The 72,089-nt window shown below is 36.9% G+C and overlaps 1 long non-coding RNA gene across 1 annotated transcript; it reads right to left on the bottom strand.

Moving 5' to 3' along the window:
• Positions 1–46,141: 46,141 nt before the first annotated feature.
• LOC126820295 (uncharacterized) lies at positions 46,142–49,529 on the bottom strand. The gene is made up of 2 exons (XR_007679918.2): positions 49,466–49,529; positions 46,142–46,489 (listed from the first exon to the last, which is right to left on the bottom strand). It is a non-coding gene; the product is annotated as an uncharacterized LOC126820295 (long non-coding RNA).
• Positions 49,530–72,089: the final 22,560 nt, after the last annotated feature.

The following is a 72,089-nucleotide window of genomic DNA, read 5'->3' as shown; positions in this document are numbered from 1 at the left end:
GCCCGAATAAATATTCGGACGAATATATCAAACCTGTTTGATTCGAGCGAATCATTCGGCCGAATAGAAATAGAATAGAAATTCGACCGAATGACAGTGGACACACTAGGCGAATTTCGACGCCGATTGATTCGGCCGAATCATTCGGCTAGTGTGTCCACCGCTTAACTCCCCGCAAACAGAGAACCAGGCTCTGGGTTACCTATTTAGGGTGTTTATTCTTTATATAAACAACAACGCCACCCCCAGGACTTCTATAACCGGGCAGTAAAATCAATGAATCTTTAATAGTGTTGTCTAGATGGGATTCAGTAATACATATTATATCATAGTTGGAGAATCCAGCTTCAATTATATCTAGTTTTGGCAATAAACTACATACATTATTGTGAACAATAACAATTAGCAATGTTTTAATTCCCAGAAATAGATGAGTATTTATATACCATAACACATATTATAAGGCATGTTGATTGTTCCGTTTGAGAGGCCAAATATTATTAGTTTTAATCACGACTAATATTTTACGTTCACATGTGAAAACTGAACAATCAGACATATATTTAAATACTCAGCCAAATTAAAAACTTGACACTCGGGATTTTTGGGACTAGATTTTTTATATTTAGTTTAAGGCAACTATTTTAGTGTTATGTTGTGCACAGACGACCTTGACATCAAATGAAAGCAAGAATACGTCTCGACGAAAGTCCTTGACATTGATAACGTTCGTGATGTCACAGTATCCCCCAAAATGAAATTCACAGACTTGGAGAACAATCGGAATAAAGTGTTTAGTAACGGTTGTGGCCTCCTCTAGCGTCTCGTACTGCCACACAACGTCTTCTCATGGATCTCAGAACATTAGTAAACACTACCCGAGGAAGACGTCGCCACTGCTCAGCAAGAGCATGTTGATGGTCCTGCAACGTCAGTGGTGGATTCACTTGCTGACGAATACGTCGACCCAGTTCGTCCCAGATGTGTTCAATAGGATTAAGGTCGGGGCTAAGCGACGGCCAATCCAGGACTTGGACACCGGCATTTCTTAAAAAATTCTGGGTAGCAATTGCTGTATGGGGTCGAGCATTGTCTTGTTGAAACGTTAGTCCAGGCCCATAAACGGAAGAAGAACAGGTTGCAAAATCTGAGCCCTGTACTGGACAGCATTTAAGTTCTCTTGGACAACAACAAGAGGAGAACGTCCATGTGCACAAAAAGAACCCCAAACCATGACGCTGCCGCCACCAACTCGGTCAACTTCTCTGACGCATACTTGAGCGTAACGTTCACCTCGTCTGCGGTACACTCGGACCCTGCCATCGGCAAATCTCAAACCGAATTCCACTGTCTTTGAGTAAATCTTATGTGTGTTGTGGCCCACACAAGTCGGTTACGGCGATGACGAGGTGTCAATATTGGTCCATTATAGGGCCTCCGGGCTCGAAGACCAGCAGCCTGCAAGCGATTTCGAACAGTTTCTGCAGTTACCCTTCCACCAAACATCTCTCTACTTGTAAAGGTTGCAGTGACAAATCTGTTTCTAAGATGACGTAATCGTATTGCTTGATCTTCCTGGAGTGACGTCACACGTGGCGCTCCCGCCCTTGGGCGGTCGGCAATAGTTCCAGTTTGAAGCACTCTCATTCTAAGATGAATTATTGTCTGGCGTGAACAATTAAAGGCTCTTCCAACAGTGACCACAGACTGACCAGCACAGAGCCTACCTATAGCACGTAGACGTTCTACATTTGAAAGGCGCGGCATTTTCTAACAAAGATGAAAATAACAATTTTAATTTGTTTTTCCAGTTCAAGTTACGTGTGCGTGTTCAGTATAATCAAACTTGCATCGATTGACCTCGTATTGCTTGATCTTCCTGGAGTGACGTCACACGTGGCGCTCCCGCCCTTGGGCGGTCGGCAATAGTTCCAGTTTGAAGCACTCTCATTCTAAGATGAATTATTGTCTGGCGTGAACAATAAAAGGCTTTTGCAACAGTGACCACAGACTGACCAGCATAGAGCCTACCTATAGCACGTAGACGTTCTACATTTGAAAGGCGCGGCATTTTCTAACAAAGATGAAAATAACAATTTTAATTTGTTTTTCCAGTTACGTGTGTGTGTTCAGTATAATCAAACTTGCATCGATTGACCTCGTATTGCTTGATCTTCCTGGAGTGACGTCACATGTGGCGCTCCCGCCCTTGGGCGGTCGGCAATAGTTCCAGTTTGAAGCACTCTCATTCTAAGATGAATTATTGTCTGGCGTGAACAATTAAAGGCTCTTGCAACAGTGACCACAGACTGACCAGCATAGAGCCTACCTATAGCACGTAGACTTTCTACATTTGAAAGGCGCAGCATTTTCTAACAAAGATGAAAATAACAATTTTAATTTGTTTTTCCAGTTCAAGTTACGTGTGCGTGTTCAGTATAATCAAACTTGCATCGATTGACCTCACGAGTTTGTGTTTGCACGTGTTTTTCAGGTTTTTCATCTTTATATGCTCAAAAGTCACGTGATCCACGTGACTTTACAATTTTATGAAATTAAAGGCTTCTTACTACTTACTATCGTTAGAAACACTTTAAAATTTATTTGACTTACCAGGCAATAGCGCCATACACTTGGGAGGGCTCCATTGTCAAATTTGACACTTCAAGGAAGGGTTGATGAAAACTGCCGCTTGCTGGTTTATCCTATCCATGTTTGCTTTCCTATCGGTTCTTTCATAAGATTTACCGTTTAGAGTATCTTTACTTTAGTGTGTTACGTTTAATTTGATCGGGAGACGTGTTCGTCGACGTCAACCGACAACACTGCGAGAATTGGCCGTGGCACTGCAAGGGGAGTGGGTCAGATTGTCCCAAATCGTAATTGAACGGTTGATTAGGAGCATGCCACGACGAATTGCAGAATGTCTGTGGATTGGTGGAGCAATTACTCATTATTAAGACAAAAATCAAAAACGTCCATTTTCACTTTTGACAGAGTATCTCTTTGCGAGTGAAATGGGGCCGTCAGATAAGCCGCCCATATGAACTGTTTATGTTCATGTGTTGGCAATTGGCCTGTTAATAACATACACTGGTTACCTCTAATAAAAACAGCAGTGCATTTCCGCAGTTTTGTATTGTTTCTGAATATCCCCTACTTTTTTTGAAGAGTATATTACATGATAATAAAGAAAACATCAGAACAGTATTTACAATCACAAACCAATTCATAATTATATCGAGGTATGAGTTTACACCTCCAACAGTTAAATTACTTTCTTTTTTTTCTTTCAAGTTTTAGAGTCGAGTAATATTAAGATATATATCTGTGTGTGTGTGTGTGTTTGATTTGATCGGGAGACGTATTCGTCGACGTCAACGTCAACCGAAAACACTGCAAGAATTGGCCATGGCACTGCAAGAGGAGTGGGTCAGATTGCCCCAAATCTTGATTGAACGGTAGATTAGGAGCATGCCACGACGAATTGCTGAATGTCTGAGGATTGTTGGAGCAATTACTCATTATTAAGACAAAAATCAAAAACGTCCATTTTCACTTTTGACAGAGTATCTCTTTGCGAGTGAAATGGGGCCGTCAGATAAGCCGCCCATATGAACTGTTTATGTTCATGTGTTGGCAATTGGCCTGTTAATAACATACACTGGTTACCTCTAATAAAAACAGCAGTGCATTTCCGCAGTTTTGTATTGTTTCTGAATATCCCCTACTTTTTTTGAAGAGTATATTACATGATAATAAAGAAAACATCAGAACAGTATTTACAATCACAAACCAATTCATAATTATATCGAGGTATGAGTTTACACCTCCAACAGTTAAATTACTTTCTTTTTTTTCTTTCAAGTTTTAGAGTCGAGTAATATTAAGATATATATCTGTGTGTGTGTGTGTGTTTGATTTGATCGGGAGACGTATTCGTCGACGTCAACGTCAACCGAAAACACTGCAAGAATTGGCCATGGCACTGCAAGAGGAGTGGGTCAGATTGCCCCAAATCTTGATTGAACGGTAGATTAGGAGCATGCCACGACGAATTGCTGAATGTCTGAGGATTGTTGGAGCAATTACTCATTATTAAGACAAAAATCAAAAACGTATCTCTTTGCGAGTGAAATGGGGCCGTCAGATAAGCCGCCCATATGAACTGTTTATGTTCATGTGTAGGCAATTTGCCTGTTATTAACATACACTGGTTACCTCTAATAAAAACAGCAGTGCATTTCCGCAGTTCTGTATTGTTTCTGAATATCCCCTACTTTTTTTGAAGAGTATATTACATGATAATAAAGAAAACACCAGAACAGTATTTACAATGTCAAACCAATTCATAATTATATCGAGGTATGAGTTTACACCTCCAACAGTTAAATTACTTTCTTTTTTTCTTTCAAGTTTTGGAGTCGAATAATATTAAGATATATATCTGTGTGTGTGTGGGGGGGGGGGGTCTATTCATATATGTAAGTAGGTAAAGTAATCTAAATATTCTTTAATATAATCCAATGGAACTTACATCTACAATAACAGGGACTCTTGCATAAAAGTGTACTATTTGATCAATATCACAAATATTTTCAATGTCAGAGTATACTTTTCATTGTTGTAGAATACTGTGTAGTACAATATTTTTGTATAATTTAATTGATCCTAGTTCGTAATAAGATGGTCAATATAGCTATAATAGGTTGTGTCAATAACTACAATATCATCGTTGTATTAGTACAATAAGGTTTTTTTTGTTTTGTTTTGTTTTTTGTTTAACTTCAATAATTTAAGAGAACTTTCATCAAGATATAGTAGTATCTGATATATTATCATCTTTCATTCAACACTACTTTTATTTCGTTCATGCTGAGTAATTATTAAATCTTTGTAAATTAATAGTAATCAAGTTACAAACGACTAAAGTTTGGGGAATTTAAGTAAGCAGCATGCATTTTTGCATTTAAAATACATTTGGAAGTTCTGTGGCGCACATAACATGTTGATGTTAAGTATTTACTTGTATGATCATTTATAATCAACCTTATTTAACATTTTCATTCGGTTTTGGATTAGGTGTAGAAGTAAATAAAACTTTATCTAACAAGGACTGTTGTCGTATTAACGGGCTGAGCTGTGGATACGGATAAAGTTGATCTAGCTGTTTGTTGGTTTAACATGGCTGATGCACTATTCAATGACAGGAGATCGGTGTATCATAAAACTGATTGATGTCATCTTCACAATTGATTAATATATTTTTGTCATCATTTAGATTTCTGACATATATTCGACCGTCATATGTCCAGCAGTTTTTATTTTATTTTATTCAGTTTGAAGAGTTCGCGTGTCTTTTTATACAGCTATGATTTTCTATGTGTCAAGGCTTCATTAATAAAGATTTTTGTTTTATTTGCTATGTTGAATTGTTTTAGCCTCTTTTTATTGCCATATACTGCAGCACGATCCCTGTAGCTGATAAATCTAACAATTATATCTCTGTGGTAATCTTTATTACGAGATCAAACTCTGTGTGTACGACCGATTTGGTTAACTGTTAAACATGGTTATTTATAATATCAAGTATGAGATTATCTGTATTTTCACCAGCTCCCTCACTAATACCACTGAATTTAAGGCATGTTCTTCTAGAATATTGTTCAAGTTCATCAATTCTAATTTCTAAGAGGTAAATGCGGCTAACTAAATCTTGGGTTAATTTTGGTTGAATTAAGTGTACAATTTGGGTCATTATCACTTCACGTTTGAACAATTCACCAATAAATGATCGTAACGACCCATCGTCCTTTGAGACATTATCAAGAAAATCATTTATACTATTTGAATCATTTTGATTCGAAGCCATCTCTCTTCTGGATCTTTTTGGCTGTCTCTATTTCGGAATTTGGATGTAGTTGAAAAGTTTGTACTCTAGACTAACCTTGTGTAATAATGCTTGAGTGAACTGTATTCCTAAATACTATAGACGATGTTGAGATTGCCTTGGACCACCACCAACTGGGACCGAAAATTGCCGTTGGTAGCGGCGAAAACCATGACGCCACCTCCCCCGCAACGATCCCTTTCCAGCACGAAGTTACGAGCAAAGCGTTCATGTCGACGTCGGTAGATACGATGACGTCCATCAGGACAACTGGGGTTGAATCGGGATTCATCCGAGAAAATGACATTTCGCCATGGTGTGTTGTGCAGATACCCCTGATTTGCGACCCATTGCTGTCTGGCAAGTCGACGAGGATGCAAAAGGACTTGACCTTGGTGTGGTCGACGGTAACGTAACCAAAGAGCAGCCAGGCGCCTTCGGACTGTTTGAGGGATGATCTGACATTGCCGTGTTCCAACCGTTCCCCTGGCAGTAACAGTAGCTGACTGAAACCCGTTGCACAGATGCTGTGGTCGGATGTGGCGATCTTGAGCAGCGGTTGTTACAGGTGGCGCTCCAGGTCAGGGTCGATCGGCAACTCTTTCAGTGGCGAGCAATGGTCGATGGGTGGACATCAAAGTGTCTGGCGACAGCTACATGTGAAGCCCCCTGATTCAGCATGCCAATAGCTCTGTTCCTGTTTGTGTAAGGCGTGGCATTTTTCCGAAGTGATGAATGTTGAAATTTTGATTTGTATTTAAAGGGCCAGAGTGCAATGAATGCACGTGCAAAACGTGTGACGTGGGACTGCTTAAAATCGTGAAAAAAGACAAAGGTTGCTTTTGCACGAACAAAGATCATTACCGAGAACTAATATTGGATTCAAACCCAGAACTCCACAAAAAGAGACCCATCACAAGGCTCACCTATGTGCCATAAGATAGGAATTCCCAAGAAAACGTTTACCAGAAATATTTCACGCAATAGGCATTGCGTTTTTAATGGGTTTGAGTAGATACATTAACCTATTATAGTAGTTGTGGCTTTGCTAGTTAGAAATTTCTCGGATTGAAACTGTTATGCATTTCCATGGATAAAAATTTGAATTAGTTTTTGGTATGCAATTTGTATTCATAAACCACTCAAGTTATCTTTTTGAAACTTTGTACATATAGCAACCGATTTTAGAGCTAATTAGAGATGTCTTGGGTTAAACTATTTTCCGTTTCTTTTGGATACAAATTTGACTTGGTTTTTGGTATACAATTTTTAATCTGGAGCATATTTCATCGTATCTTCACGAAACTTATCAACCTATTATAGCAGGTGTGCCTTTTGCTAATTATAAATTTCTCCATTTTAAAATGTTTTGCGTTTCCATTGAAAACGTATTCTTATATTAAAACTTTTTATATTTCATCTTTTGTATATTTTTATACTCCCACACTAATGTCACTCATGTCCGTCCGTCCACTATTGGCATGTTAATGGGATAGAGGCTACAGTGTTTAACAGATCTTTAACAGACTAAATGACAGGCAGCTAGTTTGCCAAGGTATTACGAACAATCTGTGACCAATTACGCTAAGGTTGTAAAAATTACGGTAAGGCCGTAAAATCGACAAAATCTTGGCAACCTAGCTGCCAGCGAATTAGTCGTAAATATTACGGGAATTGAATTACAGTGTATGTAATAAGCCTACCGCTTTTTTGCCCGCGAAAATTTATTGGTGGACCTCTTTTAAATCCGACTGAATCCAAGCAGGGATATTAGTATTTTGATTTCTTTATTAAATAATGAATAATCAATTTGAGTAGGCCAACATAAATGCGCATCGTTACTTTAATAATTGGGTTTTTATTTATTTATTTGTTTAAGAAAATTATGGACGTTGACCATCTTTATAGTTCTTATAAAACTCGTGTTTGATCAATATGCCAGACAGTTACTGCTGTTTTCGCTGCTAACGCACGAATTTTGTATTAGTGGAATAGCGTTTCGGCAGGTTAGATTGATTTATCATACACTGAAAAAATACTTGTGTCTCTATTTAACAACACAAACTTGTGTTGAAACAACACAAAACTTGTGTTAAAATTTATAAAACAACACAAACTTGTGTTGAAATTTTTGTGAAAATCTACACATAACTTGTGTTAAAATTTCTGAAACTTGTGTTGGAATTTCTAAAACTTGTGTTGACATTTTTGAAACTTGTGTTAAAATTTATGAAACTTGTGTTGTTCATACAAACTTGTGTATAACCACCAACAAAACTTGTGTTGTATTTAACCAATTTATATCCAGTATAGCAGCCTTTACCATGCAGACCCTCCTTTTGTTCTGTTTTAACTGTAATGTTTGATAAATGACATGACAATAATTTTGTGCTAAATTATTATTTATTCATTAAAAGATTATTGATTCATAAAATTATATGAACAATTAAATTAATGCCAGAGAAAACCCACGAGGTTGGACAGGCAACCCTACTCCTTGTCACGTACAACCGCGGAATCGAAATCACGCCACTTGACTCAATGACAGACCTTATGATACAGCCCACACGTCCTAACCATCCCCCCCCTCCCACACACCCCCCCTCCCACACACACCCCCCTTTATTTTATAAGCGAGGTAAAGTCACCTTAACTACCAGGGCAGAAATACCCTCATAACATAGAAAAGTAGGATGTTAAATCCCATTTCATTTCATAAGCAAGGGAAAGTCACCTCAGGTTTTTTTTGTAATTCTTTGTATATTCGATCTGCATTTGGTTTCGAGATAATGCCTATTTAATACTTTATGATTTCCGACCAAATTCTTAGTGATTTATAGGTCACTTTACAGACTATATTTTACATAAAATTAAAATATAATTGTGTTTGGGAAGGATATTTAACATTAAAAACAAAAATAAAATATTTAAATAACAGGCCAAATGCAACCGGTAACTTAATTGCTTTTACATTCACTACATTCTTTTTCAAAATCATAAAATAATTTGATGGCTTAATAATCATCAAAAGGTATATAGTTGAGTTCTCTTGTTGTTTTTTTCATACATCAAATGCTCTCTAGTCTGAAAAAAATATTATACATTGTAATAGGCAATAAATATACTTTTTATGGTTCAGAATATTTAAATAAACAACTCATTTTGCCACATGTTGATTCTCTATTGTTTCAACTTTGCATAATACTTATTGTGCCTTTTCCAATTATAGACCCAGGCAGATTATTATGCATCAATGGGTCAGAAGCCAATGATAATAACAATGAAAAAATAATCATTTGATTTATCAATTAGCTCCACTAAGGCAACTGTGAATACAGTATTGCAAACAGTATAATAATATGATATTATTTATGTTTTACAAATTCATGTATTTGAACGCTTTATAATATTTGTTATGAAAGGGTGTAACATTGCATCCATCTTATAGTATTGACGTTATATATCAAAACTCTAAGAAAATCAACCAAACAAGCCTCCTGAGTTTCATGTTGATCGTATTTGAAATGGCAGAGCCCTAGACATTGCCCCAAAAAGAAGAACTAGATTACCAAGTGTATACATTTAGAACCAGTTCCTGATTCAAAAAACAATTATGCGTGGTACTTACATAGCCTTTGTCTAATTACCAAGCTCTGTGAGAAAACGCTTCCACAATATCAATAGCCATTTCTAATTTCATTTAATTACATTTGTTTTATTTCATGCAAAGCCCAGCTTAATCGGAGCTGGGCCCTGGGCTTGACTAGAATTGCGGGGTCCCTAACGCGACAAAAAGATTATTTCATACCCTTTTTGAATGACACGCATGCGTAGCACACATTTAAACGTTCTGTAATACAAGAATAATTACATAATATATGATCATATACGGAATCTATTCAGTTCCGAATGGCATACAAGTCTGTGGTACTACACAGAGAAGATTGAGGGATAGCTCAGTCTCTGCCCTCGTGCCTTTTGATCAATTTCCGGGAAACTTTCCTCTGATTTTTTTCTCTTTTTGCCATGAACCGCGGGGCCCCCTAATCCGCAGGGCCCTGGGCCCCTCAGGCCCATGCCTAAGCTAGGCTTTAATTTCATGTGTTCGTTTGCTTTGCCACAGATGAGACAGTTATATCTAACTAAGATTCTGTCTGTGTTCATACATGTACGTGTACAGTTTTACTATACTAAACTGAATTTTAGATTCCAAAATAGCATTACAACAATCTTTTCTATTAGAATTGAATAGCGACAATACTATTTACCGCAATATTTATAAGCATAAAAGTTGTATTTTATTTTTAATTTTACTAACTGTGATATTGTTTTTATTTATGCATATTATGTTTTTCTGTGATATAATTTAGCCTGTCTCGTAATATTCACCATATGTTTGGCGCAATATAGCCCGGTTGGAGCTGACGTGCCATAAAAACACATTTCATTTCCAACCTCTTGAATTTTCTCTGGGTCCTTTATTTGGTTTCCTCCTTTTTCTAATCACCCTACGCGCAAAGGAAGTATTCATATTAAATTTAACCATATACCGTAGTCCCGAAACGACCTAGCGCGAGTAAGTAGATAAGGACCCATTCTACAACAACTCTTCAGGCAGAATTAATATTACACAACATACCAATTATTCTTAATACATGTAGAATGGGGCACTATGTGGGGAGAAGGTGGAAACAGAAGTAGGCTACTCGTCGTAGTTGATTACCGGTATGCATAGGAAATAGATACACATCTTGGACTACTTGATTCGGCAAATACAAGTACATGTAAGGCCTTGTTTATGTCATTTCCATCTCTGTCTCTGTTGCATACATAATACATGTATATAAGTGCCATATAAATACTTTATCTTCACATACACTAATAATTGTAGGACATTGGTAATAAAAAAAAGAAAATATAAAAATAAAATGAAATCGTTACCAGTGTTTCTTCAATGAATCAATGACAATGGAGTCCTTGGTAAATTCTCAATAATTGTTTAAAATTGGAAGGTGGAAAGATTCACATATAGCATCACTGACTGGAAAAAATAATGAAATTAAACAGAAACGTCCACCGACACTGATTTAACTGTGACTGAATCAGTGAAATAATATTATACAGAGGTTGAACGGAGTGTGTGGTGAAAATATCTGCTTATTTGATAAGAGAGTTTTTTTTTTGTTGTTTTTTTTTAAAAACAGAAATTAGATAACATTTCAACTAACAGAAAAGTGTAAAAAGTTATTTTCTAGTCCGTGCTCGGGTTTATGTCTACTCTTGCCCAAATGTTTATAATCGATTCTTCCCCGGCCAAATCAATCCGCTCTACCTAGGTATAATTTCAAAACAGATTCTTACCTGCTGGCTGGCTCAAGTCGAGCCGTTTCTGGTTTAATGTGATTCTGTAAAATGAGTATTACCTCCGAACAACTAATGTTAATTAAGCACGATTTCAGGAAAAATAGACAGATTCAATTATAACATGCCGAAATTTTGTCACTGTCCCCGCGGTGAACATGAACTTCCGGGGATTTTTTTTTTAGAAAACGAAATACTTATTTACATAGAAACAAATATCAAAGCTAAATTAAATACATCGTATTATTTTTTTTAAAAATATTTACAAACCTGCGGTCTTATATTCTCTGTCTGTGACCATTACATTTGTCAATCATACCACTACTCAAAAACTATTTCAGCACGCTGTTAATGGTAAATGTATGTGTGTGAAATAGCTTTAGTTAACGCCCGCTTCCACCGAGGTGATATCGCAGACAAAATGTAGTCTATAGTACGTAGATTTTATCAACCAATTACATAAATAAGAGTTTTACCCATTTTTTTGTCAACGCATTTAGAGTCAATTGTTAAAATCACACCGGGCATGCTCACCAGGCCTATTATGCAATCCCTTAATCTACCAGTTTATTGGGTCAATAAATTAATCAACAACTTTATTTTAACTACAGACCTCTAAACACCAATTAGCATTCAAGTCTGTCTGGCTATATCGTCTGAGTAAAAAAAATACTTTTCTTATACTTGTGGACCCCCGAATTAAGACTTTGTATGGAGTTCAATTTTCAAAAAACACAAAATATTTATTGTCGGTCTACACATTACTTGTGTTAATTATATGAAAAAAAACCCACACAACATTAATTGTGTAATGCATTAAAAAGAACACAAGTTTGTGTTAATGCAATGCAAAACAACACAAGTTTTGTGTAGAATAATTTTCACACAAGTACTTGTGTTGAGATCCAACACAAGTTTTTTTCAGTGTATAGATCTATGAAAAATCGGCTCATTTTTCCGACACTAGGTTATAGTGTCCAACTCAGCTGTCAGTGTAAACAACGTCAATGACAGTCGATTTATGTCATTATCTTTAGGTGAGGACCCACACTAAACGCCACTTTAAAGTAAAAGAAGGTCTAAATCCTTGTAAGAAATATATAATACATTTTAATATTTTTAAAAACCAACAAGCAAAAACAACCAAACCCATACCCACGCAACTAGGCCTTTTGACATTTGATATTTTCAAAACGCTTTTTTAAATTTTTATTTTAAAAATAATATTCTTTTTTGTGTTCAACTTGGGAGTTATTTTGTGTTTTTTCAGCTTGTGTTTTTTCCTGATATAAATAATTACTCGTAGGTCTAATATAAGCACTCAATCAGTGTCGGGATACATAAGCCTAGAGCTAGGAAAGTTGTAAAAGAGTGTTTACGTACATAGTTCGTTGTGTAATAATACTTCTAAATCAAGGTTCCATAACTTTCTTAAATAATTAACAATTTGATTAATGCAAATACAACATTTTCTGTAGGTTAATAAGTTATGTTGACTTTTAGGCCTATTGGTCTAAAAATATTAATTTCTCTGCAGGCTGTTAATTTATCTTCCTTTTTCAGTTCAGTAAATTTCTAAAAATACTTAACAAATAAATAAATACCGGTAAGTAGAAATACAAGATTTTACGTAGTCTATTAAGTAATGTTTTTTTCATTTTTCATTCCCTAATTTTCTAAAATAAAATGATTAACAACTAAATAAAAATACCGGTACATAGGCCATATATATAATTCTGCAGGCTATTGATTTCTATTCACTTTTATTGTTTAAAAAAAATCATTTCTCTTCACTCTGTATAAATTAGTTCCACAAATTTCTAAAACAATTTCACAAATTTACTGTATAAATAAAAAATATCGGGGACATCGCACTAATTTAAAAGATTAATATTAGGAGAGAAAGTGAAGGTGAAGTTGACGTAGAGACATTACGGTCGAGATCGCTGACCTGTCAAATTAAATGGTTCTATAACCTTCAAGTTAAAGATGGGCCCGGAGACAAGTCATTCCATGGATCTTTATTATTATTTCTATTACACAATAAATATTTGGGTAAGCAAAAATTTAAAGATTTAATATGTGTGCACCTTTTAAAGCAGTTGGACACAGATTGAATGATGCGATAACATAGTGAACATCCAGGTATTTACTTTCAACCTCCCCGGAACTAACATGGCGGCCGTCGCTCCATGCGGGCGCAAACCTTTAATGTTGTTGGCATGGGAGTCACGTTTCTATATATAACTCTATGGCTGCGACCCATTTTTCCATTTTGTAAATGCGTGTTGGTGTTCACATAGAACTTGTACTTCTGCATTACGAATTGACCTAGTCTGTATCATGACCCCCACGTTAGGCTAGAAGTAAATGTAAAGCGCTTGAAAAGTATGACAAATTTGTAAACAAATTTGATCGTTTACGAAATACAAGAGGGGCCCACCATTTGATTCTTATCCGATTTTTAATATCGTTATATTTTGGGAGCCCATTCATGATTTACATTGATTGTTAGAAGTAGAATAATTTTCATATTTGAATTAGATTTTTTTATATTATAAAATGACATCATAGAATTGGAAATGTAAAAATGTGAAAAATAAATAGGCCCCCCAACCTTTACTTCCGATATGACGGCTGAATGTCTCGCATTCCTGGTTATATTGCCGTGTGTTTTTTGCCATATGCCGATGATTTATCAAAGGGAGTTCTACAGAGGGGCCTCAATTTTTTCCACAATATTATGTTGGCCTTCGATGCCGTAAAGTCAGACACCGCACAAACTTCATATTGAAATAAACCACAATAAAATTACGGATTTATACTGCAGTTGTAAAGCAAGATAAGTAATATCGTTTCAGATAAGAAGTTATATATATACTCTTAAAAAAAGTAGGGGATATTCAGAAACAATACAAAACTGCGGAAATGCACTGCTGTTTTTATTAGAAGTAACCAGTGTATGTTAATAACAGGCCAATTGCTTACACATGAATAAACAGTTCATATGGGCGGCTTATCTGACGGCACCATTTTTCCCTCGCAAAGAGATACATTTTTGTCTTAATAATGAGTAATTAATTGCTCCACCAATCCTCAGATATTCAGCAATTCGTCGCAGTGTTGTCGGTTGACGTTGACGTCGACGAGCACGTCTCCCGATCATGTCACAGACATGCTCTATAGGGGAAAGGTCAGGACTCATGGCTGGCCAAGGCATATGGACAATATGGTGATGCTGGAGGTAGTCATTCACGACACGAGCGTGGTGGGCAGGGGCATTATCATCTTGAAAGATGAAACGTCGACCTGCACGTTGAGCAAAGGGCAGAACTATCGGTGCCAGGGTGTGGTCATCCTTCCTTGAACAATATGCAAGTCCGTTCTGCCAGTCATAGTGATTCCTCCCACACCATAACAGACCCACGCCCGAATCATTAATGCTGTCTGACGTTAACGTTAGCATGACGCTCATTTACACGCCTCGAAACGCGAGCACGCCTATCGGTGAAATCCAGAGTAAATCTGGACTCATCTGAGAACATTACACGCACCCATCGACCATTACCCCAATTTCTACGCTGCCTACACCATTGACGCCAGTTTGCCATGTGCTGGCGAGTTAATGGAGGCACAACAGGCGGTCGTCGCGCATGCAAATGGGTTGCATGTAGCCGATTTCTGGAGAGAGAGAGAGAGAGGGAGAGAGAGAGAGATGGGGTTTAATGTCCACTCGACACAAACTAGGTCATTTCGGGACTAACATATAGTTTAATAAGGGTAACTAGTCTGTAATTTTGTTATCCAAGTTTCCTCGGCGTGTGTTCTTTTTTGTGTAGCAGCAGGATCAATATTGCCATTAATGAGTGTCCTGAACGGGGAAGTTTTTGATTTATTTGTACTCTGTATCCAAAGTCCTTACAGGGATTTTGCCTAAAATGTTGATATAGTAGTTTGTGTGCATTTTCAGAATTTTCTGCAGATCTATGATTAGTGAACCTAGTTTTGCAAGATGTACGTGTTTCCCCAACACACTGTAATCTGCAATAATTGCAGGTCAATAAATAAATAAATAAATAAATAATTTGCGTATTACAATTAAGGTTTTGATCTGTAGACATTTGGTAAGTATCTACCAGTAACAGATCAGCTAGCCACGGTGGTTCAGTGGGTAAGACATTGACTCGCTAACCTGGAGTTCGCGTGTTCGATCCCTGCATTGGCCGAGATCGTTCATCAGGATTTTCCGTCGTGGCTCCCCCTTGTCAGTGATGCAGGACAGAGGGCCTGACAAGTGACAACGTTTAATCGTTCGGAAGGGATGAAAAACCAAAGTTCCGTGTACACATTGCCGTGCACGTAAGAGTAGGCCGTAGTGCAGCAGGCCGGAGAAAGTTTTCCATCATAGCACACTGTATAGCGTACACCCTTCTTCATTAGCCTAGAACAGTAGGACGTTTAAACCCATTTCATTTCATTCCATTTCTTAACAAATCTCTTGAAACTTTACATACCTATTCCTTATACCCCAAGGATGATCCCTATTGTTTTTGTTGAATGCCACACTAATTTTTTTTCTTTGATTTTGGTGCATATGTCCCGATCCTCTGGGGCAGACCCACGCCCAATTTTTGTGCTTATGGTATTCAGGCCGCAATTTGGAATGTATCACCTTGGATCTTGGCATGTGTGTTCTGTATAGTCTAAAGACGGCAACTATTGATTTTGATGCATGTCCCAACATTTTTTGTGTTTAGCATCTGAAGGCCACGATTCTAAATGGATTATCTAGGAACTTGGTATACTTATTCTTTATATCCTAAGGAAGGCAGTTATTGATTTTGGTGCATGATCGAACCCCCTTGGGTCGCGCCACACCTATTTTTTTGTTAATATTTTGTTCGAAAATACTCCACAGGTTGGAATTATTAACAGACTTTGTTTCATTTCGGCATGATCCATGATCTGATTAATAAAATAAAATAATTAAATTCGCCTCGACCATAGGCATGATGATGTCGTCTGCTGCTACTAGTCACTAGTCTAGTGCTAGGCCTGCTCACGAAAAAAACAACTAACAACATTCGAATTCTGTTTGGGACCGATTTATTATTTAATAATAAACACATACTTATCGTCGAATCAATTCTTCTTTACGGCCCGTGACTCTTGCGTGTCTTCAGCTTAATTCTAATTTTAATTTATTCATGGTCTATGATGAAAAACTCGACATTTTGCTATGACTGAGAGTATAGTGACGCTACCTAGTATCAAGGGGAGATAACTTACGGTGAATGACCCCCATTGTACCTACTCACTATCTATTTATATGCCCTATTATATTGATTGTTATGTCAAATTTGACGGGCGGCCCCGACAGTGATGTGGATAGATATGTCATAGATTTCCGCGAAAAAGAGTCTATAGGAGATAAAACACACATTTTTTAAACGAAAAGTATAGCTGAACATACTATTATTAATATTATACAACAAAGAGCGCACCTTATTGTTATATAGTCTAATTCATAAGAAAATAAAATAAAAGATACACCAGATAAAAGCGCTATTAAATATATTTAACTTGCATACGCTTTGAAGAATCAGGTTTTTTGTGCAGAGGGGAAAATTGGATAGATATGTCATAGATTTCCGCGAAAAGAGTCAATAGGAGATAAAACATACTTTTTTTAAACGAAAAATATAGCTGAACATACCATTATTATTATTATACAACAAAGAGCGCACCTTGTTGTTATATAGTCTAATTCATAAGAAAATAAAATAAAAGATACACCAGATAAAAGCGCTATTAAATATATTTAACTTGCATACGCATTGAAGAATCAGATTTTTTGTGCAGAGGAGTAAAGTGGATAGATATGTCATAGATTTCCGCGAAAAAGAGTCTATAGGAAATAAAACATACATTTTTTAAAACAAAAGTATAGCTGAACATACTAGTATTATTATCATACAACAAAGAGCGCACCTTATTGTTATATGGTCTAATTCACAAGAAAATAAAATAAAAAAAAAACACCAGATAAAAGCGCTATTAAATATATTTAACTTGCATACGCTTTGAAGAATCAGATTTCGGTCATCGATTATTAATTGTATCATAAATTTTTCGAAAATCGAAATTTCTTTAAATTGAAAAATGGATAAAACATTTAAAATCAGTGTTACTTAAAATCAGTGCAGAGAGAGAGAGAGAGAGAGAGAGAGAGAGAGAAATGGGGTTTAACGTCGACTCGACACAAACTAGGTCATTTCGGGACTAATAATAGTTTGGGTTTTTTTATTTCAATAATTCGCTTGGACGTAGGGGTCTTTAGCAGTGGGAGGATACCGGAGGACCCGGAGAAAACCCACGAGGTTGGACAGTCGACCCTACTCCTTGTAATACAAACAACCGGGGATTCGAAATACAACAATACAACAAAGACCGCACCTTATTGTTATATAGTCTAATTCGAAACCACGCCAGTTGACTCATTAGCACGTGCTAACCATTTGGCCATCCAACCCCCCGGCCGATTTCTAATCGTTTGGGGTGTAACTCGAATTCATGTGACTTGGTACAAGTTTACAGAAAGCTGATTGGCCGTTTGTCCTTGATTTCGCAGGACCTGTGTACGAATGTATCGATCCTGGGCTTGTGTGGTGGTTCTAGGACGACCTGAACGAGGTCTATCATCAGCATTATGTGTTTGTTGGTACCGGTTCCACTGTCTGCTGATCACAGACTGTGACACAATAAGCATGTTGGCTACTGCTCGCTGTGTAGAACCGATTTGAAGCATGCCAATAGCACGTAGACGTTCATCATGTTGAAGACGTCTCATTGCAAATTAAACGTAACACACTAAAACAAAGATACGCTTAACAGTAAATCTTATGCAAGAACCGATAGGAATGCAAACATGGATAGGATAAACCAGCACACGGCAGTTTTTATCAACCCTTCCTTGAAGTGTCAAATTTGACAATGAACCTCTCCCACGTTGAGTGGCACTATTGCGTGTCGCACGTGCAGTTCAGTGGTTCTGTTGGGGCGATAAGTTCTTCATCTGTGAACATACCCTCAAAGCATGTCAAGTGTCCATGACTATTTATCATATCACAACCTGCATAGGTATTTGCATTTCAATATCCCCTACTTTTTTTTGAAGAGTATATTATTCCGAAAACCTTGTAATTGTGGGCGCGCATTATGCATATTGTACTTAACTGTAGGCATAGTGGAATACCAATGAAACCCTGCCTTCTGCTTTGTTTTAGCCGATTTTAAAAGCAATATACTGCGCAGTAAGGGTGCCAGAAATAAACAGTGTGAAGTTAAATCGTGTTTTGTTAATCGTTATTGGCCAATAACGAAACAGAACGTTTTACGTTATTCGGGATTCAAACATCGAATAACGAGACAGAACATGTTTCCTTATTCATGATTTAAATGCAATTATTATTTCTTTTCTTAGAAATCTCATATCATTATAGTTTCAGATAAGAATTTATATATTATTCTGAAAACCGGGTAATTGTGGTCACGCACGGACGCGCATTAGGCATATTGTACTTAATTGTAGGCATGGTGGAATACAAATATAACCCTGGCATATGCTTTGCTTTAGCCGATTTTAAAAGCCATATTCTGCGCAGTAAGGGTGCTAGAAATAAGCAGTGTGAAGTTACATCTGTTTCGTTATTCGTCAATAACGAAATAGAACGTGTTTCGTTATTCGGGATTCAAATTTTGAATAATGAATAACGAGACAGAGCGTGTTTCGTTATTCGGAATTCAAATGAAATTATTATTTCTTTTCTTAGAAATCTCATATCATTATTTCACAATTAAACCTTTTTTTATTCTATAACTACATGCAAATACAAGCAAATATTATTCAAATTAGCCATTCAATACAGCCATTGGATAATTCATGGTTGTATTCAATAGCTTCGACATGGATATCCAGTTCAGGCAGAAGGCGACCCCACTCCTTGTCAAATACAAGCTTGGAGTGTCACTTGACCCAATGACAGACCTTATGACATAACGCGCACGCGTTAGGCCAATCCACAACCCAGCCCCCTTAGATATAAACAGAACATTATAGAAAAAGAACAAAAATTCCGAGTTTTTAAATTCCGAATTTTTACACTATGCAAAAAACGAAAACTCAGATAACTCGGGGAATACAATCCTACTTTCTGTCCTGGCTGAAAACCCGGAATTATTTTTTCAGAGTTTTCGGCACAGGACGAAAGTCGAAATTATTTTTCCGATTTTGTTTTCCGATTTTTCGGTAAAACATCGAGTCAAAACCTAAAACTCGGAACTGTTAAAACTTGGACTGTATTGGAAGTCGTCTGCAGAAAACCGCGCCAGGACGGATTCATAGGTCCTGGGAAATGTTTACGGATGTTATTTATAGTTCAAAATATATAAAACTACAATTTTGTACTATGCTGGGACGGTAAAAACTAAAAAAAAAATCTCAAATGTAATCAATTGCAAACGATTTTTTTGCAAACGAATTGACAAGAAAAATAAAGTGGATAACGTATAGCGTTTACATTAAAAACGTCAAGTTATCGGCTCTTCTTGCCTGAACAGGAAGTCAGCGCTGATTGGACATTACATCATTAGTAAACAGACTGACGCCATCGGTCTAGTCATAGAACTAAATACACTGGAACACCAACGAGCGTCTACTTCCGGTAAAATTTGTGGCTGTGTGACGTGCTTCGAAAAAGTGCCCAGTTTACTTCCGGTATATTGTTATTATCACGTAATTTTGTTAGCCTGATAATGTTGAAAGCAAGCGAGTGAATTGGATTAAATATTTATTCATTTGTGCCTCGCTCCAAACAAATGTTGTGATCTTCGCTCATCATTTATTATTGATAATAAAAAAAAATGTCATAAATAATGCAACAGGGAGAGTTGTAAAATGACGAAGAACTGGAAGCGACGACGTCGACTGGCTGCCAGCACAGTACAATTTACAAACTGCGCACTGTCTTTATAAACAGGTATGTTGAAAATTCACTAATGTCATTAGGCCTATAATTCATACAATCAAGTCATCGTTTTTTTTTTGAGAAAACATAAATGAATCGATTTACAAAATAATAATGTAATGACTGGTTTAAGTCGGGGACGGAATTACGTACCAAACCCTTTTGTTTACTATAGACTTATAGGCCTGTCAGGAATGTGAATGAATTTCAAAAAGTTGATTTAGTAATATTTCAGTGAGCACAACCATACTTCTAATTTTACAATATTGGGGAACTAATAAAATAAAAGTACAAAAAAAGGAATACTGGTATTTTGTTTTTAAATTTAAATTATTTGATCTAATTCAAAGAAAAATGTACAAATGGAATTTTCCTTTTGAATGTTATTTCTTTGTGAAAAAATTCACATGATAATCAAGAAGAAAAGGATATCAGATTTGTGTCATTGAAGGAGTGGATTTGTATATAAATTAAGGCCTTGTTTGAGTAAAATTAAAAGAGCTATCAAGTGAATAATGCTGATTGAAGAAAGTTTTTCTTGTGCCAATTCCCATGGCATTACCTGAAATCGGTCGTACTTTCTTGGTATTGAGTCTGATTTGAATATAAACCCATCTGTAAAGTCTGACACCAACTGCCTTTTTAATTTATGCATAAATTATATTAGTATAACTAAAACTGCATTTCTCTTTATTCAACTGTAAAATTTATTTGTAATTTGTAGACACAGAAATCCCTGAAGAAACTCTATTTTATGTTCAAACATACTACTACTAATAATTAATATGTATTTTTTTTTTCAGACCAATAATACAAAAGCCATTGTATTTAATTTTATGAAGAACTTTCATTTGATGTGAACAAGGAATTTCTAACATGGAAGAAGGACAATAAAATATAATTTGAAAATAACCACCCGCACTGAGTGTTGATTCATCCCTAAATCCTAACTTTAAAATAGTTGTTGCACTGAATGAAAAGCAGGCTGTTATGCGAGTGCCTGAAAGACTTTGAAATATATTTCTTGTGAAAAATTGGAATAGACTCAGCTATCAACTGACTGTACATTATACACTTTCAGTTACACATTCTATTTTTTGGAAATAATTTTAATAAATATAATGAATGAAATCATTGGATTATTGTGAATATTTTGAAAATGTACTAGGGATAGAGACTGTCTATCTTGTCCACTCAATGAAATTATGAATTCTCCTCAATGTGTTTAAAGTCAATTTCTATTCAATTCATAAGATATGCAGCTCTTGTGTGTACTGGTACAGGTGTATTCAGTAAACTGTAAAATTTACCCACTCCCTCCTCTATGATTACATAAAACCATTTATTGTAACTTTGACACACGGATCACAATTTACAATAGGGTGAATAAAAATATGCATAAATCTGGTAACTTTTCTCTCTGATCAAATGTGTGAAATTGTCATAAATTTATACAAATTTAAGGTTCAATGTGAATGCAACTATGGTATATTTTCTTGGGCAAATTTTCGAGATCCTAAAAACATTAGCTTCACACAGTGTCACTTCACTATAAGCATAGTTCAGAATAGTAATGTCTTTACATTTTGTGGGTCTCTATTATATTGCAAATACACATATTATAAACGTTTAAATCCACAACTTTTCATATTTCAAATTTATTATTTCCTTTTAATAAAAAAAATTATTTCATTCTGATCCACAGTACTTGGTGCCAATCCAAACTTAGTTTTGATATTTAATGCACTCCTTCATGCTTCCATAATACAGTATATGCAATGCTACCTGATGCACCACTGACAAAAAGGGAAAACAGGCAATTTTCTCAACAAACATCTGCATCAAAATCCAAATCTCCTTGATAGTGGGCAAACGCCTTCCTCCCTGTAAATGTCAATTTATTTTAATTTTATAAATCTTCATAACATGCTCAGAGAATTCTGTCTGATTTTAACTTTTTTTTGACAGCTGATCACTGTTTTAGAAATAGGTAGGCCTATATAAAAATGAGGCCTAGTAGGCCTATATTATTTTAATTTTGCAAATCTTCACAAAATGCAATGAAATTTTCTACCTGCATATTTTGACCTTTTTTTTGACAGTGTTTTAGAAATAGGTAGGCCTATATAAAAATGCAGTGAAATTTTCTGCCTGCTTATCATGACTTTTTTTTGACAGCTGATCACCTTTTTTTAGAAATATGTAGGCCTATATTACAAGGCCTAGTATTATTTTAATTTTACAAATCTTCATAACATGCTCATAGAATTCTGCCTGCATATTTTGACTTTTTTTTGACAGCTGATCACTGTTTTAGAAATAGGTAGGCCTATATAAAAAATGAGCCCTAGTAGGCCTATATTATTTTAATTTTGCAAATCTTCACAAAATGCAATGAAATTTTCTGCCTGCTTATCATGACTTTTTTTTGACAGTTGATCACCTTTTTTTAGAAATATGTAGGCCTATATTACAAGGCCTAGTAGTATTTTAATTTTACAAATCTTCATAACATGCTCAGAGAATTCTGCCTGCATATTTCGACCTTTTTTTGACAGCTGATCACTGTTTTAGAAATAGGTAGGCCTATATAAAAATGAGGCCTAGTAGGCCTATATTATTTTGATTTTGCAAATCTTCACAAAATGTAGTGAAATTTTTTGTCTGAATATTTTGATATTTTTTTTGACAGTTTTTTAGAAATAGGTAGGCCTATATAAAAATGAGGCCTAGTAGGCCTATATTATTATTTTGCAAATCTTCAAAAACTGCAGTGAAATTTTCTACCTGCTTATGAATTTTTTTTGACAGCTGATCACCTTTTTTTTTAGAAATCTGTAGGCCTATATTACAAGGCCTAGTATTATTTTAATTTTACAAATCTTCATAACATGCTCAGAGAATTCTGCCTGCATATTTTGACTTTTTTTTGACAGCTGATCACTTTTAGAAATAGGTAGGCCTATATAAAAATGAGGCCTAGTAGGTCTATATTATTTTAATTTTGCAAATCTTCACAAAATAGTGAAATATTCTGCCTGCTTATCATGACTTTTTTTTGACAGCTGATCACCTTTTTTTTTAGAAATATGTAGGCCTATATTACAAGGCCTAGTATTTTTTTAATTTTACAAATCTTCCTTAAATGCTCAGAGAATTCTGCCAGCATATTGTGACTTTTTTTTTGACAGCTTATGACTGTTTTTAGAAATAGACAGGGCATAATGAGGCCTAGTGGGTCTATATTATTTTAACTTTACAAATCTGCAAAAAATGCAGTGACATATTCTGCCTGCACATCACAATTATTATTTATTTTTTTGACAGCTGATCACCCTGTTATAGAAATATGTAGGAATATATTACAAGGCCTATATCACAAATTACCTACTTATCAAATCAGAACACCTTCTACGTGTGCATATCCTATTGTTTTTCCTACAGATTTTTGGCAAAATTTCTATAGGACAATCTACTATAGTCTCCTATAGATTTTTTTTTATTGCATTTTCTGTAGGAAAATTCTAGAGTTATGCCGTATTACTCGTAAAGGAATTAATACTGTAGTATTCTGTAGTTTGGCAATTGGATCACTACAGTTTTCTGTAGGAATAGAATGGGTACTACAGAATTCTATAGACTTTTTTTTATTAATTCTTATTTTGGGAATAAATATAATTGGCCAATGATTTATTCTAAATTGATAAGCTTATTTTTTCTCTCATGAATTAATAATTGCCGCATGATTTGACACCGGCACTTGCCGAACTATACAAGCCAAAGGCTACTTTCAAATACCAATTACGAATGAAAAATGAGCATTTAACAGAATTTTATTTTGTATTTCATTGGAATATTTCCAAATTAATATTCATTTTAAGAAAATTCAGCCAACACTTACGTCTAAAATGACATCGATAAACTGTAATTCCAAATACTCCGCCAAAGCGTCAGGCCTACCGGAAGTAAACACGGCACTTTTATCTTCGCGCATGCGAGGACGAGCATAATTCGCTCTAACGGGCTCGTTGGCGTTCCAGTGTATTTAGTTCTATGGTCTAGTTAATGTTTACGTCATTGGTCTATACCAGAGTCTTATATAGAGTCTAGCCAACTGATGTCATTGACGCCATTTTGTTACCCATTCTTACGTTACAGATAGAGCCACAGTGTACAGCGTGTGCCCGATTTATATGTTTTAGATCTGCGGGAATCTATTTTCATGTTCACTCAAGTGTAGGGGTAGACAATAATTTCAATAAATCAATTAATCGCAATATGTAAATTCATTGACAATATTTATTTTTTTAACATTAAAAATACCGCAATAATCAAATAATAATATATCATTTGACTATAGGTTAAATCGAAAGTAGGCCTATCGAATAATGGTTACCTCTGTAATTAGAAACTAATTTTTTATTTAATTTTTTATCGTATGTTAGTATCCCGCGCCGGAGGAAGTAAGAGCGAGATATTGAAACGGGCTTTGTCCATCCCAATTTCGTTTCCGGAGCATATCACAAGATATCGTTATGAAACTTTGTTATAGTAACTGTGCATTTTGCTAATTAGAAATCTTTCGGATTTAATCATTTGTGTCTTTCTGTTTTGGGTGGTCGAGTGATCTAACACGTGCGCTTTAGATCATAAGGTCTGTTATTGAATCAAGTGGCGATGTTTCGATCTAATGAGTCTACGTGACAAGGACGTAGTGTTGCCTGTCCACCCTCGGGAGTTTTCTCCTTGCCCTCCAGTTTTCTGCCATTACTAAAGTCCCATACGCACAATCGAATTATTGAAGGTATACCATACGTTAGTTCTCCTCCTCTCTCACTCTGTCTTTCTCTCAATTGAAACAAATCTGAGGTAGTTTTAGTATAGGCTACATTTTTTATTTAGGAGCATAAATAAATGTTTAAGCCTATTAATCAAAATTGCAGGAAAACGAAATTCACACTTCGACTCCCCCAAAAAACCAGAAAAAGAATAATAATAATCTTATAATAAAAACAGGTTTTCAGACTGAACGGCTTAATCCGAATAATAATACGCAGTGTGAAATACTAATAATGAGTTCTGACAGTTATGCATAAGAATATAGTCAGAAGAGGCGGGATACCGAAAAACATCTAGGCCTTCTTTGCTAGGCCCACACTGTGTGTCTCAAACTCATAACAAATTGTTGAAAGTACACAAAAAATTTCGAAAATAAAAATATCTATTGTAATATATACAAATTAACCAAAACCTCAACACTTTATGCCATACAGAGAAATTTAAATAGAAAAAAAAAACCATCAACTACTTAGACTAGGCCTATATTTGGACCTAAAATATCAAAGTGTCATTCTCAAGTAACTCATAACAAATTGTTGAAAATTCACTCCTGGATGAAGATATCAAACATAATCCTTTATAAAAAAAAATGATAAAAAAAATTGACCATATCGATGAAGTTTAAATCCAAAAACATCAACTGACTAAGCTAGGCTTATAGATATTATTTAGTTTAGGCCTACACTGTGTGTTAAACTCAGAAGTGTTATTCCCAAGTACACAAAAAATTTCGGAAATAAACATATCTATTGTAATATATACAAATTAACCAAAACCGCAACACTTTATGCCATACAGAGAAATTTAAATAGAAAAAAAAACCCATCAACTACTTAGACTAGGCCTATATTTGGGCCTAAAATATCAAAGTGTCATTCTCAAGTAAATAACAAATCTTCGAAAATTCATTCATCAAAACATAATAACCAATGACGTGAATATGTCATTAGGTTCAGAATTTCTTCTAACTACAATAACAATCTTGAAATCGTTAAAAAAAAAAACGAACGACAGGACCAAAATCACGTACTGTAAGTCAAGAAGGAATTTTTGCCAGGCTTTCATCCATTAGCCTACTTTTTACTTAGTAAAAATGTTATTACTTGATAATATGTCTAGGTTGTAATGAAGAGTATATAAGCAAAACTGAATCACAACTCAACATAAGGATGAACCTACACAGATCGCACATCGCTAATCCCAAAAATAGAATGATTCCATTAAGCGAACACTTAGATACATGTGGAAAGGGAAAATTTAGGGTATTCCCTTTATATAAACTCAACTGGTCGGATAATAATTTGCTAGAAAATAACGAATGGCATTTTATTAACAAGTATCAATCTAAATTAAATAAATGCTGCATACTTTTATATTGTAATTTGGTATTCTAAAATATTTATATTTGATATTATTATTGTCATGTACATGTTCTTCAGATAATCAACAACAATGACTATGACGTCATAGTAACACAGTAGTACAAAGAGGGAACATAACTTATATATCAAATCAGACCACAATAACTAGGCCTATAGTATATGCAATAAAATTACTACAATTTTGCATTTAAAGCTGTACGATATTTGTCAATACAATATGCCTCTTTGACATCTAACAAATCATTATTATTGCTATTAAGCTTGTACACCCCTCCCCCAAAAATACGTTCTAAAATTATAGTTTTTTTCCCTCCAGAATAGATCTGTGTTTATGTCATTTTTAAAAATATAAATAATAAAGTAAAACATACGACCTTCATGTTTTTAGCTACTTCATATACTTAGGAAAGTTGTTGCATAATTTCCAGTAGATATCTCAATTACAACTATTCCTGTATATGCCATAAACTTTTGCCCCAGAACATCTCTGTTCGCATACTTATATGCAATGAAATTACTACAATTTTGCATTTAAAGCTGGACGATATTTGTCAATACAATATGCCTCTTTGGCTTCTAACAAATCATTATTATTGCTATTAAGCTTGTACACCCCTCCCCCAAAAATACGTTCTAAAAGTTTTTTTCCCTCCAGAATAGATCTGTGTTTATGTAACTTTTAAAAATATAAATAATGAAGTAAAAAATGTGTGATCTTCGTGTTTTTAATTATTTCATATACATGTATATAGAAAAGTTGTCGCAGATATTCCAATAGCTACCACTAGTATCACAAACAATACATTAAAATATCGGTATCAAAATTTCCAACATAAAAAAATGCCACTCAATGAAGATAAAAAATGGGCGTGGCAGTTTCAAAATTATATTTAAACAAAAACTACTTACTCTAAAATTTCAAACTAAACATTTCTGTCAATCGTAGGACACGGTCTGTTAGAGTCCAAGTTATAAAGCACTGGAATTCTTTTTTTTAAAATTTTAAATAATAGATTTATTTCATACTAAAAGTACCATCAATGTATCGAGTTTATATTTTCCTATGAAAAAATGTTTAACGCTTTACATTCCCAATAAAACTATGGAAAAATAAAGCCATGGTATCAATCTGTCAGTTCGGCTTGTTGACAAGGCTTATTATCCACCTTAAATTGATACACGTTCACCATTAGTTTGCTGATTGTTTACATTGGTTCTCGCGGCTTTTGTTGTTGTTTGCTGTTTATCGTGAGAAGAGAGGGCGTGTCATCTTCTTTCTTTGTAATAATAAAAAAAACCCAGGTTAAAACAAGAGGTCCAGCTGACTTATGTTTGACATCATCAATGTGGATAGAAAAAAAACCCGCGTGGAAAAAGAATCCGCTTGCGTTATGTGGAAAATCAAATTGCTTGCAATAAAAACCACATAGGTGGACCCGTGGATTATTTACATATTGAAAACTGTTCGTCCAATAAGTTTCATATGGTTAAAAGTTATAAGTCCTTTAATACGGTTCACGGCGTCAGCGATTAAAAGTTAAAGGCATTCCATTAGGGTTTTTCTTGCGCATAACTATCCCCAGATAAAAGTTACCCGAAAAGAAAACGAAGAGCCGACAGCAACACAGAACAAAGCAATAAAAATAAATTTAAAAATCCATAGAAATAATACATGGCATTACATCTTTAGACATAAATTAAATTAAATTGATTAATATGCATTGTCCTCGTTAATAATGGTTGTGCAGGTCCCTATTCTTTTTGACATTATTTTCCCTAATTTATTATTATATTAAATCATACAGTAGGCTGAGTCGCCATACTGTCCTACAACCATAGTTCCTTCCTTTGTAACTAGATATATAGCTCCCTATCTTAATGTCAATTTATTCTGATATTATTAAAGCATCCAGCTGGCTTAGCTGCCAGCCTGGTCTACACAATCAGTTGTCATTTCATGACCAGTGCTCTTTTTCGCAACTAACTTAACAGTTAATTCCTGATTCTGTTATGAATTTTGAGATCGCTTCATAAATTTTATGACATATTCCCGGGGTGGGGGGGGGGGGGGTGAGGGTAAATTGAAATTTGACATCTTCAATTAAACCTCTTACTGGGAGTCTACATGATTAACTGTCAAAATGTGGCCGCTTTCGTACTTCACGGGTTTATATTTATGGTCGATAATTAAATCTTTAGTTCTCAGTCTTGTGATTAATCCACAAATTTTGCAAGATGAGTGATTGACCTCAGCCTTTACAACCAGATCGTTATTTAATTTGAATCTAAAAGTATTTGCTCTGGCCAATTTAGTTTTCCATTCTGATTTAATCTTAGTTTTAACAATGGTTTTAAATTCCTGAACGCTATATTGTAAGTCTTCGGTCTCGCAGAGGCTGATTCCTTTGCGAGCCAGATTGTCTGCAGACCCATTGCCTACTATGCCAACATGGGATGGTATCCATGTAAATTCTACAGTTTTTTTTTTTTTTTCGGAGGGAACAGACACTTGCTCGAATATTCTGAACAGTTTCTGGTCTAGATGCTGTTTTATCATGTATTATTGACTTTATGCTGCTAGGGGAGTCTGACACAATGACTGCTATTTGAACGGTGGATGACACAAGCCACTCAAGAGCTGTGGATATGGCCTTTAATTCTGTGGTATGGATGAAGCATCCATCTGGTAGCGTTTTTGATATATACTATTCAAAAAAAGTAGGGGATTTTTAAGTGTTATTAAAGTCACCTAATGAAACTGACAAAATGAAATGAAGTTCACATTCATCGATTTATTCCAAATGATCGTTAGACTAAGTAAGGCACAGACTGACCATTATAAGGGTAAAATGATACCCGGGGTCAAACAGCAAAGTTACCACAGCATCACAACCAAGTCATTAACGGGTAAATCCTCCTCTTTTTGCCAAACAAGCATTGATCCGACGTGGCATACTCCTAATGAGACGTCTAAGGTCATTTTGGTCCAGATTGTCCCATTCCCGTTGCAACGCAGCAGCAAGTTCTTGGACATTGGCAGGACGTTGTTGACGTTGACGTAACCTCTGTCCAAGCATGTCCCAGACATGCTCGATGGGGGAGAGGTCGGGACTCAGTGCTGGCCAAGGTAATGTGGTGATGTTCTGTTGTTGGAGGTAACCTGTAACGATCCTGGCCCTGTGACATCTTGCGTTGTCATCCTGGAAGATGAAACGGCGGCCATGACGTCGTGCGAACGGCACAACATGGACTGCCAAGATGTTGTCCCGGTAGTACTGGCCTGTAACACGCCCTGCAACAACATGTAAAGCCGTTCTCCCAGCAACAGTGATGCTTCCCCACACCATAACAGAACCACCCCCAAATCGATCATGTCTGATGACGTTAACGTCTTGGAAGCGCTCGTTTCGACGACGCCACACCCTCCTACGTCTGTCCAAAAAATCAACAGTGAACCTTGACTCATCTGAAAACATCACATTGCTCCAGCGTCGATTATCCCAGTGTTGACGATCCCTACACCAACGACGTCTTGCCTGAATGTGATGATCTCTCAAACAAGGGATCACGCGAGGACGTCGGGCGCGAAGGTGACCCCTATGCAGTCGATTCCGAATCGTCTGGCCACTCACTCTCACACCAGTGTCTGTTTGAAGACGAGCACTGATCTGATTTTCTGTGATGACACGATTTCTGATCCTGGGCTTGAGTTGTCGCCCTTGGTCGACCTGAGCGTGGTCTGTCCTGTACAGATTGTGTATCACGGTATCTGGACCATAGCCTGCTTATGACAGACTGAGAAACATTCATCGTCCGCGCCACAACCGCCTGTGATGTGCCGATCTGTAGCATGCCAAGGGCACGTAACCTTTCATTTTGGGTAAGCCGACGCATATCAAAATTTGTTTTCTGGTCACTAAAACAATTAAACTGATGTTTCCACCCTGGAATTCAATGCCACAATGACTGTAACATTCAAAGTCAGAGTCGTGCAAATCTTGGGTTGGACCCCCATGATGATCCCAAGCATCACCTGCATTCCATGCGGTAGCTATTGGTGCGTTTGGGCGTCACATGTAACTGGAAATGTTTCTTCTGTTACGTTCTATAGTGACTTTTTTCGTAGTCATTTGCATATTTTAGTATTATGCCCCCAAAACCAAATATCCCCTACTTTTTTTGAATAGTATATTAACATTAAATTCAGGAATGACTACATCTAATGCAGTTTTGGTTGTGTTTGGATGGCGAGATCCGTCTGTGTATATTTTCACATGAGATGACCATTTTTCGTTCAGGAATTCCCTTGATAGCATTTGAGCGTGTTGTGGGGTTTTTTTTCTTCTTAACAACATTGCTCTGGCTTATGTCATAATGTGGGTTTAATAAAATCCATGGGGCTTGATACGAAAATATCTTAAGTCTTTTAATAGATCATTTGCTCTGTGAACGAACGGTTGGGTCTCTGATTTAACATTTCTTTTTGAATTTATCCTTGATGTTTTTGCACACTTAGATGTTGGACAGCTGTTCCCAAGATATTGTATCTTAGACCAGTATCTCAATGTTAGTTCCTTGCGCCTCAGTGCGAAGGACAATTCACCTACTTCTTGCAACAGGCTTTCCCTTTTTATGTCAAATGAAGCCTTCGTTGCTATCTTTATTGCCTGATATTGTAAACTGTTTAGTTTAGGAAGAGCTCTTTTATTTGAACTCGCAAACACAACACAGCCATAGTCACGTATTGATCTTATCATGGACCTATATATCATTAACAATATTTTAACAATATTTTCAATTGGGGTATAAAAGTCATTTTGCGATCAACGGTTATCCTAAGAAGCTTTGCCTGATCTTTGAATTCAATTCGGATGTTGTTCATTTCCAGTTTCATAGACATTTCCCTTTGATCCCTACAGAATAGCATATATACCGTTTTAATTTCAGATATGCGAAATCCCTAGTCATTGGACCATTTCGACAATTTATCTAAAGCGTCTTGCATTCTCGTTCTAACCGTACCGTAGTTATTCTCTGAATGCCAGATTGAGCTGCCATCTGCATAGACCGCTACAGAAATAAGTTTTTTAAATGTAGTTATTAGACTGAAGGTCATTAAACATGATATTGAAAAGTGTCGGACTTATAACGGAACCCTGGGTTGTGCCATTTTCGAGTTCATATTTATTGCTTATAGAGAGACCTACATTAACTTTTATTTGCCTATCGTTTAGAAAATCCTCGATCCAGTGGAACATTCGTCCTGTTACCCCTACTCCATGTACTTTTTTAAGTAGGCCATCTACCCAAACTAAGTCAAATGCCTTGGTCAGGTCGGCGAATACTGCACATAGATAATTGTTCTTTTTAGACAGTGAAATCATGATGTCATGTTGTAACCTCATCTTGATTGGACTAATTAATCCATTACTTTCACAATAATATCTTAGCCTATTATTTACCATAGTCTTAAGTGTTTTGCACACTGTTGAGTTCAAACTTATCGGCCTGTAAGACCTGGTTGTTATCTTTTAATGGTTTAATCAATGGGCTTAGCGTTGCTGTTTTCCAGCTTGTAGGAACTATTCCTTCTGACCATGATTTAGTGAATAATTCTAGAAGTAAATTACGTAATGACCCTGGGAGTTTCTTAACATGCTATATAACATGCTATATCTTCGCCAGCCGCCGAGTCAATTTTACCACCTAAACCATTATGCATTTTCTCTAAGGTAAAAGGTAAGTTAATGGCTTTATGTTCGTCTGCTAGGTTACGCGATTGTTTATTCCAATGAAATTCAGACTTTCGTTTTAAGAATTTTTCACTGTGATTTTTATCGCCACTGCCACCAGCAAACGTTTTCGCTAACAGGTCTCCATTTTCGCTATTTGTCATGGCTGATTGGGGTTCATAATTACGAGTAGGGATATTTCTAGAAAAATATTTGCCGCTTATTTCATGTATTGTTTTCCAGACATTTGAAATTTTAGTTTTATCATTCACAGAATGCCATCCAATGCTTTGCTTTTGCCTCTGAAATGACCTGTCTGGCGTTTGCACCGCACTGCTTATACAAAGATTTATTCTCTGTGTACCATACACGAAAAAGTTGCATTTACGACTGTATGACAATCTGGGGACCACCAAGGTTTTGGAGCGCCTTTGGTTTTCCCGCCGGTTGTTCTGGGGATTGAAGCTTCTGGTACATTAAAGATCGCACGCTAAATTTTCTCGGTAAATATTTTTGGTGAATGTATGTATACCATCGTGTCTAACTTCACTTGGGTCGATTTCTTCACAATAGTGTCGAAAAAGAGCCCAATTGGCGTGTCCAAGTTTTCATCTTTGTTTGCACGTACTGGTTCTTTATTTACGTTGGAGTTTATTTCAGTTAAGACTATTAGATGATCAGTACCCAGCGTATTATTCATGACTTGCCACTTACAGTTTAAAGCTATACTGGGAGATGTTAGGGTAAGATCAAGGTGGGTTGCACTCAGTTTGTTGCCAGAACCGAAATATGTTGGGTCACCGTTATCTATTGGAACCAAATTAGAATTGTCAATAAAATTATTTATCTCCGGCATTATTATTATCTTTAGTATTTATTTGATCATATATTCTTTTGATACGCTTCTTCCTCTATGATTTTACACGGATTATAAATCTTAACTATGGTCATATTTTGTTTGTAGGTTGTTGCTAATTCTAATCCGATTACCTCAACTTCACCCGAGTCTATTCTAATAAACTTATATGATAGTTATTCACTGACGAACATCGCAAAAATGTGTACCCAGGCAGTTTTGGATCCTTCTGCGTTAGACCTAATTTTGTTTCCCATATGCATATTATATCAATTTTGGATTTGCTAACAAGGTGGTTCAATTATGTCACACGTGGTCTGAGACCATTAGTATTTAATTACATTATGGTTAACTTATTGAATATACCGATGTAAGTTATTGGATTATTTTGAATGGAGAAATTTACTTCTCATTAATGAGTCAGTTAGAGTATTCGTTAGTATTTTTCTTATTTATTTTGTCATTAGCCTTGGGATTCTTCTTATTTTTATGTTTATGTACGTGTCCTTTGTTCGATGTTTCCTCGGCATGAACAGACACGAAGGTTGTTCGTTTCGGAAATTTCCGTTTCAGGGGTAATTTGCTTTCCCGTCGTTTGACTTGGTCGATGGTTGAGCGATTGTTAGATATTTTCGTCTTTTTAGCTGCATATGAGATGTGGTCATCCGAGTGAGCAGATAACATCTCACCGTTACAAACCTCAGTATCTGATTCAGCTCTCTGAGTATTGTTAATCACGTGATTTGGAACTGTACTATTTATTTCTAGATGGTTGTCAATAATCTACTTTTTTGCACCTTGTTTAATAACGTAAATTACACAGTCCTTGTCCTTTGAGCTATTTATACAAGCGATTACACCAAGCGTTCTTCCCAATAAAAACTCATAAAAAGAGTTTCTGTCGATGAAAGTTGGAGTGTAGTAATTATGTGATTCTTTCGGTTTATCCTTATCTAAGTTTGATTGACTAGTTAATATATTTTGCCTTTCAACGCGCCCTTCTCGTATGTCCCTGTATGACATTAAAGTTAATTTTGCTTCCTTAAACGAAATGTTCTTAGTATATTGGATTCTGGGAATTATTTTATTTCAATGAATTTGAGCAAGTTTTGTCAGTTGACTCGTGACTTTCGCCACAATTGACACGTATTAATGCTTCAGATGAGCAGGTATAACTGCTGTGCAATTATGAACGTTTCTCGCACGCTGTTTTACCCTTGCAGTGAGACTCGTTATGTCCAAACTTTTGACAGTTTCTACATATTTTGACACGGAGAATACTAATGTTCTTATCTGGTAGCCTAATTTTACCTGTATGGTTCCCGATTTTGTGCCATGTGGGATTATGTACCTATATATATTTATAACATGATATCCATTACTTTGCAAATTGTCTAAATGTTCTTCGTTTGAGTATTCACATGGGACAACATAAATAATGCCATGCTCATTGGTGAGAGATAGGGGTGGGGCAATTACCACTTCTACTCGGTTTAGTTTTTCAATCTTGCACGCCATTTCCTCATCGCTAGCATTTTCAAACGTCAGTCGCACGTTCCCATTTTTCAATATTTTAATTTCGGGAGTGTCTTTTATTTCCCATTTGGTTTTGATTTCGTCGCCAATGGTTTTACTTTTTATAGCTATAGATTTTGTGTGATCCTTAGACTTAACTATGCCCACTTCGCTATATTTTATTTTATTATTACCACTACTCCTGTTTATCGCTTTAAAAGAGATGGGTAGTGGTGTGTTTAACAGATATTCAAAATAGTTTGTAGCCGCCATATTGGTTTGTATTTAAACAAAGAATTACTTTAGATAATAATTTGAGATTTTGAATGAAAGTTGGATGTCGATTTACAGCAACAAATAAAACCGTCCACTTTATCGTGTTAGTAAATCTTAGTATATAGTAAATTTCCATTTAGCTTGTCGTAATGTGTAATTATCTTGGTTGCTACGCCTGGATGAACAGAGAGCTGTCACAGTACAATACGTCCGTTATGTTCAGTGATAGCTTGTAAATAAAGGGAAGGGAAGTATCGAGCTGCATGTCATCGCGGCCCGGGCCATTCATTAGGCGTAAGCGGTCTATCTATATATGACGTCAATCTTAAAATTTTAACCCCATTTGCAACTATCTTACAGGAGGAAATATCGAAAGGTTGCAAAATCTGGTGGTACGTGGTTATTTCAAGCTTAAAGGTGTATTTTCAAATAGTAACTTAGGATAAGGACCACTCTTAAACCACTGGCGAATGTTCGTTTACACCTCACTAGAATCTATGGTATTGGAAGTACACTTTTAAAATGTTGACCCAAATCACGTTTTAAACAAATTTTACTGTTTATTTCGAATATAAAGAAAAGTAATAATTAAATAACATTGCCAAATCATGTATCTTTAAGATATTTTTTTTTTAATGAGTCGATTATTTTGAGAATTGCTTAAGTTGTTATCACCCCATAATACTGTACTAATATTAATGTTAATATGATCTGGCGTGTTGTTTACCAAATCGTGAAACAGTCCAAGAAATAATGCTGTGCATTTACTATGGTATAGATCCAATTTCAGTGTACTGCGTTATGGCGTAGTTTTGTATGGATTATCACATATTACGTTCCCCTGTTTCCTGTCACTGGTGTAGCTTGATAGTCACTTAAGACACGCGTCGTTAATACCGCAGTTTTTTAGTTTATGTATCAGGCCACTGTGATATACTCGATCAAAGACTTTTGAGATAACAAAGAAAGCGTAGCAGGACAATCTGTGGGCCTCGAACGCAGTGACGACATCGGGATATATACTCTTCAGAAAAAGTAGGGGGTATTCAGAAACAATACAAAACTGCGGAAATACACGGCTGTTTTTATTAGAGGTTATGTTAATAACGGGCCAATTGCCTGCACATGAACATGAACAGTTCATATGGGCAGCTTATCTGACGGCCCCATTTCACTCGCAAAGAGATACACTGTCAAAAGTGAAAATGGACGTTTTTGAAATTTCTTTTAATAATGTGTAATTGCTCCACCAATCCTCAGACATTCAGCAATTCGTCGTGGCATGCTCCTAATCAAACGTCCAATCACGATTTGGGGCAATCTGACCCACTCCCCTGGCTGTGTCAAGACCAATTCTTGCAGTGTTGTCGGTTGACGTCGACGTACACGTCTCCCGACCATGTTCCAGACATGCTCTATAGGGGCAAGGTCAGGACTCAGGGCTGGCCAAGGTATATGGACAATATGGTGACGCTGGAGGTGGTCACTCACGACACGGGCGCGATGGGCACGGGCATTATCATCCTGCACGTTGAGCAAAGGGCACGGTAGTATACACCAGTGACCCTTCCTTGAACAATATGAAAATCCGTTCTGCCAGTCATGGTGATTCCCACGCCCGAAACTATCATGCTGTCTGACGTTAACGTTAGCATCTCGCTCATTTACACACCTATCGGTTAAATCCAAAGTAAATCTGGACTCATCTGAGAACATTACACGCGCCCATCGACGATTACCCCAATTTCTACGCCTGTTTGACATGTGCTGGCGATTTAATGGAGGCACAACACACGGTCGTCGCGCAAGCAAATGGGCTGCAGGTAGCCGATTTCTAATCGTTTGGGGTGTCTTTCGAATTCCTATAAGTTTACAGAAAGCTGATAAGCCGTTTGTCCTCGATTTCGCAGGACCTGTGTAGGAATGTATCGATCCTGGGCTTGTGTAGTGGCTCTAGGACGACCTGAACGAGGTCTATCATCAACATTGTGTGTTTGATGGTACCGGTTCCAGGGTCTGCTGATCACAGACTGTGACACATTAAGCATGTTGGCTACTGCTCGCTGTGTAGAACCCATTTGAAGCATGCCAATAGCACGTAGACGTTCATCATGATGAAGACGTCTCATTGCAAATTAAACGTAACACACTAAAGCAAAGATACTCTAAAAAGTAAATTTTATGCAAGAAACGATAGGAAAGCAAACATGGATAGGATAAACCAGCACGCGACAGTTTTCATCAACCTTTCCTTGAAGTGTCAAATTTGACAATGAACCCCTCCCACGTGTATGTCACACGTTCAGTTCAGTGGTTATCGTTCCAAAATATATCCAAATCAGCAATAAAACTGTAGTGTCCTCTCCATCAAGTAAGTTTTCACTTCCGATTGTTGTTATAATAGCGATCAAGGGACATAACTTATACTTTTCTGGACATTACAAAAAAAAAAAAAAATCCTAACCGATCGAATCCTCTGATAAAGGATTAGTTATGGAGAGGACTACAGTTTTATTGCTGCTTTGGAGATATTTTGGAATGATAATACTAGACTTTATGACGCAGAAAAGTATTTAGTCTTTCTACTCTGTTGTGGTTGACTTATTCCGTCTAATTAGTAAAATAATATATACCTGATCAGACATAATAATTGTGTAGCAATAATATTTTATGTGAGCTGATAGTGGAAAGACTTCAATCCAATCAGTCAGAAGGTAATTGGTAGTTGACTATATCTAACCGGTTGTGGACACTTCGGTTGACACGGCGAATACTGGAAATGGGCGTGGCCTGCCTATGTGTTTGTCCGCCCAAAGCGATCGCAATGCTGGCGGTTGTATTGGGCGTACCCTTTTTTGTATTTAATTATTTCTGTAGTTTTATAATCGGAGTTTAGCTTTAACTGAAAAAACTCAAACGTCAATAAAGAACCAGTCCCGTGCAAAAAAGGATGGAAACTTGAACAAGCAAACTGGGCTCTTTTTTAACATTAGTGACGAAATCGACCCAAGCGTAGTTTGACACGATCATATAAATACATTCACCGAAAATATTTCGCGTGGGATCTTTAGTGTAGCAGAAGGTTCAATCCCCAGAACAACAGGCCAGAAAACTAAAGGCGCAACAAAACCTTGGTGATCACCAGAATGTCAATTCGAAGAAAAAATCACTTAAAAAACTATTTCGAGTATGGTCCGCAGAGAATCAATCTTTGCATAAGCAATGCGATGCAAACGCCAGACAGGTCGTTTAAGAGGCAAAAGTACTAATGATAAAACTAAAATTTCAGATGTCTGGAAAAAATACACGCAATAAGCGTTAAATGTTTTTCTAGAAACATTCCTGTACGTTTGCTGCTGGCAGCAGCGCTAAAAATCACAGTGAAAAATTCTTCGGGAAAAAAATCACTTAAAAAACTATTTCGAGTATGGTCCGCAGAGAATCAATCTTTGTATAAGCAATGCGATGCAAACGCCAGACAGGTCGTTTAAGAGGCAAAAGTACTAATGATAAAACTAAAATTTCAGATGTCTGGAAAAAATACACGCAATAAGAGGTAAATGTTTTTCTAGAAACATTCCTCTACGTTTGCTGATGGCAGCAGTGCTAAAAATCACAGTGAAAAATTTTTAAAACGAATGTCGGAATTTCATTGAAATAAATCAACGCGTAACCTAGTAGATTAACATAAAGCCAGTAACTTGCCCTGGGCTATACTATATACCGGAAAACACCGGAAAAAAACATGTTATACTGAATACCGGAAATCACCGGAAAAACACTAAATACCGGGAAACACACTAAATATCGGAAAACACCGGCAATACTATATACCGGAAAACACAGAAAAACAACCGGAAAACAACCGGAAAAAAACATTTTGGTCCTCTGTGTGCGGTTTTGGACCAAGTGAGCGCCGATGAAGGAAGGTTAAGGTCATTACCATGTTCGTTTTACAAATAGCCCCCCACCGGAAAACACAGAAAAACAACCGGAAAACAACCGGAAAACACCATTTTATACTGAATACCGGAAAAGACCGGAAAAACACTAAATACCGGAAAACACCCTAAATACCGGAAAACAACCTAAATAGGTAAGCCGGAGCCTGGTCCTCTGTGTGCGGTTTTGCACCAAGTGAGCGCCGATGAAGGAAGGTCAAGGTCATTACCATGTTCATTTTACAAATAGCCCCCCACCCCCAAAAAAAATTTCCGATTTTTTTTTCTCCAAAATTTTTTGGACGAAAAAAATTGTCTGTCACAAAAAAAAAAAATTCGAATTTTTCCGAAAAATTGGTTTTACAAAAAAACATTCCGTATAAAATAATTTTACAGATAAAAAATACTGGAAAAAAAATTTGAATTTTTTTTTGATAGAAATTTGGGGGAAGAAATTGTTAAAAAAAATCTGAAAAGAAATTTTTCTTTGACTGTAGGCGATCGCTCGCTTGTATGTTAATGAATTTATTTCATCAGCGCTCACCTGGTCCAAAACCACACACGAGGACTACTAAATAGGGTTACTGAAATACTGAAACACTGAAATCAACTGAAATTTACTGAAAATTAAAATACAAAATAAAATATGGTCAATGATGGAGGTAGACTGATTGCGTCTTTTAAAACATTCAAAACATAATAGGCATCAACAAAATTTTGGAAAAAAAAAATGGGATTTTTTATTTTTTTTTTTGGGGGGGGGGGGGGCTATTTGTAAAACGAACATCGTAATGACCTTGACCTTCCTTCATCGGCGCTCACTTGGTCCAAAACCGCACAAGACTCCGGGTTACCTATTTAGGGTGTTTTCCGGTATTTAGGATGTTTTCCGGTATTTAGTGTTTTTCCGGTATTTCGGTATTCAGTATAAAATGGTGTTTTCCGGTTGTTTTCCGGTGTTTTCAGGTATATAGTATGGCCCGGAAAACACCCTAAATAGGTAACCCGGAGAAAGGCAATACTATAAACCGGGAACTAACCCTAACCCAAACCGTGAGGATCAGGCTCATGGTTACCCATTTAGGGTGTGAGTCTCCGGGTTACCTATTTAGGGTATTTTCCGGTATTAATTAAACCATTAAAAGATAAAAGTGAAACCGGTTCTTACAGGCCGATAAGCTTGACCTCTACGTTGTACAAAACACTTGAGACTATGCTAAATAATAGGCTAAGATATTACAGTTAAAGCAATGGATTAATTAGTAAACTCCTCGAACGTATAATATTCAAACATCTATACAATTTCTTTCAGTCCAAAGGCCTTCTATACGGCTTGCAAACTTGGCCCAGACGACAACACTCTTCAGTTTACCAACTTCTTGAAATATACTTTTCAAAAAAGGAGGGGATATTGAAATGCAAATACCGATGCAGGTTGTGAAATCATAAGTAGTCATGGCATGCTTTGGGAGTATGTTCACCGATGATGAACTTATCACCCCAACAGAACCACTGAGCTACACGTGCGACACGCAATAGCGCCATACACGTGGGAGGGGTTCATTGTCAAATTTGACACTTCAAGAAAGGATTGATGAAAACTGGTGTGTGCTGGTTTATCCGATCCGTGTTTGCTTTTCTATCGGTTCTTGCATAAAATTTACTGTTTAGCGTATCTTTGTTTTAGTGTGTTACGTTTAATTTGCAATGAGACGTCTTCAACATGATGAACGTCTACGTGCTATTGGTATGCTTCAAATGGGTTCTGCACAACGAGCAGTAGCCAACATGCTTAATGTGTCACAGTCTGTGATCAGCAGACTGTGGAACCGGTACCAACAATGTCGATGACAGATCTCGTTCAGGTCGTCCTAGGGCCACTACACAAGCCCGGGATCGACACATTCGTACACAGGTCCTGCGAAATCGAGGGCAAACGGCCTATCAGCTTTCTGTAAACTTACAGGAATTCGATTAGAAATCGGCTACATGCAGCCCATTTGCATGCGCGACCACCGCGTGTTGTGCCTCCATTAACTCGCCAACACATGGCAAACAGGCGTCAATGGTGTATTCAGCGTAGAAATTGGGGTAATCGTCGATGGGCGCGTGTAATGTTCTCAAATGAGTCCAGATTTACTCTGGATTTCTCCGATAGGCGTGCTCGCGTTTGGGGGTGTGTAAATGAGCGTCATGCTATCGTTAACGTTAGACAACATGGTAGATTCGGGCATGTTTGAATATCGAAAAACGAGTATTCGCCAATATGAAAAAAAAAAGAAAAAAAAAAAAAAAAAGAAAAACCCAAAAAAACAAGGAGAAAGAGCAGTTTTGATGTGAATCCACTCCTCATTTATAATATCTTTAGTTCGTTTTAGAAAACGTATTTAATCAAATGTGTTTTTGGGACAATGGACATTCTGTAGATATACATCCATCAAATCTGCTTTTTATGTGAATCCACTGCTCAGGCATCCCCATTTATGATATCTTTAGTTCGTTAAAGAAAATTGCTTTAATCAAATGTGTTTTGTTGACATTCTGTAGATATACATCCATTAAATCTGAATATATTATTAACACGCTTTAAATATCTGGATGCAATGGACTTGGTGTAGAAACTTCTAGGTACACACTCTTAGCAACCCATATATGTTTTAATGACATTAAGGCATATACTTTATTCAGCTCGACGTAAGGCGTAGAATGAATAGATACAGTTGGTTTAACATGTATGTAGATATTCATTATCTGTATTGCATATATAGAACCTTTCGGTTGAATCATATCATAAAAATATCTTGTTTCAATAATAAGATAAAGACAAAATACCGGCACGTGAAAATATTGATTTTGATCGAAATTGAGATTTTAACAAAAATGAGTCTGTAAATATACTGCCTATCGACACAAAAGATCAAAATGGCAATAAAACATTCTAAAATACCTGTATTTGAACGTTTTGTAAGAGTACCGTATTCTTAAATCTGTCCTATTTCTTAAAATTCTCGGCGAAATTAGTTATTTTTCTTCGATCGCAGCGGGACGACCGGTCATTCTTCTTGCATAATAATTGGCATCGTTGTAAAGCGGGGCATCTCTAGTTTACAAATATGATGAAAATATTGTCGATGAATTGATTTTGAACGGATACAATCGAGTTTTAAAACCCCTACAAAATATAAATAAACTCCGTCTGTTACCATGCTGTCTACACAACTCGTTTGCTGATTGGCCGAGACACCGCGTGTAAGGCATTATCGATAAATATTTGGTTTGGGCGATAATGTTTTTGGGTACCTACATGCGATTCACTCTGATAAGTGGCAGAAAAAAAAAAAATTCTGATCGTATATAGATTGCCGTTGAGTATTAATCGAAACCACGTGGCTGATTATGTAAATTAATTGACAAGCGGGTTTGTGTCATTGAGTAATACTATTACTAATCAACTGTCACGGGTCAATGATAAAGTCGTCGACAACTCATTATTTACTTCGAATAATTAATCCTAGTGGTGATTATTTGATATCTCATATCATCTTTAAAAAAATAATCTATAGGCTTTAAATTTTATTGATAGATGAATTCCGTTTACTGTCTTTTCTTCAAACGGCATGCAAAGTAAGCAATGCATCTTGGATATTATTGTTTGAAATTCTCTTATCATCATGGGTCGAAAAAATGAGAACGACCAACGAGCCGAAATACGACGATTCTCGATTCTGCCATTGAGTATCCTCTGAATAATGTTGATATTTACATCAAAGCCAAAATGCACGAAAGTGAACTAAGCATTTCTTGACTATGAAATTGACATTTCTATAGGTAGACCATGTGATAGATCTCAGATTTTGGAGTATCATTACCAATTTGATGAATAGATTTAACCATGATATTCAGTTAGCCTGGTGTCCAAAGTGTTTAAAATGGGTTGTTGGACTTCCGGGTCACTTTGCCAAATGTCAGTTTGGCGGCCATCTTTAAAAATGGGCGCCATTTTTTGTTTGAAATGGTGCAAGTCAGGGCAATCCTCATAACTCGCAACCGATTCGCCTAATGATATGGAATATGGTTCAAAATGTTCATAAAACAATTCTACACATGTTGTTGAATAAATCAGATTTTTTTCCAAATCAACAGATTATTCTAAAAATACAGCGTTTTTTATATTTTTTTTCAATATTTATTTTATAAGTTACAATGTATAAGCTCAGTAGCGCTCTCTGTACAGCGGTGGCCGCAAACTTAACACTTAAGTCTTGAGTAGACTTTCAATCAATGATGAACAACCCAATCTGTGAATTTCCACCATATTTAGTTCCTCTCATGGAGAATTCAAGTAAAGTTGAGATTTTCATGCAGATGCCGCGTTCCTAGGGTATGTTTCTATGTAGTCATAGGCACCTGAAGCAAACTATGACATCATAATCTATTATGACATCACAACTAGCAATGCACTAACTAGAAACGAACCAATTGAATTTTTCAATTTGCTGTGACAAGATCCTGTTCTGGACAACAAACTGTCGTCACCATGGCTGATTTTCCTAAACGGCGGAAACTTGACCAGGTTTCATATTTGATCTGTGGTGAGCATGTTTCATCAGATGAACTTGTTAAACCAAAAGATGCAGATTCCTGGCATACACTCTGTGACTCTGCAAAGACTAGGCTATTCGACCCGATCTTGACTTTAAAAATAGACGATCCAACTAATAATATACCAAATGTGTTTTACCAACGTGAATGCAGATCAAGGTTCACTCACAAGAAAGAACTGTTAAGATTCAAGAAGCTCGCTGATGACGAGGGAAAAGAATCTGCAACACAAAGGAAATCATAACGTCAAGGCACATCAGAAACCACTTGTGTATATGATAGAGTATGTGTCTTCTGTGAATGCAGAAACAAATGTTTAAAAGGTATATCAACTCGAGAATCGTTGATTCAAGCAATAGAACTCCGGCCTGACATGACACTTCGAGCTGTCGCGACAATTTGAGCTGTCGCAACCGAAAAAAAATGACAAAAAGATGTTAGCAATTACCTCGAGAGATATAGTAGCAGCTATAAAATTGCAGAGGCTAAAGCTTTGCAAATGTTGTACAGGTATATCCGCCTCAATCTGTTTTCAAACCCTCGTATTGTCCCACTGGGAGACGTTACTTCAAAGCTAGTTTCCCTGTTACAGGATGAAGGCATAGATGAAATTAAACCATCAACTAAAACTCATATCCGTAGAAACATTGAGCCTGAATTTGGTGACACTTTGCACTTCTTCTCCACTGGTACTAGTAACCATGTTTACGTTATACCAAACTACCTTTCAGCAGATGCCATTGCTTGTGACTATATAAATGTGAAGGACAAACTTGAAACATACAAACACAGTCAACAATTTGAACAACTGATTGTTCAGGTTGCTCAAATAATACGAGATAAAATTTCAGAATGTGTAAAAGTTCATGCCAGGCCGCCTTGTCCACAGGAGTTGACTGAAGACCATGTTCAACTTCCTGATTGTCTTGAACTGTTCTTAAACGTGCTTATTGGTGGTAATCAGACTGTTACCTCTGATAAAGCCCACCGGCTGACACTATCTTTCGGTCAAGACATCGTTAGTGCAGTTACAAATGCTCGTGTTCTAACTCCGAAGCATATCCTCCTTCCATGGGCTATCAAGGCTTTGACCGGAAATGTTGAACTCATTAAGATATTGAACCGCCTTGGTCACACATGTTCTTATACATGATTACAGGAGATAGATACAGTCTTATGTGTGGAAAAGATTAGCAGTATAGATGAAAACAAACCCGCACTTTCCTCATGGGCACATACATGCATCCCAACTGTCCTCGCCTTTGACAACATTGACAGGCAGGAGGAAACACTAAGTGGTGGAGGCACATCGCATCGTGTTAATGGTGTTCTTATTCAACCACAAACTCTCTCCTGTGCACCAGAGAGAAAATCAACTGTCAACAAAAAGAAGAAACGGTATTCTTTGGAACTATCTGAGCAACAACTACCCATTTATATTTCAACCAAAAGGACAGGTCCTCCAGTGCTGATGTCTGCCAACCTGTCAGTACGCCTGTCTGATGCATCCAAGAGGGCGACGCAGAAAAATTTCCTATGGATAATCACCAGACTGCATAACACTGTCAACCAAACAGCTCTTGGACTGGATTCAATATCAAAACGAGAGACAATATAGCCGTAAAGCCTGACAAGGTTGGGTACTTGCCCACAATCAATTCGCCAGCGACAGAACTAAAGACTGTTCAAGAGATCCTTTCGCAGTCTGTTTCCATTCAAGAGCAACTAGGCCTGAACAAGATTGCTGTTGTTATGGACCAGGCTCTGTATGCTAAGGCAACGGAGGTGGCCTGGAAACAACAAATTAAATATGAGAATATACTCCTGATGATTGGTAATTTCCACGTTATTTGAAATATGATGTCAATTATTGGGAAATTATTCAGAGATGCCGGACTTCGGGACCTAGCGGTCGAAGCTCGGGTAATAGCCGAGGGTTCAATAAATAAAGTTTTAGATGGAAAGCAGTATAATAGAGTTGTTAGTCTGCACAAACTAACTTACGAAGCGCTGATGAGACTTGTATGGAAGGGATTTGTTGAATGGTTAGACAAATACGACCTGCCACACCTAGAGGTAACATTGTGTGTTGTGATGGCTATGCATGAAATGTACTACGAATAACGACTCTTGCCAGAAGATACTCCATCTACTAGGTTGCTACCTGGATGTTTTGCGGCATGACAGTGGACATTTGGCAGCCTTTTGGATGATGTATCTTGACATGGTTGATATACTGGTGGGGCTCATTCGCGCAGATCGTGAAGGTGACTGGTACCTACATTTATCCAGTGTTAGAAACATGATTAGACAAGACGAACTACGCTCGTTACTTACCAGTATACCGTATACTATGCACAGATGACAAGATTAGAGGAGACATGTCCAGACCTCCATGCTCACTTTCTAAATGGTGGTTTTCCGTTCAGAAACTGTAGAAACATGCAGGATGAAAATGGGGTGCAGTCAGATGATATTGGTGACAGTGACAGTACATGACCAAGGCTAAATTTCGTGTAAAGTAGGATAAATACACAAGCCGCAAAATGGAATCAAATAAAGTCAATTATTTCAATGTAAGGGTTGTTGCTGGTGTCTAGTAAATCACTTTAGTTGACCAAATAGATAATTCGGTTTATATGTGTCAGAACATGATTTTGTAGTTAAAGAATAAATATTGAAAAAAACATACCAAAAACGCTGTATTTTTAAAATAATCTGTTGATTTTGAAAAAAAAATGATTTATTCAACAACATGTATCATATACCAACAGATGTAGAATTGTTTTATGAACATTTTGAGCCATATTCCATATCAATAGGCGAATCGGTTGCGGAGTTATGAGGATTTCCCTGACTTGCACCATTTCAAACAAAAAATGGCAGCCATTTTTAAAGATGGCGCCAAACTGACATTTGGCAAAGTGACCCGGAGGTCCATCAACAATTTTAAACACTTTGGACACCAGGCTAACTGAAAATCATGGTTAAATCTATTCATCAAATTGGTAATGAAAATCTGTCTGTCACATGGACTAAGGGACTCATATTTTGATAACGTCACGGTACCTGAAAATAATAATAATAGACTGTTTTATTACGTTTTCAAGGTCAGAGACCAATAGAACATACATACAATGTGCACAATTGTCATAAACTTTGATATAATGAGTTACTATACTAGGTATGTCTTAATAATTAAAGATATTAATATAATAAAATATCAATCAATTCTTCGAGGTAAAGTGAAAATATAAAAGGAAACGTGCAATATGATACGTATTTGCAGTAATTCAGGTTTAGAGTGTATACTATACAGGGACAATGTGACTGCATTGGGTGGCCTTTTTCTTTCTGGAGGCAAAATAGATAAACTTTGCAACATCTCTCAAAACTGTCATGGATTTAGTTGACATAAGAATCCCAAGGTTTTGTTGTGAGGTTGCTTTTAGATGTTTGTTGATAAAAGTAGATCTAAGGTTACTGTATAGGGGACAGCTGGACATAAAATGTGATTCGTTTTCAATTTGGTTCATGTCACATGACTTACATGTCCTATCTTTCTCAGTCAGACCTACCCACTTGCCTCTAATACACAGGAGATCTTGTGCTGAGCATCTAAATTTGCATAAGGCTTGACTGAATTTGTCATAGTTGTGTAGATACCTTTCTACTTCTAGAATTGTCTTATATACATAATAGTTATCAAGTAGAGAGTTATTTTGTACATTAATACGCCATTCTTGGGTACAACAGTCACTTATTCTCTGTTTAAATAGACTAATAAAATATTCTTTGTTACCAACAGATTGGTTTATCCAGACATACCCAAAGCCGTATCGAAATAAAAGATTCTTAACATGTGTAGCCCAATTACATCTACCACTTTTATCTAGCCGATATAACATTATATAAACATGTTTTGGTAATCTGCACTCATTCCTTTCTAATAGGCTAGACAAGCCCAATATTTAATACATTTAATACTATATGTACAGAATAGTGGTTTTCGCCCACTTTCCCCAAGGACCGCATTGCATGCATACTTTGGCAATTTTAAAATATACTTTAAGTAATTTATTTGAACATTCTCTATGTTTTGTTGATAACTGTGGCCCCAGATTTCAGACCCGTACGTCAAGATTGGTGATCATCATTTTATAAAATATTTCTAAAGCTGTATTAATCGTGATACCATTCATTTTCCTGCTCAGACATTTGACTATAGAAAGCGCTTTGTTTGTTTGGGATTTAAGTGTATCTAGTGCTTTGGTCCAGACTAACTTGGATGTAAACACCAAACCCAGGTATTTATAATTATTGACATATTCAATAGGATCTCCAGAAAACGACCATTTTTCATATCTTCTTAGCGGACCCCCGTTTCTGAAAACCATTACCTTTGTTTTACTTTTGTTAACAGACATGCCAAATTTACTACAAAATAGTTCTACACTATTTAATTGTTTCTGGAGATTACCTGCTGTATCAGCAATATTACTTATATCGTCTGCAAACAAAAGTGAGAAAACGTTGTCATAATTTTCAGAGACGAACACACCCTGGCAGCCTAGGTTTTCTAATTCGGATACAAATTGGTCTATGAACAGTGAGAACATTACCGGGCTTAAAATACACCCTTGTCGAGTACCTATGCAGCACGGAAAGGTTTCAGTTACACCATGTTCTGTTTTTATACACGATTTGCAGTTATGGTATATATTCCTTAATATATTCAGAATACCACAGTTTATTAGACAAGACCACAGATATTCATGTCTGACACAATCAAATGCCCAACGGAAGTCAATAAATAGGCAGTACAAGCGGCCGCCTTTTTTGGAAAAGTATTTGCTCACAAGTCCCTGTAGACTAAATATGTGGTCAATGGTTCTGTATCTCTTTCTGAAACCCGCCTGGTTTTCTGAAATCTTATTGAGGTCATCACACCAATTGCTGGGTCTCTTATTCAGGACTTTTGTGAATAGTTTACTAATTACTGGTAGTAATGATATGCCCCTGTAATTCTCAACACAGTTCCTTTGTCCTTTCTTATATACAGATCATCGCGGTACCCCATTCTGCTGGAAATGTGCCTAAATCGAAAATTTTATTAAAGATTATATTAAGAATTGGGACAAGTATTATTCTTGCTTCTTTGATCAATTCAATGCATATTCCATCAATGTCAGACGGTTTTCCGCTTTTCATATCTGAAAGACAAACATTTATTTCACTGTCATTTATTGGGATGTTAAGTTCTTCAGGCATAGATGAGTCACAGTCCTCACATTTGCACACCATGGGTTGAAACTACATTTGAAATACCTTGATTTTCGGGTTCAGAGTCGCAATAGAAAAATCTCCTAAAATATTCTAACCAGTGGTCTGCTTTAATAGGAGGGGGATTTGGATGTAGATTAACAACACGTTTAATATTTCGCCAAAACCTACATGGGTCTCCAATACTCGATGCGATCGAACTTTGTAGTTGAAGGGCGTGTAATTGTTTTTTGTTATCGCATACACTTTTAAATTTCGCACGCAATCCAAAATATACATCCAGGTCCGATTTTAGATTAGTTCTTCGAAAAATATTTATTGAATCATACTTATTTTGTTTCAGCTTTTTACATTCCTGATCAAACCATGCAGGTTGTTCTGATTGTTGATATCTGATAGTTCTCTTTCTAAGCATATGTGTCTCTGTCGCTCTGTAAATAATATCGTTGAGAATATGTACAACTGAGTCTACACTTAAAGACGTGTCACTGTGTATTTTCTTAAACTGTTCAGTTGAATAATCATCCTTGAACAGGTCTATATATCTTTTCTGGTTAATTGTATTCCAATTTATTTTGCGATATTGTAAACACGTATAATTGTCTGTATCACATTCTATACGTTGAGCCTTGTTCGATGTGTTTAGATTAATAATACATTTGATAGGAAAGTGATCAGACCTATCTAAATTGAGAACAGAGAAATCTGCAATATATTGGAATAAAGATGTTGATATGGCAATGTAGTCTACAGCACTCTTACCTCTATTTGCGAAGCATGTATAATTCCCTTCTCTATCACCAGGGAACCTGCCATTTAATAGATGGATTCCATACGTCTTCATTAAATCTATCAATTGGCGTCCATAATTATTAATCTCTTTATCAAGATTGTGTCTACGAATGTTAAAAATATTTGGTTCGTATATTTCTACATCTTGGATATAACGTAAACTATCATTCTCCACATAATCTTCTAGATCGCCCGTCCTACCGTTGAAATCACCGGCCAATATAATATCTACAAGTCCATAATAAGTACGAATTTCTATAAGTACATCTTTTAACACACTCATTGTATCCTGTTCTCGCCCATTATAATATTCAGAGTTCTCGGGGGATATATACACACATATAAGAACAACGTCACTATCTAGGTTGCAGAAGATTTTGTCGAGAAATAAGACAATCATATCATCCAGGTCACTGAATATGCGTCGTATACCTGAAGCAAGACATTTGGCCACAAACACCAATATTCCTCCATGTTTTCCTTTCTCAAGACAACATTGATAAAATATGTGCGAGTCCACAACATTCTCAAGTTCTAAACAACAAGTGTCATAAATCCAAGATTCACTGATTTCAATGATTCCAGATGAGGATATAAGATTAATAACTTCCGTATTATCGATATGCCTTAGGAAGCTACGACAGTTCCAGAATATAATCTCTAATTTGAAATCACCGCAGTTTGGATATGTTGACGTATTTGGTTTCCTGGGTAATTTTTGTTGCTATCTTGAACTGAGTGATATCAGTGTATTGGTTTCCAGGTCAATGGTGAACGGTTCGCTGTTAATTATCAGTTTGTCGTAGCTCAGACGTGCCTTCTTATTCCCCTTTGTTTTAGCATGGACTAAGGAAGGTATTAATGCTTTTCGAACTGTTCTCACTTTTTCGGAAAAGTCCCCAGACACAGATATGTTACAGTCTATGAGCTCCTTTTTAGCTTTAGTGAGTATTTCATCTCTGACACCAAGGCTTGTGAACATTACTAACAATGGTCTTGGTCGGGATTGTGAGCTCTTTTTTCTACCTATTCTATAGATTCTTTCAAATTTTACTTCTGATTTGTCATCGGCTCTTTCAATTTTCACCTCACCTTTGAGAACTTCTCTTATCAACTTATCCGAGTCTTCTTTTGTTTCCAGGTCACCACATTCCTCTAAACCATAAAAAAATTAAGTTATTCCGTCGAGCCCTGTTTTCGAAGTTATCCATTCTTTTATTCAATTTTTCATTCTCCGTTTTTAAATCTTTCACATCTCTTTTAATTTCTATAACTTCTTCTTTGATATTTAGTTCATTTACTTGGTTTTTAAGTTCGGCGATGTCACTTTTGAGAGACCGGAACATAGCCATTAGGTCGTGTCCTACATTTTCTTTCTCTGGGTAAACAACTTCACCAGTTTTACTGAGGGTGCCTTGTCTGGTATTTGCTGGTCCGGGGCTGCTCTCCACATCACCACACAATATCATAAGAAGCGATAGGACCATAATAATTGAGATTGTTATACTTTGAACACGGACAAACTTTGTGTTGATTTTTTTGTGACAGTTTTATGATGGTACATAAGAATTATCATTCTCCAGGCTACTAAATCCACCTCCATTGTATATAAAACACAGATTCACAGTATGTATATCCAATTTAGTCTTTATAAAGGAATTATGATCTCACTGATGTATCTAAAACATCAAGAAATTTCATAGATTTGCTGTTACGGTTCAGTGAATCTCCTTGCTCTCTGATAAGCGTCCTACCTCAATGACCACTTGTATCCTCTAATAGACCTATCGTACACGCAAAATCTTATTTTAATTCACTTGTTAAATGAACACGCGTACAGCTGTGGTGGCTTCTTTGGTGATTATCCAATCAACAATCTTAATCTCCTGACCACTAGCTGGCACTAAGTTGATAATTAATTGAGTTAATCTCACCAAAGTTATAATATACACAACAGACTACTAATGTATAGATTGTTCTTCAATACAACACTATCATGTGAATATTATGCCGTATGTGTTGTGGATGTTTCGTTACGAAAGGGGTGCATCTATTACGATTTTCGTAGTCAGCACCCTTGACATCCTAAATAAAAAACATTAAACGACAAAATAGCAAATAAATTGCGGAAATACTCGGATCAAATTTTTACTACGATTTTCGTCTTCAGCACCCTTGAAAACCCACGGAAAGATATATTCAACGACAAAACAGCAAATAAAAGGCCTGGTTGCTATGGGATTTTGTTTTGGAACCTACCAAATCTTTGACTTGCTTTTTCTCAAAACTTACTTTTGTGAGTTTGGTAGCTTCTAATGAACACAGCTCAGTCAATTTTTGCCCAATTCAAACAAACTATACATCAAATTGAAGGTGATGAGTTTTCAAAATTTCTTCATTGTGACTCTGTATTATATAGGGGGGGGGGGGGGGCACATTTGTCAACATCAAGGTGAACTTGTTCAGTTGTTCCATTTAGTCAGATTTGTTTATAGTTATTGTTTATAGTTATGAATTTTTAATTCACTTGACTAAACAAAACATTTTGTAGGAATGTAGGCTTTTATAGATTGAACAAAAAGTCGATAAATGTTGACTTGTGTGGAAAATTTGTAACAAATCTCAGACACGATATATACTATTCAAAAAAAGTAGGGGATATTTGATTTTGGGGGCATAATACTAAAATATGCAAATGACTACGAAAAAAGTCACTATAGAACCTAACAGAAGAAACATTTCCAGTTACATGTGACGCCCAAACGCACCAATAGCTACCGCATGGAATGCAGGTGATGCTTGGGATCATCATGGGGGTCCAACCCAAGATTTGCACGACTCTGACTTTGAATGTTACAGTCATTGTGGCATTGAATTCCAGGGTGGAAACATCAGTTTAATTGTTTTAGTGACCAGAAAACAAATTTTGATATGCGTCGGCTTACCCAAAATGAAAGGTTACGTGCCCTTGGCATGCTACAGATCGGCACAACACAGGCGGTTGTGGCGCGGACGATGAATGTTTCTCAGTCTGTCATAAGCAGGCTATGGTCCAGATACCGTGATACACAATCTGTACAGGACAGACCACGCTCAGGTCGACCAAGGGCGACAACTCAAGCCCAGGATCGATTTATCCGTACCTTGGCCTTGAGAAATCGTGTCATCACAGCAAATCAGATCAGCGCTCGTCTTCAAACAGACACTGGTGTGAGAGTGAGTGGCCAGACGATTCGGAATCGACTGCATAGGGGTCACCTTTGCGCCCGACGTCCTCGCGTGATCCCTTGTTTGAGAGATCATCACATTCAGGCAAGACGTCGTTGGTGTAGGGATCGTCAACACTGGGATAATCGACGCTGGAGCAATGTGATGTTTTCAGATGAGTCAAGGTTCACTGTTGATTTTTTGGACAGACGTAGGAGGGTGTAGCGTCGTCGAAACGAGCGCTTCCAAGACGTTAACGTCATCAGACATGATCGATTTGGGGGTGGTTCTGTTATGGTGTGGGGAGGCATCACTGTTGCTGGAAGAACGGCTTTACATGTTGTTGCAGGGCGTGTTACAGGCCAGTACTACCGGGACAACATCTTGGCAGTCCATGTTGTGGCGTTCGCACGACGTCATGGCCGTGGCAAGATGTCACAGGGCCAGGATCGTTACAGGTTACCTCCAACAACAGAACATCACCACATTACCTTGGCCAGCACTGAGTCCCGACCTCTCCCCCATCGAGCATGTCTGGGACATGCTTGGACAGAGGTTACGTCAACGTCAACAACGTCCTGCCAATGTCCAAGAACTTGCTGCTGCGTTGCAACAGGAATGGGACAATCTGGACCAAAATGACCTTAGACGTCTCATTAGGAGTATGCCACGTCGGATCAATGCTTGTTTGGCAAACAGAGGAGGATTTACCCGTTACTGACTTGGTTGTGATGCTGTGGTAACTTTGCTGTTTGACCCCGGGTATCATTTTACCCTTATAATGGTCAGTCTGTGCCTTACTTAGTCTAACGATCATTTGGAATAAATCGATGAATGTGAACTTCATTTCATTTTGTCATTTGTTTCTTCGTCAGTTTCATTAGGTGACTTTAATAACACTTAAAAATCAGAACAACATGATTTTTTCATTAGAAATTGGGCGCAAATGCCCAAAGGAGTCGGACAAGCTCTAAACCAACTTCGCCCCCTTCATTGGGCCTCTTCAATGTCTGTCTATCTGTGGAATAACATGTATTTATATCTGTTAAATTTGTGTGGTTTATATATTAGACAAATTAATATTATCATTTACACATAGGAGGGGAGTGATAACGTCTTACCCAAACAAATTGCAAAACAAACCAGGAAGTTTTGAAGAGCGATATCTTGCATCACATGACACTGATGAAACATCTGTCCGAAGCACATGTAGCGCTTAGAGCAGAATGGCGTGGCTCTAGATACCTTTTATTTAAATTACACTGATTTTACACTGATTTTAGGGGGGTTGGATTCCCGAATGGTTAGCGCGTGTGCGCTGTATCATAAGGCCTGTCATTGAGTCAACTGGCGTGGTTTCGAATCGCTGGTTGTACGTGACAATGAGTAGGATTGCCGGCCCAACCTCGTGGGTTTTCTCCGGGTCCCCCGGTTTCCCCCCACTGCTAAAGACCCCTACGCGCAGGCGAATTATTGAAATAGAATCGAACCATATGTCCATTTGTGTCGAGTGGACGTTAAACCCCATTCCCCTCTCTCTCTCTCTCTCTCTCTACACTGATTTTAAGTTACACTGATTTTAAATGTTTTATCCATTTGTCAATTGAAAGAAATTTCGATTTTCGAAAAATTTATAATACAATTAATAATCGATGACCGAAATCTGACACACAATCCGGAATGGCTCCAGACCAAAAAGTCATGGTATTTCAGGCACTTATTTTGACGGCTAGAAGGCAAAAAGATTTTATCTCCCAAATTATTATTTAAATTTTGATTTTTCTCTTTACCCCTCTGCACAAAAAAATCTGATTCTTCAAAGCGTATGCAAGTAAAATATATTTAATAGCGCTTTTATCTGGTGTATATTTTATTTTATTTTTTTATGAATTAGACTATATAACAATAAGGTGCGCTCTTTGTTGTATGATAATAATAATAGTATGTTCAGCTATACTTTTTCGTTTAAAAAATGTATGTTTTATCTCCTATAGACTCTTTTTCGCGGAAATCTATGACATATCTATCCACTTTACCCCTCTGCACAAAAAATCTGATTCTTCAAAGCGTATGCAATTTAAATATAATTAATAGCGCTTTTATCTGGTGTATCTTTTATTTTATTTTCTTATGAATTAGACTATATAACAATAAGGTGCGCTCTTTGTTGTATAATAATAATAATAGTATGTTTAGCTATATTTTTCGTTTAAAAAATGTATGTTTTATCTCCTATAGACTCTTTTTCGCGGAAATCTACGACATATCTATCCACATCCCTGTCGTGGCCGCCAACTTTGACTCAACAATCAATATAATAGGGCATATAAATAGATAGTGAGTAGGTACAATGGGGGGGGGGGGGTCATTCACCGTAAGTTATCTCCCTTTGATACTAGTTTGCGTCACTATACTATCAGTCATAGCAAAATGTTGAGTTTCTCATCATGGACCATGAGTAAATTAAAATTAGAATTAAGCCGAAGACACGCAAGTGTCCCAGGCCTTAAAGAAGAATTGATTAGACGATAAGTATGTATTTATTATTAAATAATAAATCGGTCCCAAACAGAATTCGAATGTTGTTAGTTGTTTTGTTCGTGAGCAGGCCTAGCACTAGCACTAGACTAGTGACTAGTAGCAGCAGACGACATCATCATGCCTATGGTCGAGGCGAATTTAATTATTTTATTTTATTAATCAGATTTGCTAATTAATACGAATATTAATAGGTTAAAATCTTTTTAAACTGCTCGTTTTGTGGGTTGGAATCTTATGAAATGATCAAATCAGAATATTGGAAAGTCAATTTTCCAATTACAAATAGACTATTTTTTTCTTTTATTAGACTACTATTAATATACTAAATACCTAAATAATAAATCTTCTTCAGACATTTTGGTTGAAAATTGAAATAAGGGAAGCCCATTAATAGGCCCTAGGCATATGATCAGAATGTTGGAAACGCAATTTTGTTTTAACTAGACTACTCCTTTTTTTTATTAAATTACCGGTACCGGTACTATACTAAAAAAAAATCTTTTTCAGAGTCTGCTCCAGATAAGGGCTGAACATTTTTAGAAACAACTGGTTTTGTGAACCATGCAATGTTCTAGCTAGGAACTATTATAGTTTTAATGGATATTTGACCCTTTTTATTTTTATTGCAGTATCGCCTCGCTACTGATAATTTATCAAATGTTTGATCGTTAGTTTTCTAGGATAAAACAAATGTCAGATAAATGTCATGATAATAACAATTAAAGTACTGTTAGGTTTTGGTCGTTAGTTATCTAACCATGATCTAAAATTAGTTTTCAAACATATCGGGGGGGGGGGGTATGGCCGAATGGTTAGCACGTGGTTTAATTCAATGAATTCTTTTAAATTCTAAATTGTAAGCATTCTGGGAGGCAACTTGAAAAAAATCTGTTAATAACTGTGGATCGGGGCATACACCAAAATAAATAGTTGATATCCTTATGGTATAAGGAATAAATATGCCAAGTTCTAAAATGATCCATTCAGAATTACAGCCTGTAGACAAAAAACACAAAAATTGGGCGTGGGTTGGACATTGGCTAATATAAATAGGTACAACTCTATGATGGATCATGCCGAAATGAAACAAAGTCTGTAATTCCAACCTGTGGAGTATTTACGAACAAAATATTAACAAAAAAATAGGTGTGGCTCCACCCAAGGGGGTTCGATCATGCACCAAAATCAATAACTGCCTTTCTTGGGATATAAAGAATAAGTATACCAAGTTCCTAGATAATCCATTCAGAATTGTGGCCTTCAGATGCTAAACACAAAAATGTTGGGACATGCATCAAAATCAATAGTTCCCGTCTTTAGACTATACAGAATACACATGCCAAGATCCAAGGTGATACATTCAAAATTGCGGCCTGAATACTATAAGCACAAAAATTGGGCGTGGGTCTGCCCCAGAGGATCGGGGCATGCACCAAAATCAAAGACAAAAAAATGAGTGTGGCATTCAACAAAAACAATAGGGATCATCCTTAGGGTATAAGGAATAGGTATGTAAAGTTTCAAGAGATTTGTTAAGAAATGGAATGAAATGAAATGGGTTTTAACGTCCTACTGTTCTAGACTAATGAAGAAGGGTGTACGCTATACAGTGTGCTATGATGGAAAACCTTTCCGGCCTGCTGCACTACGGCCTACTCTTACGTGCACGGCCATGTGTACACGGGTCTTTGATTTTTCATCCCTTCCGAACGATTAAACGTTATCACTTGTCAGGCCCTCTGTCCTGCATTACTGACAAGGGGGGGGGGGGCGCCGGAAAATCCTGATGAACGATCTCGGCCAATGCAAGGATCGAACCCACTGAACCACCGTGGCTAGCTGATCTGTTAAGAATTGCGGCCCGTAGGAGACACACAGACACGAAAAAAAGTTGGGCGTGGCTCTGTCCCTTCGGCATGCGTCAAAAATAATAGAGGTCATCCTTACGTGACTCCGCATGTTAATCTCACCAATTAGATTCTAGCAGGTAGTTCTGATGAATTGGCTGCGGGGGGGGGGGAGGAATTTCGACTAATGTGACATCAAATCTTACCCATAAGGGTAACCAACCTAATAATTCAATTGATTGTGGTTTTTGTAGTCTTTCCTTTGGTGCTTGTAACTATAGACAGTGTAAATTATGTACTGATTAGCAGGATACCCGGCTTCGCTCGGGGGTCATAACTCCGAAACCGGAAGTGGTAGACTAACGCCACCTGGCCTATGTTACTCCCCAGTCCGAGCTACACCTATACCCCAAATTTCAGACTCGGGGCAGACCTAGTGTAGCCGCAAACCCCGAACAGACCGGCTTCGCTCAGGGGTCATAACTCCGAAACCGGAAATGGTAGACTAACGCCACCTGGCCTATGTTACTCCCCGGTCCGAGCTACCCCTAGAACCCAAATTTCAGACTCGGGGCAGACCTAGTGTAGCCACCAACCCCGACCAGACAGACAGACAGATAGACAGACAGACAAACGACAGTCACAAATATATATATAGATAGATTACAATGAAGCCCATACGTTTGGTAGCTCCGTTACTGATAGATACTTACCAAATGTCTACAGATCAAAACCTTACTTGCAATACGGAAAACATTTATTTATTTATTTATTGACCTGCAATTATTGCACATTACAGTATGTTGGGGAAACAAGTACCTCTTGCAAAACTAGGTTCAATAATCATAGATCTGCAGAAAATTCTGAAAATGCACACAAACTAATATATCAACATTTTAGGCAAAATCCATGTAAAGACTTAGGATACAGAGTACAAATAAATAAAAAACTTCCCGGTTCAGGACACCTTATTAATGACAATATTGATCATGCTGCTACACAAAAAAGAACACACGCTGAGGAAACTTAGGTAACAAAATTACAGACTAGTTTCCCTTATGGTCTCAATGATAGATTTAAAAACATCGATTATAGCAACCGTGATGAAAACACTTTGATTACTCTTCTGAATAGCTCTTTTACGACTCACTGCAGAATTGATAAGTTGTATCAATGTGACTGTCCCTTTAATTTATATTTATGGGGCGTTTAACTGTAGTTATTTAGCCAATCAGAGTATTTTCACGTCAAACGTCATTTGTTTCATAGTCGCCATTGTTGTATGCATTCTTGAAGTTTGACGTCTTAATTATGTCTATTTATTGAGCCTCAATCATTTTAGAACGGGATGATCACTAATTCCAGGTAGCATTTTATCTTTGTCATACATTGTCATGTTATTTTACCGCTGCCATAGTCTATTTATGCATAGTATCGTCCTAATGTTCTAGAAATCTCTCGCACGAGCATTTTTCCACGAACGAAGACTGTCATTTGCGTCATACGGTGTACGATATTTTCTTGAGTTATCATTTGTTATTATTTATGTTCAGTCCTTATATTTTTATGCACATATCCCCGTGAGTTTACCCAATGTTCTCATTAGAAATTCACGGTTCGTTTGCGCTGTGCTTTGTCAATTGTTTGACCTGTGCCGGCCTGTAAGAATTTCGTCATTCGTGCACTGCTTGTAATACTAATAGTACAGGTTACCTCCCTTGTTTTGTACTTTAAGTCAAGGCCTATATTGTCTAATAAACTGTCATTATTGTCATTGTCTTATGATTGTAATTTTTGTCTTACAGAATAAAGCTATAGGTACGAAAGTCTTTTGAATATATGGCGTATTACAGGAGGTCCTCATCCACTGCCACATAGTCCCTCCCAATGGTGCATCTGATTCACTCCACAATTGTTTCCGGAATTATCACCACAATTTATCGTCTATAGAAGTCATCAAGTGTTGTTAATCAGAGTACCAAGATGTCAGTCCAAGGTCAAGATCAAGAAATCGACACAAATCCTAAAAATCCACAAGCCAATCCACCGACAATTAATAATGGTGAAGAGCAAGATAATGAAGAAAAAGTCACATCTCTTAAACGTCAGAGAAAACAGCTCAAGAGCAAATTTACTCGTTCAATAAATCGTGTTCTGTCTAATATCAGAAAGGGGGAAGCCAACGTTCGAGGTCTTACGAGAGAAATGAAACAAAGTAAGATCGACTATGAGCAGTGTTCTTTTGTTCATGGTGAAATATATGACTATACTGACTCACCTGCGGAACACCAACGACTGGATCTGTGGGAAGCAGAATTAAACAATGATTATTTTAGTATTGAAGATAAAGTCAATGAGCATTTGAAGGTCCTTCAAACTCCTACTTCAGTACAAGCTCCACCCCTAAGTCCTGATCAAATAGATCAAACACCTACCAATAAAGAGACAAATTCAGTTACCCCTATGTCAGAAACATTAGCACCTGTCAGTGTCGATCCTTTACCTGAAAATCCCCTGCCTAAGTTGTCAGAAGAAGACAGTAACACGTCGAGCAAGCCTACTAAGAGTGTTGATTCCTGGATAGACGAGCTACGGGAATTCGAGGACACGGTTCATGGAAGTGACATAGCTTGTTCAAGTTTGTCTATGTCGGAACTTTTATACCGCCTGGAAGGTAACAGAGACATTCCAGTCATCAAAATCGACGCATTTGACGGCGATTCAGAACACTGTATATAGTTTATACAACGATTTTAAGTGCACGTTCACGATAAGAGACATCTTACTGACGAGATACGCCTTACACAATTAAAGATGCACTTGTCCGGCGACGCAAAAAAAGCCTTATTAGGTATCGGCCTTTCGGGTAATATGTACGTTACTGCGTTTAAAACTTTAAGGATCAATTTGGGGATCCGAGCCGGATTGCCAGAACAAACGTCAACAAACTCACTAAAGGCGCAAGTTTGGTCTGAAGGAGCTCTCCGTTAATATAATTAACGCCATCGCAAATCTCAATCTTTTAAATAACTTTGATGACATAAACGCGAGTGACACTCTAAGAACACTTCCAACGACTCTAGTCAGAAGCAATCTACCATCAGGCAATGTTCGATGTGTCTAGCTAGTCATAAATTGAGTTAATGTGATCGGTTCAGAACTTTAAACATTAAGGAAAAATTTGAACATGTAACAGGTAAGCATCTGTTTTTCGTGTCTGACGGCGGGTCATAATATATTCAGATGCCGTAGAAAAAATGTATGCGGAATTAACAATTGTTCGAGGTAACATCAAACACTATTACATTCAGACCCACTCGTAACAAGTACAAAGTTAGATCGCCGTGGTATTTTGCAAGTTGTTAGAGTGTTATTTAGAGCACTCAACGGTAGAGTTCTAAGAGGAAACGTCCTGATTGGTAGTGGTTCGGGTACCACAGCGATACTAACAGCCTTTTCTAAAGCCTTGGGACTTCAGGGTCAACGAGAACGTATTGATATTGTTACTGTTGGAGGACACCAGTTTTTTTCTGAGTCATAGCCGACGAGTTAAATTTAATATTTTCGCATCGAATGGGGTAGAAGTGTTCAACATAGAAGACCGTGAGCTCGATACAACCATACTAGACGTTCCAGAGTTGGATCGGGAGTATTTAAACTTATTTGAACATTTAAAGGGAATTGACTATAGTCAGACGTCAGGGCCCATAGACCTCATACTTGGGGTACAGTACAGTCATCTCCATGCAGACATAGACGTGCGTCAAGGTCTTCCTTATGAGCCATTAGCGAAACGCTCATTACTAGGACGGTATGTCATAGGCCCAGCCAAATCGATGTCCCGTCAAATGTCATCCATCTCCATCTGTCATGTCGACACCGTAAACTTTGCCAAGTTCTACGAGTTTGAGTCAATGGGTGTCAAGGCTATTGATTGTAAATGTCTATAGAAGACAAACGGGCACTGGACCTATTTCAGTTGACATGTCATAAGAGAGGTATGAAATAGGTCTGCCGTGGAGGAACGATCCCAACCAACTGCCTAATGAATTACCAAGTTGCTGAGAGACGCCTCATCTCACTAGAACACAGCCTCAGAAGGGATAGAGCCAAAGCGGAGCTTTACAACCAAGTTATGGAAGACTTCGTCACCAATGAATGGTCACATAAATTGAGTCAAACAGAAATACACCAACCAGTCAAGCCTGTATACTACCTTCCACATCACGATGTCTACCGTCCAGACAAAGTCTCTACACGCCTTAGGATCGTATTCGACCCAGCGCATAAATCAGGGGGAGTTTCACTAAACTCATTTCTACTTAAACGTCCTTGCCTTATAGGCAACCTTTAAGCGGTACTTCTTCGATTTCGAGAAGAGCCATTTGGAATAGTTGGAGACATTTCAAAAACGTTCCTGCAAGTCTTGCTACCCGAGCATGATAGCCAAGTCCATCGCTATTTATGGAAAAATTTAGATGTCTCTAAGAAGCCTGACGTGTATCGCCTACTTCGTGTTACATTCGGGGACAAGTCATTACCTGATATGGCCAGCTATGTGATGTACAAGATAGCCGCAGAATACAAATCAGAGTATCCCCAAGCCGCATCCATACTTGAGAACGACCGATATATGGATGATTTAATCCATTCAACAGCACTGAGAATGAAGCCAGGCAACGAATGGACGAGGTCGACAAATTTTTGGATTCAGGGAAGTTCAAGGTCAAGGAATGGTATCGTTCGTCTCAATCATCCGACTCATCTACCCACGACGTCAACCTAGATGGCAAAGATGATTTGAAAACCCTTGGATTAGGATGGAACCCGGTCAAGGCAATTCTGAAATTCACGGCCAAGCCAATTCTGAAATTCACGGCCAAGCCAGTCAATATCGAATCATTTACGAAACGAGTCGTCTTGTCAAAGATGTCTACACTATTTGACCCTTTATTTCTGGCTAGCCCTGTTACAGTCAAGATCAGGATGGCCATGCAAGACGTATGAAGAAAGAAAGAATTAGACTGGAATGATAAATTACCAGAAGAAGACTGTCGAATTTGGTCTATTCAATTTGACGAGATGTATTGTCTTAATACATTGTCGTTTCCAAGATGTTTCAGGCCTTCAGACGCATATGATCAATCAGAATTGCACGTATTTTGTGATGCGAGCATCAGAGCATTTGGAGCCGTAATTTTTATGGTTTGTTCAAAAACGTCTGGTCGAGAAGTACAGTTAGTCACGTCAAAGGTCCGAGTATCACTCATGCATCAGTCGACAATTCCGCGCCTGTAATTGATGGGAGCACTTGTCGACTTGCTAAGACTGTCGACGATGAACTGAGATCTAAACCCAGTCAAGTCATAATTTGGTTAGACTCTCATGTCGATCTACATTGGTTAAGATCTGAGACTGTCAATATGAAGCTTTTCGTCGGAGTTCGTGTCACCGAAATCCAGTCCACTTGGGAAGCGTCCACCTTTAAGTATGTGCATACCGCTTTAAACCCAGCTGACGATCTAAGCAGAGGTCTAACAGTCGATAAAATGCAGAAATTTGCAAATGGTCTACAATTTCTCAAAAGTCAACCGTCAGAATGGCCTACAGAACCAGTTTCACAACCAGTCGTCGAAGAAAGTGAAATAAGAAGAGTGAAGCCACTTTTCATAACTGTCAAGTCAACACCTTTTATGGAACCAGAGAATTTCTCTAATTACGACAAATTAACCAGAGTTACAGCCTACTGTAAGCGATTTGTTAACAATCTCATGTCCAGTAGATCGCTTAACATTCTTCGTCAAACTGGTCCATTAACAAAAGAAGAAATGTACAGTGCTGAAGACTATTTGATCCAGACAGCTCAAGGTTCTTTAATCAACTGGGAGAATAACTTCAGAGATCTTAATCCTTACGTCCAAAAGGGAATAATTCGAGTAGGAGGTCGATTGCGACACACAGAGTTATCTTACGATCAACGTCATCCAATATTGCTACCTAAAGGTAATCACATTACTACTTTAGTCATTAGAGCTTCGCATCAGAAAGTAGGACACACAGGAACTGAAAGAACATTAGTCGAGCTTAGGAGAAAATTTTGGATAGGTCAAGGTCCTCAGAGAATGTGTCATCTGCAAAAACTTACGCCAACCACCGAGTGAGACTTTAATGGGCGATTTACCAGCTAGTAATCAAGATGGCGGAGTGTGTAAGCCACGGAAATGTCTCCTCTATAGTTTTCTGTTTTTAGACGATCTAATTCGCAATGGCATCTAATGAACAATTATAAACTAGGATGGATACACAATAGCTTAGTAATCTTTAAGTAAAATGTGTAAATTGTTTGAAAATGGCAGAATCATAAAATATTTTCTCAACAAGAACCAACGAATACGGAAAGAACTCACGACACAGTTTGTCAAGCACATCGAGTACAGATTCACCTGTTGTAAAGAAAGCCCATGTAGACATATCGGAGAGCATTAATCAAGGTAGTGAAGAACATTTTATAGATAAAACAACTCTTATTGAAATTATAAATGATTTAAGGAAGGCAATAGAAGAAAAGTTACGCTCAATCGACATTCGGGTAACTACCATCGAGGAAGACAACAGGGGAGTAGGATTTGAACTTGACAAATATGTAGAATGAGTATCGAAACTCGAGTCAGTTATCGAACAGAAAGATGCAGAAATTAGGCTACTAAACAATCAATTGAATGATCTTGAACAATACTCCAGAAAATCGCACATTCGCATTAAAATTGCGTTGAAATTGCCCAACGAATCTTTAAAGATAAATTAAACATCCAGGAAGATATTGTTGTCGATGCGGCACATCGCGTTGGAGTTGTTAAGCTGGCTAATAATGATAGAGAGGTGAAACTTAGACAGCGGGGTATTATTGTTAAAATTCTTAGACGAGATCACAAACAGAAAATTATGTTTAACAATTAAAGCATTCACGTATCTCAATATCTAATGGCATGACCTTCATAAATGTTCAATTACTAACCAAAATGAATGCTCATTCTAGTGTTAAGAATGCGTGGTTTGCAAATGGGAAGATTTTTATTGAGGGGCATCAAGGTAACTCGCGCAAGCTACAACCAGATGTTGATATTGATGAACAACTTTTAAAAGCTACAAAACGTGACAGAGCTCGTTAAATCTGATAATTAGCCAAATATCCCGACAAGGTCAACGCGAACTCAAGCCGAGATTATCTTGTAAAAACTCGAACCTGAAAATTACTCACTCGGTGACAATTATATGAAACTTTGATTTGAGTGTACAACGCATTTACTCATACGTACTAAGTTTACCTCGATTTTGTTAACAGATTTCGTTATCTAAAAATTAACCATGTGATATTAAGTCTGACTGACATGCCGTTACTCCATTAATATTTGTAACACATAACATGTTTGTAATCATCTGTGGGAAAAAAACACACCAACTTATCCCGAGAACACAACTCATAGTTTGACGTCACACTACATGTCCCTCATCTTCCAATAATACTAATTTCAAATTAACTGTTCAGAGCAATTCGCTTATCAAAAATAGCTACGACCTACTCCCATAGTAATAGTTGCATGGAAAATGCTATTTCGAACCAAATTTTATCCGACTTAACGACATTTAAGCACGATCGCTTCATTGATTCCTTTTAAGTTTTAAATGCCCAGAAAACTATTTTATGTATAAATTCAAAGTGTCAGTCTGATGTCATCCACCAAATCGGACAGAAGAAATTAAACAACCGGTATTTGAATAAACGCTGAATTAATACCATCCTAATAAATGCATATAGCTATATGAATGAAATACTCATTCGCTTGTAAGCTATTTCAAATTAAATGATTCTCTGACAATTTACAATGCTGTCCTGAAATGTAAGAAACCGGACTGTCTCTACAACAACAAAATTATTTGTTCCATCACAATACCCAGGAAAAGGGTGCCTTGAGCGAATTTTCCTATTTGTATTATCTTTATGACTTTATATATTCCTTACTTTAATTCACTTCCGCACATTCAAATTAAATGATTCTCTGACAATTTACAATGCTGTCCTGAAATGTAAGAAACCGGACTGTCTCTACAACAACAAAATTATTTGTTCCATCACAATACCCAGGAAAAGGGTGCCTAGAGGGAATTTTCCTATTTGTATTACCTTTATGACTTTATATATTCCTTACTTTAATTCACTTCCGCACATTTTCTTTCAGCACATACTATTTGTTATATCATTGACCCAAACCACAACATTCAGTGAAACACATTGGTATGAAGTCAACTGTCATTACACCACCAGTAACAAATTTTCAAGATATCAATTAAAAGTGTGTTCAGAACTCTAACTAATAATAGGTTTTTGCTTAACAATTTCACTGTCGCTCCCAAAATCCAAAATCTATATATAAGTTTACTGTTACTAGCGAACGATATTTCTCCTAATCCAGGCCCCAATTCATCACGAAAACAAGCAGATTTCCACAACCTTACTATCTTCCATCTAAATACTCGCAGTATCAGAAATAAACTAACCGAGATACAAAACCTGACTAATGAATTCCACAAATTCACCTTTTCTGAAACCCATCTTGACGAATCTATTAGTAATGGGGCCATTTCTTGGTCTGGATTTCACCCACCAATTCGAAGGGACAGGAACTGCTTTGGAGGTGGAGTACTCGTTTATGTATCTGAACTACTGATATATAAACGACGACATGATCTCGAAGTAGGTAATATAGAATGTATCTGGGTTGAAATCAATCTCCAAACAGGTCCTCTACTTATTTCATGTGTGTACAGGCCACCTAATTCATCACAAGATTTCTGGCACCAACTTGATATCTCTATAGACGCCGCATACAATACCACAAATAAAATTGTACTTCTTGGTGATTTTAATGCTGATATATACGAAACCGCTCAGGTACCCTTCATGATTTGCTTTTAACAAACAGTGTAACAAATGTTATCCGGGAGTCCGCTAGAATCACACCTTCTTGTTCGCCTCTATTAGATCTTATTCTAGTCTCGAGTGATATCAGTGTTGTTTTTACCGAAACTTTTGATGTTGACTCATATATCTCAGATTATAATGGAATAGGTTGTGAAATAGATATTAAAATCCAACAACACCAAGTCTTCAAGAGAGAAATATTTTCTTACAAGCATGGCAATTTTAATAAGCTCCATAGACTAATACAAAACGTCGACTGGAAAGTCGAACTTGAATATTTAAGCATTGAAGATGCGTGCACATTATTTTATGGCAAGATAAGTGAATTTATAGGCAACACAATTCTAAAAAGGGAAGTCATCATAAGAACAAACGATAAACCGTGGTTTAATTCAGATATGAGAAGAGATATCCGAATCCGCGAAAGATTACGGAAAAAAGGCAAACAATCCCAGCATCCAAATGACATAAAAAAATATATAAAAATCAACGCAACAAAGTTAACAATTTCAAAAAAATTCTAAAAGCAAATTATAATGAGAAAATTCTATTAAAATAACATATCCAAACCAAACGAAAATTACTGGAAATGTATGAACCAGTTGTTGAAAAGAAAAAAAAAATCAAATATTCCTCCATTACAGAAAGAAGACTGAAGCTTTGCCCGCTCAAACTTTGATTAAGCACAAACGCTAAGCAATTTCTTTAGATCTGTTGCCAATAATACAACCGGAAATGACCTTCCAACTTTTAATTCTAGAACCCTTTGTTCATTTTCTCTACCACTTATTGTTGAGTCTGAACTAATAGATATAATCAAATGTCTTAATGGCAAAAAGGCCAGTGGTCCTGACAGGATTAGTCACATCTTACTTAAACCTTCTATTAATTCAATATGTGTTCCCTTGGCTATTCTTTTTAACAAGTCCATTACTGAGGGAATATTTCCTGCCCAATGGAAGATAGCAAATGTAATCCCCGTCTTCAAAAAGGGCGACCCATTTCTTTTTTAAGCACTGTTAGTAAACTTCTCGAACGTATAATATTCAAACACCTATACAATTTCTTTCAGTCCAAAAACTTTCTATATGGCTTGCAAAACTGGATTCAGACCACAACACTCAACGGTTCATCAACTCCTTGAAATATATCACGATGTCGTCACTGCGTTTGAGGACCACAAATTGTCCTGCTACTTTTTCTTTGATATCTCAAAAGCCTTTGATCGAGTATATCATAGAGGCCTGATACATAAACTAAAAATCTACGGTATTGACGACCCATGTCTTAAGTGACTATCAAGCTACATCAGTAACAGGAAACAGGCGGTAACCATCAGTAACAGGAAACAGGCGGTAACCATCAGTAACGGGAAACAGGCGGTAACCATCAGAGGTGTTACATCACATGAAACAACTCTAATGTCAGGAATTCCACAGGGTTCTGTTTTGGGACCTTTCCTCTTCTTAATCTATATAAATGACATTCAAGATACGTTGATAAACATAGCACGATTATTTGCTGACGATACAGCTTTAGGCCGCAATGGAAAAACGGTTAATGATATAGAAGTATCTCTAACCCATGATTTAAATGCCCTAAATATTTGGTTGCAAAAATGGTTAATTAATTTTAACCCTATTAAAACAAAAGTCCTGTTATTTTCATTTAATCCCCATTCACATCTACCAAACTTCAAACTCGGCGACATAGAATTAGAAATAGTCCCCACACATAAACACCTCGGTGTTACACTATCAAGTGACTTCAGGTTGTCAAAACACATTGATACTATATGTTCTTCGGTATCCAAACAACTTGGTATTCTACGAAAGCTGAAATATTCATTAAATAAAAACTCACTGAACAAAATCTATAAAACATACATAAGACCTAACCTGGAATACTCTTGGCAAGTTTGGGATGGGTGTTATGACTCCGACTGCGCCAAACTAGAAAAAATCCAATTAGAAGCTGCCCGCATCGTTACCGGTTTACCGAAATATGCAAGCAAATAATCGCTATATCTCGAAACAGGATGGGAAAGCTTGATCGAAAGGAGACATCAAAGAAAACTCACAACTATATACGAAATTCACAATAACCAATGTCCTACGTACCTATCTGAAACCACTTGCTAGAACCACAACATTCCAAAAATTCTTCTTCCCCTCTACCATCAAAGCCTGGAATCGTCTGAACACTACTACTAAAACATCGAGAAATAAGACAATTTTTAAACGTAATATCAAACCTAAACCCAACACAAAATCTATTTCAGACTTCCTATGTACAGGGGAACGTAAATATGTGATAATCCATACAAAACTACGCCATAACTGCAGTACACTGAAATCGGATCTATACCGAGCTAACCTGATCCAAAATCAAAATTGCCAATGCGGCCATGCCATTGAAAATGCACAGCATTATTTCTTGGGCTGTCCAAATTACAAAACACAGCGCCACGATTTGGCAAGCAACACGCCAGATCATATTAACATTAATATTGGTACATTATTATGGGGGGGGGGGGGGTGAAAACGTAAGCAATTCTCAAAATAATCGACTCATTCAAAACATACATAAATACCTTAAAGATACAAAAAGATTTGACAATGTTATTTAATTATTACTTTTCTTTATATTCGAAATAAACAGTAAAATTTGTTTAAAACCTGATTTGGGTCAACATTTTAAAAGTGTACTTCCAATACCATATAGATTCCATAGTGAGTTGTAAACGGACATTCGCCAGTGGTTTAAGAGTGGTCCTTATCCTAAGTTACTATTTGGAAATACACATTTAAGCTTGAAATAACCTCGTACCAACAGCTCTTGCAAAATTTCGATAATTTCTCCTGTAAGATAGTTGCAAATGGGGTTAAAATTTCAAGATCCTTGCACTCACTGGAATAATTCTCATCTTCGTCAATCTTGAGATTTATTCCCCAGCACCGTCTTAATTCTCTTCTTATTTTGCACCCCTGGTTATCTTGAATAATTTCATGTACTTATAAAGGAAAGGATGTTTTTGTAAGTGGATGTAACTTTTCTCCGATCCATTTACTTGGTACTAAAATATGTTTAAACCGTTTGCCTGACAATCCGAACGATCCGCATCCAATCACACCAAATCATTTCATCTTGGGTCGCGCTACCACTGAAGTGCCATCGGGTCCTTTTGAGGAGACGAAAGACTTACGCAAACGTTTTCTATTTGTTCAATCTATAGTGTCACAATTTTGGAAGCGATTTATTCAGGAATACATTCCGATGTTACAGAAGCGCTCTAAGTGGATAACACAAGGTCGTCAAATGCAAATTGGTGATATTGTTCTTTTGACTGAAACTGCAACTCCGCGTGGGAAGTGGAATTTAGCGCGCGTTGTTGATGTGTATCCAGGACAAGATGGAGTTATTCGAAATGTGCTTGTTAAAAATCAGTTCGGTGAATATAAACGATCTATTCAGAAATGTGTATTAATCTTTGAATCTTAGACTTTCCGTTGTGCTCTGGAGGGTTGTTCTGAATAGTTCTTTTTCTACTCACTGCAGAATTGATAAGTTGTGTAATTGTGCCTGTCCCTTTAATTTATATTTATGGAGCGTTTAACTGTAGTCTGCCACTTTAGGTTTTTTTAGCCAATCAGAGTATTTTCACGTCAAACGTCATTTGTTTCATAGTCGCCATTGTTATATGCATTCTTGAAGTTTGACGTCTTAATTATGTCTATTTATTGAGCCTCAATCATTTTAGAACGGGATGATCACTAATTCCAGGTAGCATTTTATCTTTGTCATACACTGTCATCTTATTTTACCGCTGCCATAGTCTATTTATGCATAGTATCGTCCTAATGTTCTAGAAATCTCTTTCACGATCATTTTTCCACGAACGAAGACTGTCATTTGCGTCATACGGTGTACGATATTTTCTTGAGTTATCATTTGTTATTATTTATGTTCAGTCCTTATATTTTTATGCACGTATCCCCGTGAGTTTACCCAATGTTCTTATTGGAAATGTACGGTTCGTTTGCGCTGTGCTTAGTCAATTGTTTGACCTGTGCTGGCCTGTAAGAATTTCGTCATTCGTGCACTGCTTGTAATACTAATAGTACAGGTTACCTCCCTTTGATCGTTTTTGTACTTTAAGTCAAGGCCTATATTGTCTAAACTGTCATTGTCTTATGATTGTAACTTTTGTCTAACAGAATAAAGCTATATGTACGAAAGTCTTTTTGAATATATGGCGTATTACAGGAGGTCCTCATCCACTGCCACATAGTCCCTCGCATACGGCGGGACGATTTACCCAATACTACCCAATACCACCCGAATACCACTCTAATATCACCACATTCTACCCAATACTACAACATAATGGTGCCTAATGAGCATATTACATTTAAAAATGTTCATTTAACGGTCTCGTGGCCTACTCAAAAGTCTTCTTCTACTATAATTATTTCTTTATCCTGGTGATTTTAGTATTATAACACGCTGTCTAAAAGTGCACACGGTCCTGTAAAAAATCATTTGGGTATAATATGTCAGGAAAGCACACGAATTTATCTTTATATCTGTCTTTTAATGACTTATTAACGCGTATTCTTTGTCTTTTAAATGATTCCAGTTCCAAACTTCCAAACCAGTCGCCCTTTAAAAAACCTCTCTTGTCAAAATTTCACCTATTCTTCGAATATCGTCACTATTGAATAAATTCTAAGTATTCTACGGTATATATCCACAGGTGACGATGTCGCGACGATGTCATTACCACCTATATGTATATATATACATTCCACCTGACTTAACAATTAATCAATGGGGTTAAGATTGTTGATTGGGTAATCAAGTTCTGGTTTATTTATATTATCAAAGTAACCGACAGAGCTGTAACAGTCCACAAATGATAGTTTTGATGAACTGAGAAGTGTCGCGTCGAGAATTACACACTGGAAAGAAACATGTGCAATTTCGTTAATTTTAAAATAAAACATCGTGCAGTAAGTAAATAATAACTTAATAGTTGGCATGAAAAATGAATATAAACATTATGCAATTGTTTTGTTAAAGCATTAATTTTAAAATAAATACAAACAATCGACACTAACTAGTTTATTTCGGGAATAACATAATAGTTCAATATTATTCCATTAACTTGCTTGCGCGAAGGGGTGTTTAACAGTGACATGAAACCTACCGGTTGTAAAGGGAGATAACTGGGTAAACATTTCGATTTTCTGCAAAATATCGAATATTCGTTGCAGTAATTATACTAATGTGCTGTTATTTGACAATATTAGGTTTTTATTTGATCATATTGGGTAGTGTTTGATGAGTATTTGGTAGTATTAGGTTATTATAGGCTTGTTTGGGGTGGTATAGGGAGGCAAATGGAACAGCCAGACATGGGTATCGCATTTGAAGCACATTTCCAGCGATATAACTCTCTATTTTTGAAAAAAATCAAATGATGTGTCTATTTTTCATCATTATGTTGTAATATTGGGTAGTATGTGGTGATATTGGGGTGGTATTGGGGGGTATTGGGTAAGTCGTCCCACCCCTCCCAATGGTGCATCTGATTCACTCCAATTACAAGAAATTGTTATAAAAAACGACCATAATTTTCAAAATAAAACGTTCTATAAAAAAATCGAAATTTGAATGAATTGTATTCTTTATGCCAATGCCATACTTCCGATAATTTGTCCTGTGCAGCTTGTGTACTCAACCTAGCCCGACAAATTATACACACTTTGAAAAAATCAACAGCTAAGAAACTGGGTGTCCTCATACATAATATCATCTAATTGTGGATGGACGGATGAACGGACAGGGGCGACGACAATATACGTCCACATGAAAATGTGGGCGTATAAAAATGACACTTACAAATGCATTATGGATTTAACTAAATTAGATATTTTACATAATCAGTATGCTTTCAACAGGAGTAATGATATAAAATACAATGTCAAAATGGATGCACTACCTTACATTTATTAAT

The sequence above is a fragment of the Patella vulgata genome, chromosome 5, assembly GCF_932274485.2.
Source record: "Patella vulgata chromosome 5, xgPatVulg1.2, whole genome shotgun sequence".
NCBI lineage: Eukaryota > Metazoa > Mollusca > Gastropoda > Patellidae > Patella > Patella vulgata.
This window is presented reverse-complemented; position numbering and strand designations above follow the sequence as displayed.